This window comes from Oncorhynchus gorbuscha, linkage group LG03, assembly GCF_021184085.1.
Source record: "Oncorhynchus gorbuscha isolate QuinsamMale2020 ecotype Even-year linkage group LG03, OgorEven_v1.0, whole genome shotgun sequence".
In the NCBI taxonomy this organism is placed as follows: domain Eukaryota; kingdom Metazoa; phylum Chordata; class Actinopteri; order Salmoniformes; family Salmonidae; genus Oncorhynchus; species Oncorhynchus gorbuscha.
Genome location: NC_060175.1, coordinates 36,916,063 through 36,977,010, shown reverse-complemented (window position 1 = coordinate 36,977,010; position 60,948 = coordinate 36,916,063). Strand labels below are relative to the sequence as shown.

The window sequence follows — 60,948 nt, the reverse complement described above, 5'->3', positions numbered from 1 at the left end:
TGTTTGTCTATGGAGATTGAATGGCTGTGTGCTCGATGTAATACACCTATCAGCAATGGGTGTGGCTGAAATAGCAGAATACACTCATTTAAAGGGGTGTCCACATACTTTTGATTTACAATGTTGCTCCAGGTTTCCCTGAATCTTAACTCTAAACAGCTCTTAATGTACGCTTATGTAAAATGCAATTAATTTAAAATGCGTTCTGTTGACAGAAGTACAAAAAAACTCCGCAAATGATGCAACTATCACATTCATTGTCTCAAATGGCCTTCCAGTGTGGTTATTCAGGGTTATTATAAGACTTACGTATTAGACCACTGCGGCTACCATAGCCTCTTACGGATAGGCTATATGTTTGATCTCAAGCAAACGACAACCAATCGGAGGAATAGTGTTTTCCCAAACCAAACAGCACGGGATATTTTTTTTGAATTATTATTTCATATTTAATTGTGCTTGTTCAAAGACGGCAGCATGACACGCGTGTGGAGGAAGTGTAGTGATAGACTGCCAAGCCTGATCACTTCCACCTGCCTGGGCCAGCAGTTTATTTTCTGTTTTCTGGCTGCTCTGCCTGAATAAGGGGCAGCCTGAGGCGCCCTCAGAATTCCCAGTTCCAGCGCCACCCCCTCCACGGGTCGGCAGGTCCGGTGGTGGTGGCGATAAACCCAAGGACAAATGGAGCAATTTCGACCCAACAGGGCGAGAGCGAGCGACCCAGGCGGTAAAGAAGCTCGACAAGTCTAGTAAGTGTCTTGCATGATAACTAGATTATTTAGGTCTGTGTAACTAGTAGCTAACTAGAGACATATTGGTAATCATCAAAGAAAGAGCGATGCACCCGCAGCAGTGTTGCTGATGCAACACCGGCCGGTGTTTTTACATAGCGTAATCTCCTAGCTAGTTTCCACTGTTATATATCTAGTTAATTAGTCTTCATGACAGCTATCAGTAGGACAACACTATAGTAAACGAAAATGACATGTATCTCATTGACCGTTGTGCTGCACCTTTTCATTAATGTTGGAAGTTGATCGAGAGTGCATTCAAGGTGAAAGGTGCAAAGGGTATTCCTTCATACAGTTCAGTTTGCCAGATAGTTCTAGTTACATTACATTTAGTATACCTTAATTCAGCCACGTTTAAAACCTTGTATTACATTATTTTCCAGAACATTAAGTAGATTTTTCTGGAACTTCTAATTAGTTTGAATATAGTCTACTGTCATTAAATTAAATGTATGTCTCTTGAAGACCGAAATCAAGATACTGTTGCACTAAACAAGGCACATGCAGAGTAATGTGTAGGACACGAAATACATTATACTATTAATCCAATATCTGATCATGCTATTTGTGTTCCTTCTGTGTGTGATGGTGGAAGAGGTATGGGGCAGCGGTGGAGCAGCTGAAGGGGGATCAGCTGCATATTCAAGGGGAGGAGAGAAGGAAAACTGTCGGGCGAGGAGACCAAGCATCAATCGGCGAGAGAGCTGGTACTGAGAGGGTTTACTGATACTGCAGAAGGGGTGATTGTGCAGTAGTATTCATTGTACTGCAGAGTATGGAGTCAATGATGGGCTCATAGCATGTATCATAATGCAGAGGTATGGGTAAACTGTAGAAGCAAGCATTTGCTTTGTAGTTGTTAGATGTCTTTGAGTTTGTAGCGAGTACAATTGTGTCGGTAAGTTTAGAGCTTGAAATTGTTTGCACAATTCGCTTTAATTCTGAAACCGGCTACAATGAGAGCTGGAGAGGAGCTTACATATAGGGGTTACATATCTGTCCACCAGAGGGGACTAACATGTTACTATGGTTACCGTCTCCTCATATCCCTTTATAGAGAGCACAGTTCCAAGACAGACTTGCCAGACAGAGGTATGAGGATCAACTCAAGCAACAGGTAAGACTAACTGCCATTAGCTGCAATATCTACTCAGTCCTGTTTAGGCTAGAAAGAAGTAGAGTGAAAATGCTATGTCCACCTGACTGCGAGTCGCCTCTCTTCTGTGTCCTCAGCGAGCTCTGAATGAGGACAACCTTCGCAAACAGGAGGACTCTGTGCTTAAACAGGAGGCTATGAGGAAAGGTACTGACCCCGTATAATACAGTCACACAGCCTCCAGGAATATGGTTCTGCTTCGATTTTCACTGGTCATTATAGCCATATGGGGTCTGGCAACCACAAAATGTGTAAGGGATGATCAATGAGGGGCTATGTGTTCTATAGAGAAACAATGCACGCTCTAGAATGTCCTTCAAGCCAATAAGAAACGAGTATTCAACAATGCTATGGTATAATGATATTATATCCACTGATTTACCCGCTCCACATAGCAACAATCGAGCACGAGATGCAGCTGAGGCACAAGAATGAGCTGCTACGTGTAGAGGCAGAGTCTAAAGCATGTGTTGAACGGGAAAACACAGACCTCAAACAGACCTCATCCGCAGATCCACTTCAAGGCAGCAGAGCACAGACTGTACGGTGAGACAGACTTAGTGTATTACATTACAGACCATACAGAAAGATACTATATTGGATACCTGACTGTCTTTGTATATTTGTGTCATTTCAGGACTGCAGGTGCTGTGTTTGGGGAAGGATTCCAGGCCTTTGTGTCAGACTGGGATAAAGTCACAGCTACGGTGAGACCTGCCTTCCACTCTACTTCCTCATTTATGTTCATTAATATGCAAACTGCCAATGACTCCTAAATAAGTACCTGATATCTTAAAGGTGTATTTATATCTGATCTAAACTGTTGTTGGAGTGTCTCTAAATGTAGTGTATTTGTTCCCTCACACCACTAGGTGGCAGGACTGACCCTGCTGGCTGTGGGTGTATATTCTGCCCGGAACTGTGGGAGGGCTCTACATTGAGGCCCGGCTCGGTAGGGCCTCATTGGTCAGAGAGACGTCTCGCATCACTGTGGCGGAGGCAATCAAGCACCCCACCAAGATAGAGCGGCCCTGATGTGCATTGTAGAAGTCCTGTGTCTGATGCTTTTTGTGTTTTATTTTTACATTTTTTTATTGCAAGTAAATTAAGTTAGCTAAACACTTATGTAGAAGTACTATGAAGTGATGGTGAGGTACATTTTCCTCTCTTATAGATTTCAAAGCGCCTGACAAGCAAACCCCAGGATGCCCTGGAGGGAGTAGTGCTCAGTGTGAGTACCAGCACTCAGCACACACCTGAGCACCAGAGAGTCATACCTTATACAGTCTCAACACAACTATACCTGGGAGATATTATACCCAGCACATGTATTAAAGAGACATTAATAGAGAATGCTGTGTACACATCTTGTGTAGAGTGAATATATGTTTTTGCAGCCCTGCTTTGAGACAAAATGTTGATCTCCCTGATATGAATGATTCCCCGCAGCCTAACTTAGAAGAGCGTGTACGTGACATCGCCATAGCAACTAGGAACACATGGCAGAACAAGGGGCTCTACAGGAACAACCTCATGTACGGCCCCCCAGGTACTGGAAAGACCCTCTTCGCTAAGGTAGGCCCCTTACAGAATCACCTTGACTTTGACAAGAGGTGTTATGTTGGTAACTGTCTCTCTGTGGTTTGAGTAGAAGCTAGCAGTGCACTCTGGGATGGACTATGCCCTCATGACGGGTGGAGATGTGGCGCCCCTGGGCCGTGAGGGTGTCACCGCCATGCACAAAGTCTTTGACTGGGCCAACACCAGTCGCCGTGGGTATGCTACCCTCACTTGCAGTGCTATCATACTATTGATAGAACTTCATGTAAATGTAACCATGATATAACCATGTAACGTAAGTATCTACATAATATACTTGCCATAAACAGACATGCACTTGAAATTATATACAGAGAACGAATTAAGACCAGTGCAGCTCTGCTAATGCCATCCTGTGTCCTGTCTGACACAGCCTGTTGCTGTTTGTCGATGAAGCCGATTGCATTCCTTTGCAAGAGATCTACCGTAAGTGTGTTGTGTACAACCTGGGATCAAATACATATGTATTTGAGTATCTGGTATTTAAAATACCATTTTCTGTGTGTTTGAGTATTTTAAAATACACAGGCCAAAACAATAACTTTATTAGAGTATTTGAATGGTTATTTGTAAAAAATAATAATAATACTCTACAAATTGTATTTGAGAGTATTTTCAAATACTTATTTTAAATACTATTTTCAAATATCTGGATTAAATGCATTTTCAAATATTTATTATTTATTTTTTATTTTCAAATACTTTCCAAGTGTATTTCCAAATAAAGTAAAATATTCAACTACTTGCCTTTTCAAATATAAGATATCTCAGTACTTACTTCGAATGTATGAAAGTAATTGAGCTATTTCAAATACTATTTGAACCCAGGTATTTGTACCTTCCTGTATTGAAATGATAGCAAAACCAAAACAATAATCTTGTTGAAATATTGGAAAATAAAATTCAAGGTTTGTGTCTTTTTGTTTGCAGGAGAAGATCAGTGAACAACTTTGAACACATTCCTGTACCGCACTGGAGAGCAGAGCAACAAGTCAGTCCTCATTCACTCTAAATTCACCATATCTATGCCCAACACCCTGAATTCTGATGTACAAACTTCCTCAAATACCACAGCATTCTAACCCTAGTAGCCCACTGGTGTGTTGTCTTCCTCCAGGTTCATGATGCTGGCTAGTATGGTGCTGGCTAGTAACCAGCTGGAGCAGTTTGACTGGGCCATCAATGACCGCATTGATGTGATGGTCAACTTTTCCCTGCCGGGTCCTGATGAGAGGCTGGTGTACATTGACAGGTACGTGCTTGAGCCTGCCACAGAGGGGAGACGGTGAATCACACAGCGTTACACCCACACAGCACAACAGCACAGGTTTAAATAGGGAACTCTCACAAGCACACACACACTAGGATGTATAATGGAACAAGTTCTAATGCCAAGTAATTAACTACTCCCAGACATACTTGGAGTCATCCACATTCCTTGACACACACACACCTACCCACGCACACATGTGGACGGGCATTAACTTTTGAGTGCCTGGGTGGAAGGAGGCCCCTCTCTCTATTTTTCTTCAAAATAAGCTCTGTCTGTGGAGTGTCAGGAGCAGGTGTCCCAGCAGTAAGCAGCAGCAGGATCCCAGTCAGCCGTAGCCATGCTGAGTCACTAATTACAGTGGGGCTTTGAGGGCCTGAGAGGCAGAGGGGCAGGGGGAGATTTACACACCAGGCACAGGAAGCTGGACCAGGCTCAACAACACTCAGACAGCCGAGCCAGCTGGTGGAGGGAGCTTGGCCACTTAAGGAGTGGCTCCCCAGATAAGAGTCAGACAAGACCTCATAACGCAGACCTGTTTCCATTCTGCTAGACAGGATGTCATTCAGATCCGTATCTGTCTGTAATCCCTCTCTATGTCTCCATGTTCCTCTGTCTCTGTTTGTCCCTGCAGTAGAATGAAGTGCTCAGACATCGCTCAGAGGGCATGTCGGGCAGAGAGATCTCTAAACTGGGCGTGGCCTGGCAGGTATGTGATGCGTTTCCCCTGTTGTTCATAGGTCAATGATTTCTGCTGAGCTTTTTGAAACGATAACAACCAGAATTGTCCAATTATGCCAATTTGACATAAATGATTTGTTGTTAGGAGAGCCTGTGTAGAGGGTCATAGATAGATTAAAGGTTAGGGATGGCCACAGCAGGCAATTCTGATCCAAGGTGATTTGGTTACCAAGGAAGTCCAGACCCATTTATTCTCCCAACTATTTATAGAAGCAGAGCTGGGAAGTGGATCACTATGTATGTCACTGTTCCCCCCCCCCCTTCTGCTGTGTCATGTTCATCTCTCCTGTGAGACTCATTCTGTGGACAGGAACTGTAATGATAGAATACATTAATTATTACATTAAATCTAAATAAAATATTTTATGTCCTCCTGTAGGCGGCAGCATACTCCTCAGAGGACGGCGTCCTAACGGAGCCCATGATTGATGCTGGTGGACGACACCGTGCGGCAGCACCTCCAGAAGATGGACTGCCTGCATGGGGAGGCTGGGGCCAAGAGCACAGCCTCTCACAGCACTGGACCAGTAGACAGCAGCAATATAGGATCGACTTCTATGGGAGCCACCACAGCCTCATGAGTACTCAACCCGGTCCTGGAGATGGACAGCAGACCAGAGACCCCTGTCAAGCGGGAGGAGCTGAAATTGGAGGTGCCTCCTCCTGCAGAATCAACCCCACCTTCCTCAGACAGTACCACCCTGCCTGCGGAGGAGGGGACTTTCCCAGCCAAAGGGGAGGGTGTCGAAGCAGTGGTAACACTTCAGGGGGAGGGGTAGAGGGTGTAGCCCAAACTGACACAGCCCCTAGCAATGAGGGTGGGACAAAACTCCTCCCAAGGATGGGACTCCAGATTAACATTAGGGGAAGGAAGAAAGAGGGTTGCTTTTTGGGATTAATGGGTTTACAGGAGGATGCCTCCTGTTCCTCCTGACTGTCTGTATACATCTGTCTGACTGAAAGAGATGGGGGACTGGGAGGAGGGATGGAGGCACTAACAGATCATGAAACAATCCTGGAGAGGTTGGAGAGCTGTGATAATATATGATTTGTATAAAAATTATACTTTATATGGAAACACTGTCTAATAATATTAATGTTGATGTGGACTGTAAGAGATGATACTCTGTTATTCAGATGGTGTGGATGAAAATAATCCAGGTTTCGTACAATGGCTGCAACTATGTTATAATTTGTAATGGGATGGTTTCATAGACTTAAATAATTGTAAAAAATCTTGTGACCAACAGATGGTGATGAACTATATCTTGAACCTGTGTAATGACACACCAGGACTTCGTCACTGTTAAACTCCAGTGGTCCATTTGAATGAAACAACCATTTAATTTTTACAACACCGATGTCTGCACAGAGACGGGGAGGTGCAGGGAAGTGAAAGGGTGCTACATCCCGATCCCTAGAGACTCATTCATTAGGGAGGAACACTCAGGATCCCAATGGGTTACAGTCCTCATACAGTATCACTATTCAATGCCATGACAAGAGCATGTTGCACCTGTGATATGAGTTAATACACCACAGGCAGTCCCTTTCAAAGCTACTATTATGGAGGCACTCTACAGCTGGCTGTTCAGTGTGAAGTATTTCGTCAACTATAAAGAGTTCCTGAGTGTAACCCTCCTTCTTGTAATTTCATTTCCAGGTTTCCATGGTGATGACCCTCTGGACCAAATATCAAATAAAACCTTTAACCCCTTAACACACACATACACAACAGTGCCATTCCTAATGGCTCTTTAATGTTGGCACACTGCATATACTGTACACACCACACAGTTAGATGAGCAGGCAGCATTTATGTTCTCTTCCACACCCCAAATAATTTGTAATTATTGACATCAATAACCAAGAAAGAAAAGATACCCACCCATGAAAAATACATTCCCTAGGCCCCTCTCAGTACAGCTTTCACATGCCAAGTTTTTAAAATAGACAAAGTACTACCAATACACAAATCCCTCTCAAACTTTGACCACCCTCAAGCAAAATAAATATTTTTATTTCAAAACGGGCATATTCGGGCAAAATGAACAAACTGTTCTACAAACTGACAAACCCCAAGCAAAATATACACCCCATCCCCACTTCTAGCAAAATTCACATTCTAAAACCAAATATATATATATATATACTATTTTGAAAAACACGCTTTTATCAAATTGCTAACCCCACTACTAACTGGACCCTCCATTACCTACATCCTTTTAAATGAAATAATTTCCAGTCGAGACAAATATGGGCAGTGAGGAGTTTTGCACTGTGTGTGAAGGCCATTGGGCCAGTTAAAGTGTTCTATCCAGTGGCAATAAGAAACAGTAAGGTTTGAAGGGCATATCTTGAAAAGTCTTTGTTTAGCTGCCCTTTGTCTGGTTGGTCAGTTGTCAGCAGGTCTCAGTCTATGGTCTCAGCCAGTCCAATGCTCTCAGAGGTGGCGTGGGCTGGGGTGTCCGTTGTGGTACAGCTTCTGCTTAATGTGCACCATGTTCCCACTTGAGTCCTCTAGCTTTCTCATGTGCACCCTTCTCCCCAGGTTACAGAAGCGGGGAACCCATGACCAGGAGAACGCATCTGGACACCGTAAAGGGAAAAAAAGATGTGGGTTGGGGAAGATGTATGACATTGATTGAAAGATTAAGGATGTGTCCTCCAGTTAGTTTGTGTGTGAGTGTGCATGCATCTTTTTCACTTGCTGGCTCTGGGATTCAAGATAGCCACCTCTCGGTTACTGGTGAGAGGGGGGATTGAGAGAAGACGAGACCACTCCACCAAACTACTAAAGCCCACAAAATTTTCACAGGATAGACAGAATTAAATAACATGAATTTAATTGGTGAGATGGAAAGGAGAGATAAATACTGAATTTTAAGCGAGGGAGAGGGATTACAAATCTATACAGAGAGAGAGAAAGATAAATCACAAGACACTGAAACATTGCAGTAAGTCTACTCTGAACTCACAGTTTTAAAACCACAGACACTAAAATAAATGGTGTGTGTGTGCATTAGAGGAAAGATCCATTTGAAAAGACATGAAGCTATACATGACTAATTTCTACAACAACCAACTCCATCACTTCATACACGGCAAGCAGCTCTGGCTGGGAATTATACTAATCCCACAACTGGATAGAGAAATATGGAAAAACTGTGACTAGACTAAAGGGGAAGAATGTATGATGACTTTATCAGTGCCAACAGTTTAATGTAGAAATCTTAGGAGGGGGGGGCTCCCACTGTCATATATAAGCCTGAAAAACACTGATCCAAAATGAATTTTTAGGAAATCAAAAGAGAAACAGCAGCAAACTGGGGAATATTGTGATAAAGTGGGTCGATGGCTGAGTCACACTTATAAAAAGTCATTGAACCATAGACAGGTTTACACACTGTACTGTAGTCTCCGGAACAGGCTGCCCACGATACTGCAGTTTCATCAAACAAGGCTAATTCAAAGTTGAGACATCAAACCTCTGCACCTTTAGACATTTGTTCTCCTATACATTCCCTCACTTATCCAAAGAACATCCTATTTTTACCCCCACCCCATGAACAAAAAAATCTGTATTCCTTACTAACTTTCTACTGCTGCTATTTTTGAAACTCAAAGCTGTGCCAGGCTTTTGAGACCAGCTCCCCATACATTGTCTATCTGCCTCTCGGAGCCGGCCTGTGGTGTTGTGTTCCCCTGCTGACTCACCATGGTGCTGTTTGGCCCTCCAACGTCTCAGGGCAGCGTGCAGCGCCCCATCCAGACACAGCAGCAGCCAGCTGAGGAGGAAGCCCAGCAGCAGCCCCAACATCAGGTCCAGCTCCTGCTTGGTCACACTGTCACTCACAAAGTAGTTCTCTGCAGAGTCCACCAGAGACTGGTCCCCATCATACGGGATCACATAGTGTACATGGTGCCTGAAGCCCAGAGGGAGGGGACAGAGGGAGAGGGGAGGAGGCAAGGAGAAGAGAGAAGGGAGCAGGACACGTGGAGTGGGGAGGGAGGAAAAGGGGAGTAGAGCGAGAGAAGAGAGGAGGGACAGGAGGATGGGGGGGGGTAAAAAGTGCATTGAGGAAGATACAATGACATAAGGGAGTAATTAAATCTACCATACAAAGACTGTATATGGTTAGGCTATGTGTGGTTCTATGTACTTTGCTGTAGTGCTGTGTGTGGGTGGGTTGAATGGATGTGGTTGGGTGGGCGTGCTGCTGTCAGCCCCATCATTGAGCGGTGAACAGCTGCAGCTGGAGGGCAGCACAGGAAACGCATCACTAACAGCTGGCCTCACTGCCCCATGGGAGGTGGGGCATGGGGGGTGCATGTGGACCAGCCCCCTCTACCACTGGGCTGCAGGAATCACCTCCAGTAGAGAGAAACCATAGCAGCAAGAAGAGTGTTGACGTGGGCAACCACTGGACAAAAACTTGTTGGATCAATGTGGTTTCCACATAATTTCAACCACAACTACAATGTGATGAGGTTGAATCAACATGGAAAACTGAAAACGTAAGGGAATTTAGTATTTTTTTCACCCAACTTTTAACCTAAATCCAATGACGTGAATGTTGAATTCTCGTTAGTTGACAAGTCCAACAAAAACTAGACTTTAAAACTGTGTCTGTCCCCAGTGGCCAGAGAGTTGCAAGGGAGAAAGGTACTGTATGTGCCAACAAAAAAAGGAGGATGTGGAGAGCACAAACAAACAAGTCAATCAATATAGTATAATATCAATTAATCAATCAATGTGCATGAGAAAGCAGAGATACTAAAACAAACTATTCTTAAAATCAACATGCAACAAAGCATGCTGGAAAATAGAATAATGAGGCAACTCCCACATCTTTTTCTATCTGAGTGAGTAAGCGGAAACCTTAGGAGTTGATGGAAAACTTGACAAGTGACATGTTTTAATAAACTAATTTGGCAGTCTTGTTACAAAAGTTGGAACAGAAATGAAACGGTTCGTTGGATCAGTCTAAAATTTGCACATACACTAATGCCATCTAGTGGCCAAAATCTAAATTGTACCTGGGATGGAATAATACATTATGGCCTTTCAAACCTGATGGTACAAAATTCAAAAGGCACTCACACATGAGCAATCTTATTTGCAGGTGCATGGCAAGGATTGAACAAGATGAAGGAAAAAGGAAACCGCACACTGCTCTTGATAGTAATCACTGATATTTAATAAGCTTACGTATCGGCCACATGACCTTCGTCACAGCTTTGTTGATTTTTTAAAATTTGCACGCTTATGTAGACCTGGCCCCACCCACATCCGTTATACACATCGAAGGGGGTTGGAGGCAAAGGAAAAACAAATAAGTGCTAGCAAATACAACAATATGCATGTCATAAATATTACAAAAGTATATAAATAAGGCGTATTAAACACGTCTGTAAAATCTCAATGGGGACATAGTACATTTTCATTAGTCACTGGGTACATCGTACGAAAAACGTCAGAATAATCTACAAGAGACACATATTTCATGTTCAAATCCACAACATAACAATACATAGGCATTTCATCATTAAGTCCTTTAGGAAATAATGTCTGGAGGGTGAAAATCCCAAAACATTCTCTTTTACTCAGAGTATTATTAATATCTCCTCCCCTGTCTGATATCTTAACTTTCTCTATCCTCTTAAGGATTATCACCTTTTTTTCCATTTTTGAGATTAAATACAATAGTCAGACTGCTAAATAGTCAGACTGCTAAATAGTCAGACTGCTAAATAGATATTATCTATTTAGCAGTCTGACTATTTAGCAGTCTGACTATTTAGCAGTCTGACTATTTAGCAGTCTGACTGTCTCGGAGCCTGTTGGTCTGAGAACCGATGCTCCGGTACCGTTTGTCAGACGGTAGCAGAGTGAACCGTCTATGGCTTGGATGGCTGGAGTCTTTGGCAATTTCTCAGGTCTTCCTCTGACACCGCCTGATATAAAGATGGCAGGGATCTCGGCACCAGTGATGTGCTGGGCTGTCCGCACCACCCTCTGTAGCGCTTTGGGGTCAATGGCGGTGCATTTGCCATACCAAGTGGTGATGCAGCCAGCCAATGCCAAATCTGTTCAGCCTCTTGAAGGGGAAGAGGCGCTGCCGTGCCATCTTCATGACTGTGCGGGGGGGCGGGGGGGCCATGTTATCTCCTTAGTAATGTGGACGCCAAGGAACTTGGGAGTTCTCGACCCGTTCCAGAACAGCCCAGTCCCCTCTTTCTCCTATAGTCCACAATCAGCTCCTTGGTCTTACTAACGTTGAGGGGCAGGTTGTTGTCCTGGCACCACACTGCTAAGTCTCTGACCTCCTCGCTTTAGGCTGACTCATCGCCGTCGGTGATCAGGCCTACCACCATCGTCTCGTCAGAAAATCTTGATGGCGTTGGAGTCGTGCGTGGCCACGCAGTCGTGGGTGAACAGGGAGTACAAGAAGGAAATAAGCACACACACCTGAGGGGCCCCTGTGTTGAGGGTCAGCGTGGTGGAGGTGTTATTGCGTATCCTCACTTGCCAGCTGTTCTGTGCATGCTTTGAGAACATGCCCTGGTATTCAGTCTGGCTCGGCGGTCTTGTGATTGTTAGCCTATTTAAACATTTTGCTCACATCAGCCACGAAGAGCGAAGTCACACAGGCATCTGGATAAACTGGCTCTTTTCCAGAAAAACAAAAGCCATGTAGCTCGTTTGGGAGTTCTGCATCGCTGGGGAACTCATGGCTGGGATTCCCTTGGTAATCCGTTATTGTCTGCAAACCCTGCCATGTACGATGAGCATCTGAGCGGGTGTAATAGGATTCCACCTATTGTAATCCATGGTTTTTGGTTTGGATACGTTCTTATAGTCACTGTGTATAGTCTGTATAGTATACAATCAATATAGTATGTATAGTATACAATCAATATAGTATGTATAGTATACAATCAATATAGTATAAGATCAATTAATCAATCAATGTACATGAGGAAACAGAGATATTAAAACTATTCTAACTATTCTTAAAATCAACCTGAAACAAAGCATGCTGGGAAATATAACAATAATGAAGCCACTCCCACATCTTTTTTTTCTATCTGAGAAAGTAAACAGAAATGAACTCAACCCAGTTGAGTAACAAAACACCACGCGATTGTAAAGATTTATTGAATGAAATGTCCTGTTCAGTTGTGCTGAAATATGGGTAAGGTGACAGATACAGTGTGCAGGTGATAGTGCACTGTTTATGGTGGATGGTCCATCAACATTTTGTTGTTATTTATAAACAAAGAATGTTGACAGTTCTGTTTATGTCGACTCACCTCAGAGATCACTGGTGAACTAGTGATGTAAAGCATCTGCAATAATGCATTATCTGCATGTAGCCTACAGCATCTCCTATCACTTTTATCATCTCATTACAGTCGGTACATCAACGATGTATGAAACCGCTGTTGAACTATGTTGAACTATGCTCTTGTACATGATGGAAATGACCAGGTCTACATTCCCAATGTGACATGTCACTTAATGAATGGTACCCAAGTTGCACTGATTCCATCTTGCACTGACCCTACGCACACTCACTAGACTATATCATGTATACAAACCATATACACACTCACACACGTTACATTGACACTCCCACACAAAACCCACACACATTCACATACACTGCATACGCATACGCACACACACATAACACGCACATGCAGACCGACACAACACAATCACACATACATACACACACTTTTACACCAATAATTTGCTGCTGCTGCTCTGGTATTTAGGTTACTCTTATTATTATCTATCACTTTACCTTGTCTTTATGTACATATCTACCTCAAATACCTCTGGTACTGATCTGGTACTGGTACTGCCTGTACATAGCTCCATTCCTGTGTATTTTATTTTATTCCTCTTGTGTTACTATTTTATTTGTTATCTTTAAACTCTGCATTTTTGGGAAGGGCTCCTAAGCAAGCATTTCACGGTAAAGTCCAGATCAGTTGTATTCGGCATCTATGACAAAAATACATTTGTTTTGAGATAAATAACTTACATATTCTAAACTAATCCAATCTGTCACTTGGATTTATTGCACCCATTACTGAGATGATTGTTCCAGGTTAGATATTTTATATAGTCGTGTTTGTTTAGTCCTTCACCATAGCAGTCATTCTGAGTGCAGGTTGTGGGTGATAAAATAGTACAATTCTTGGGTATTCTCCCTCTGGCTGTATTCCGATAGGAATTACTAATCACTTCACAAACCAGCATATTGTGTCTTGCAGGTCTGATGTGGCCCATGAGCCAGGATTTTCAAACCACAATGTCAATAACTAGGTCATAACTAAAGGTTTTATGGGATTAAATGTATAATTTGTCTTCATAAAGGGTTTACTTTTCATTTTAACACATTCACATAGACCGTCACCAGGTGAACGCTTCAGGAATATAAGTGATTGAATGCAACAACCATGCCTCTGTCACTATATAAATAGAGTCATTGGTGGGTGTCTCTCACATTCACTTGAAAGAATGCAAATATGACTTTACCCCACAGTGTTAAAATAATACCCCCAGTGTTAAGTGTTTAAAACCTTAACGCCCTGTGCTGAATACACGTGTTCGTGTGTTTAAAAGGGTTACAGCGAATGATGCGTTTAAAAAGTGTTACAGAAATGGGTTTAGTTATGTGCTCAGATCCTAACCACTTGGTTTTACAGTGTAGTTTTAAACAAACTGTTTATGTATGCTCTTGTTTTGCATAACGTTAAATCACATTATTTTGGAAAGTTTGTTTTACCTTCCACAGTTGCAATGGCAGACGTGATCCTCCCCTCGTAAATGTGGTAAAATATAGTTGTGAAAGCGGTCCAGTAGCGCGTTCATGTCCGTTAGACACGCTACAGCCTGAAACGAACCACTGAAGTCAACTGGGACAAAACAAGCCGCATTCCCATAACAGCATATGTTGCCCGAGTTCTCAGGTAGATGACACACAAAAATGTCAATTCAAAAAATAATTAAGTGTAGTTACTCCAGAAAACAATGTTTTCCTTGACAGTTTAGTGATTGTTTCGCCTCATGTAGGCCACGTTGATGTCTAGGTCGTTTGAAATATCAATTTGACAGCTTTGAACAGATTCAATTGTTACACATAAGGGAGTGTGGGGAATGAGGATAACGGTGTTCTTCTTACCATCACAAATAAATCCCCCCAAATCATAAAGATCGTGGCGGTTGTGCACTATTGAATCAAAACTTCCATTGTTTTGCTTTCCCTCCAGAACTATCCTGTGATACCTGTGTGCCAAAAATAACACCCTGAAGCGAAGGCGCTCGTGGATGCAGCATCAGTGTCCACCTACCCATCATTGCATCGTATATCCGATGTTCCTTTCTCCGCGACATGAGGAGATGAGGACCAGTCTCATTTTCGCTCCCTTTTGAAAAGCACTCTGTGCACCAGCGAAGATGGTTAATCGAGGTGCGTGCAACGGGGAGGCGTGGTGTGAAAGCTGTAGCGTATGTCAGAAAAAATGATTGTTAGGCTATTCCAGAGCACGGCAACACCGTTGATATCAGGACGAAGTCGCGATCCATGCGTTGCTGTGATGCCAGCCACTGCACATTTCCTGGTGTAGCCTATTTACCTGGACGCATCCACTAGCATTAGGCAAGGAATCATCGATTCGTGTTTTCTTCTCCAATCAAGTCGTTTTCCGTGTTAGCTCCCTCTAGCAGGTGTTTGTTCATTGTCAGGCTATCTATCATTTATCATAGTCCGACAGGATAGGCTACTTTGGCCCAGCTGAAAGAGAATACGGAGCCTCCCACTGTGCATTCCAGTTGATAATAGCGGAGGCATTTTTGGACTCCTTCAGAGAAACAGATTATATCAAATCAAATCAAATCAAATTACAGGCTGAATCAATTTCCATCCCATATTTGCCCCCAAAAGCTCAGTAGATCCGCCTATTCATATGTCAAGGGTTTAGTTTATAATAGCATGCTTCAACATAAATTAACAACGAATTAACATAACTGGTATGCATACTGTCTCTCTGACAATCAGCAGTTTAAATATGTATTTGCACCATTCTGTTGGGCTGGGCTTCGTTTGACAACACATTCACTTTATTGCCGACGTCTATCAGGGAAAAGCAAACAAGAAGAAGATGAATTGGGCCTGAGTGGATTGGGGCCCCGGGAATGCCAGCCCTGTGCCGGCCATGGTTAATAATAGAGTGTCACATATTGAAAGGCTTTTTCTTAACGTTGTCCTGACTCTCTAACGTGCATGGAACCAGTGTCTCCTTATAAGGTCGTACACGTAAACAATTCAGCACCATGGACAGCGCCGCGAAGCGTGCCAGCTAACGATATAGCACCATGAACAGCACCATGACGAGCGTAGGCATACACCAGTCACCTGAAATCTAAAATGTTACAGAATCAGCTTTTGCCTTATTATATTGCCATGACAAGCCAAACCACCCTGGTCTTATAGGCCTATTGTGAGGCAAGGACAAGGTAATTTATCCATTTGTGTCACTAGAGATGACAGGGGGATGTAGGATATGGGAATGTCACTTCAACCATGGTTCTGTCTCCAGTGATTTTATTTTTGCATTACCCATAAATAAGTGACCTTGCAGCCCTCCCATCCTTTCCCTCTTCTCTCCCAGTATGAACAAACTGCTGCATCAGTCAAATAATATTCTCTGACATTATACTCCATGTGCAACTCAAGGTGGGCCAGGCTACTGTGTTCCTGCCATTCAATTGTTTCTGTGCACCGAATAGAACAACTGTATTGCTCATCATTAGTCAGTGAAATTGGAGTAAGCTCAGGACTGAACATTTTTCTTGGGCTGTTAATGCCATGGGTAACTGCATAAAAAGTCCTGGGGTAAAACACATATTTCAAATGGTATATACAGTATCATGTTGCCATGGACATGAGCATCAGCAGATGGAAGAGGACATTTTTTGCCATCTTTATGAATGCGGTCATTGGGCTATAGAACCTTTACAAGGTACATTTGTTAATTAAAATCTTCCATCTGCATGCAGAGTGGTGTATCCAGGATCTGTGCAATGCACTAAAAATAAGTAAATTCATCAAGTTTTTCTAGAGATGCTTATTCATTTAATGGATTCATATGTACATACAGAAATATTCAGGCACTCTGGGCTGAACTCTCAGCTTGCAAATAATTAAAATATTTTCATTCTTTTCAGTTTTCAAAAGAAAAAAAATATTACACCCTGAAAAGGTAGCAGATCTGAGTTTTTAAACATGAGTCAAAACAGAATGGAAACGAGGGCAAAAGAGAACCTCGTGGTCTCCATTTGGTTCATTATCCCCCTATTTTGATGAATTCCTAATTAACTACTGGTATATACACACACACACACACACACACACACACACACACACACACACACATACATTCATGCCTAAACAATCTCAACTCTATCCCATCCGTGGCAACAATACTACTCTCCACCATCGAGAGTAAATATGACAAATCATACTTCATAAAAACAATATCTATTCATCATTCTTAAAAATGAATTAAATTCATTGTTGCTCAGCAATCAGCATCACTGTGCAAGACTTAGAAAAACATCCTCCTTTAGAGGTAGAGGAGGACGTGTTTGACAAAAGGGGCATTTCTCTTTGTGGGAAGGCGTGTCAGTGGTTTCACTGTAGGATGGGGGAGGACCTTGGGCCCACCTTGGCCCTGAGGAGGAAAGGCAGAGCAGGAGGGATGAGCCTGCCTACTTGAGCGCATTCATCCCTGTCCCCTCAGCCCTGACCAACAGCAGAGTGTGTGTGTGTGAAAGGTAATCAGTAAGTGTATATGGAAGTATGCATGAGTTTGTGTATAAACGTGCATGTTTGGTCAGGGGGCGTGTGATATTGCAGATTTGGTAGCATGGGCATCAGTAGAAGCAGACAGTGTGGAGGAAAGGCCTGTTGCTCTTGTCCTCAAACTCCTGCAGCAGCTCGTCCATCTCGTTTTCCATATCATCCGTGTGCTGGATCTGAGAGAGGGAAGGGACGGTCAGACATACAACACCTGCTACATGGGTCAAGGCAAGACATCCATACACTTTAGGGCTCAGTGTAATAGAATTACAGTGACATACCACTTACTCATATAACATTTAAGCATGTATTTATCGCCAATATAATTTTCACACCTACGTTCCAAATCATTATGGTCAGACACACCATGTATCTTGCAGAAACACATATCCCACTGTAGCAACAACATGACACTATGTGCCCATACTACCATATATCCCTGATATCCATGCTATGACAATGTAACAGTGTAATCCTGTGATAATGGTTGCTGGTGGCCAGGCAGGCAGATACACTCACACATTGACACAGCTCACAGATGAGGAAAGCCCCCAGTGTGGCCTCCTCGTGGTTGTCCTGGATGTCAACGTTGATGACGTGAACCGGCGTGAAAGTCTCCTGCTCCCGAGAGCTCAGGTCTGAGTGGGAGAAATTGGGGAGAATAGTGATCGTTGATCAACATGAATCCAGTGACCTAGCCCAAGACTAACTTTATTTTAAGCGTATTCACTATTCCGAATTGATATTTCACAACTTGACATGAGAAGCCCCCAACCCCCCCCCTTCTGTCCCAGGTCCCTTCTCACCCTCTAGCACTTGGTCGTAGACCCTCTCCTCACAGGTGATGACCAGATCAAACTGGTCCTTACAGCTCTGGAAGCGTTCCGGTCGGGACTTGATCCGCTTGTTGCGGTCCAGCATGTGCAGGATTCCATTCTGTGTGTATCTGAGGTGCTCAGGGTCAAGGAACACAGCAAGACGAAAGACCAACACACAAGACCTCAAACATATGAAACTTAAGGTTTCAGTCAGTCACTGAATACTCAAGACACAATGCCCCCTAGAGGCCAAAACTCACTCAAAATGTATTTGACCTTTGGAAGCTTCTTAATAAATGTAACTAATAACACTTATTGTAACTGGCCTCACATAACTTGAACTACCAGTGCAATATTTGAGGAAGTCACCTACCTTATCTACTCAATTTAAATAAAAAAGGCAATTTTTTTGAGCAAAAACCGAGATGAATAGGCAAGAAAATATTACAGAAATTATCTCCAATCCTTGCCTGCATTGTAAGGATAAGGTCCCCCACTCTTGTATACTCCCAAATAGGGACTTGGCCAGTGAAAGGAGTGCTATGGCGTTCCCACTAACAATTAATATATAGCCCTTCTTTTTACAAGCATGCAGATATCTCCTTGCACAAAAATAACGTTTTTTGTACATTTAAACATACCCACCCCAAAGCACTACTGAGCAGGTCTTCCAACACTGAAATGTTTTAAATACGCTGAATCCCAAATGCATCGCTAGCTCCTACCCCCCCATGTACTTCAGTAGATCTGAGAGGATTTAATATAGGCATCTCCAATATGGTAATCACTCCACCATTTCACCTTAGTGCTTAAACACCTTAGTGCTCTAATTTTCTCAGATCATAAGTGTAAAGGGAGTAGGAGTCCATTTAAGGTTGGTTCATGTGGGTTCCAGAGTTGCCGTATGAATGTATGCCTATTCAAAGAAGTTGGCTCCAATGGCCAATTTATTTTCTGAAGAGCATATGGTTGAGAGCCCTGTAGTGGGGGGGGCTACAATTCTTTACATGTTAAAGCATATACTGACACAGCACAGAAGGAAAGAATGTTCACATTCAAAAGTAGTGCCCTTGGCTAAACAATATGTAGGATTAAAAACATACTGATAACTAGTTGGGTCAATTATATATAGTATTATACAAACCAGCCCTTCTATTTTGTTTAAAGTCTACATCCAGGTCCTGATATGGAAAGACTGGGATATGTTCCCTAGAAGTGTTGGTTCCTTGGCCCCAAATCAACCTACCTGGTTATAGAGGGTAAATGGCTACTTGTTTACATGTTAAAACCTGCTGAAGGTAAAATATTCCAAGCGCACCACCATTGTTAAAAAAGCATTGTGACAGCATGTGAGAAATCTAAAAAATAGATGTAACGGACTAGCCCGAGTGGCAGTCTGTATGTGCTATCATGCCAGCTTCTTGTCATTCTGCCATGCCAATGTTTGGATTAACAGGGGCAGCAATGGTGTTCACAAGAGCACAAACAGATCTGAGATCAGGTTAGTGAAGGACACCCTTACCTACAAAATCTCCCAACAATAAACACTATGAAATACTTCCCTGTTCAATCACCCTTAACAATTTCATACTTCTAATTCTGTATATTTTTCTGTGAAGATAAAGATAATAACTCACTGCAGAAAAGAAACATGAAGAGGTAGGGCTGTGTTTATGTTGTGTCTGTGTGTGAATGCAAGAGTGCAGGGGATACAGCTCCTTGTCCTTGCGGACCAGGTCGTTGTACATCTGTTCATAAGTGGTTTTGAAGTCGTACACATTGGGTTTGTCCGGTGCAGGACCAGGTAGCTTCACATGGGACCCTGTCCCAAAAGAGCGAACTTCAAAGCCTCGCTTGCTGTATAAACAAAGAGAATGATGGGGGGAAAACAGTTACTTACAGACCAGCACATGCAAGACAAAAAGCATACAGACCACAGAAGGGGAAATTTGTGGATCAGTCACCATCAATAAAGTAATCTCATCTCAAGAGCCATATCACAGGCATCATTCCCCAATAGGCAGGCTCTCCTTACCTTTCCCTCCACGCATGGAGATTTTCCAACTTTTATTTACTCAGTAAAATGACAAATTAGTCTAAGATACATTTTTTTAGTGTTAAGGCCAAACAAATCAAACGAAACGCGAACAAGCATTGCTTTGCGTAGACTCGAGAAAAGACTGGTCGCGAACGACAACGCCGTCAAAAGCTTCATGCGCTACAAATTAGAAAGTAAGTATATGTCTCTCGCGTCGACGCAAAGCAACGCTCGATCGTGTTTGATTTGACCTTTACCCTACCTAAAAAAGTTTATACAATTTGAATGTAGAGGCTGCGTTTGATTTGACCTTTACCCTACCAAAAAAAGTTTCTAAATTTTGAATGTAGAGGCTGTTGAGTGACAACTACTTTATGACGCTTTCATGGAATAATCCCGAACCTGAAAGTACGTTGTAGGTGATGCATGGCAGGTCTCCCTATTTTTTTATATTTTATATTTCACCATCTTTTTACAATTTCAGGTAGTTCACTGGTTGGTTGCCTAGTTCTAGTCGGAGTTTGACCTAGCTACCTCCAGCTAGTGACTGACGGGAGGCTATGCGGATGGCCACTGCACTGAAGAAAAAAATGCCCTACTTCCGGTATTCGTAACACCGGCGAAGAAAAATAAATTAGCTTTATCTCCATGTGTGCCACTGGGAACTAGTTGAGTTTGATACAAAAATAAATAAGTATACGTCTCTGTCGTGTAAATATGGAAGTTTGCCACTGTGTATTGTAATAAAATGCGTCGTTTGCCGGAAACAGGCTGCGGTCTGCGTAGTGAGCCCATTGTTGTGTCGAGGAGGGTGAGCTCCCAGCCAGGTAAAAGACCCAGGCCGATGAAAATCAAAGGTCCTTGCTGCTTGGCATGTCGTCGTTGTTTAGTTTTCTTCCAGTAATGTTACCTGAGGATGTTGTGCGCTTCCATGCTGCGGTTCTGGTTGCTCGAGCACACAACCGCCACGCGCAGCGGGTGGCTCGGCATTGCGAATGCTATTTTTCTGAAATAATTAGCAATCGAATGTTAAGTACAGCACACAACTAGTTAAAATGTGGTAGAAATGTAACTATTACAAAAAGACTGCTGGGAAGGCCTTCGATCTAGCTAACTAAGCAAATACAACGGGGTATAAACGTTTCAAGGCGATGTTACAATCTTCTTTCTGTGAGCCTGTTAAAATGGCGGCGGGGACTTTTAACCAAGGTTTTACAGTTGATGTCATAGGGGGCAGGGCTTCATACCAAATCGATTTTTTTCCTCCTGTGCATGCATGACGTCATCCAAACATAAACTTCTCAAGTGTTCCCAAGCCCTGATAATGCTGGAAATTTAACTTGATTTAACTAGACAAGTCAGTTAAAGAACAAATTCTTATTTACAATGACTGCCTACACCAGCCAAACCCAGATGAGGCAGGGCCAATTGTGCACTGCACTAATGAACTCCCAATAATGACTGGTTGTGATACAGCCTGGATTCGAACCAGTAGTGATGCCTCTAGCACTGAGATGCAGTTCCTTAGGTCACTGCGCCACTTAGGAGCCCCCACTGTGTCACATGTATCCTACATTAATTGTACAAAAAGCTGTACAAAAAGCCTAGGCATAGCCATCTATATATATATATTTTTTACAATGGATGGATGGATGGATAGATAGACGGAGACACAAATAATAATATTTTTCTGTACCCATTTACACATACAAAATTCATATGCTCGCAGTGTTTTATTGATTCCACAGGGCCTCCTAAACTAGAGGTTGGGAACAGTATATTTGGCAGACTGCAGAGCAGACAAGCCTGTTGAAGGTCTACAACAAAAATATAAACACAACATGCAACAATTTCAAATATTTTACTGAGTTACAGTTCATATAAGGAAATCAGTAAATTGAAATAAATTCATTAGGCCCTAATCTATGCATTTCACATGACTGGGCAGGGGCACAGCCATGGGTGGATATGGAAGGGCATAGGCCCACCCACTGGGGAGCCAGGCCCAGCCAATCAGAATGGGTTTTTCCTAACAAGTTTTTTTTATTACAGACAGAAATACTCCTCAGTTTCATCAGCTGTCCGGGTGGCTGGTCTCAGACGATCCCGCAGGTGAAGAAGTTGGATGAGGAGGTCCCGGGCTCGTGTGGTTACACGTGGTCTGTGGTTTTGAGGCCGGTTGGATGTTCTGCCAAATTCTCTAAAACAATGTTGGAGTTGGCTTATGGTAGAGAAATTAACATTCAATTCTCTGGTAACATCTCTGGTGGACATTTCTGCAGTCAGCATGTAAATTGCATGCTCCTTCAAAACTTGAGACATGTGGCATTGTGTTGTGTGACAAAACTGCACATTTTAGAGTGGCCTTTTATTGTCCCCAGCACAAGGCGCACCAGTGTAATGATCATGATGTTTAATCAGCTTCTTGATATGCCTCACCTGTCAGTATGATGGATTATCTTGGCAAAGGAGAAATGCTCACTAACAGGGATGTTCAGTATAGATAGATCTCTACATCCAGGAGAAGGTAAGGCAAATAGGAATCATTCTTGGGTGCCTGAGGGTGCATTGTTGACATTAATTAAATTAACCCTCTCTGAGGTGAAAAGTAAGAAATCATTAATTCAATTACCTAATGTGCTTGCACTTATTACTTACCACTGAACATATGTAATTACTGCAAATATATAACTGGACCCCAAAAAAGAGGAATCGTTCTAAATACTGGTTCATAATATTGCTCAACTATGGACCATGTTTCACTCTTAGGTAGGCCTACTGACTAGCAGCTTACTATCTCTAATACAGAGCACCTTGATTACTAGCATAAAGGCTAATGAGATAAATACACTAGAGAAAAATAAACACACAAATTAATGCTCACACAAACGGAATTCTCTGAGCCCTATCATTTGAACAGTATTTCATAGTATTTGAAAGTGTGGTGGTCTGTTGTGAGGCTTAGTTCATCATTATTCCACAAGCTTACAGATCTACTAGTGTGTAAGGTGCAATGCCCCGAATCCGAGTGAGATTTTTATTATGTGTGTGTGGGTGTTCAACCACAGTATGTTACATAAATGTGTTTTTAGTGTATTGATTTAGATGTGAGATTAAAATAAATGACTGCGATATTGCTGAATAAGGTTACGTGTGTGTGCACACGCATGCGTGCGTGTTTGTGTGAGTGACATTAGTGGTAAGAGTGGTATGTGGAGTGTGAGTGCTGTGTCATGGGGCTCATGATGTTCTCAGTGATGTACGCCACCAGCAGGCAGATTATGACCAGCATCACACAGATGGCTCCTCCCACCGTTGTCATGGCAATCACAATGTCCTGCATGCCCAAGGGTGAGACAGTGAACTCCACACAGTCCCACAGGTCCTCCCTCTGGCCTGCTCCTTCTGAGTGGAGCTGTGGTGTCAGGGTGGAGGCAAGCGGATGCAGGCAGATGCGGTAAGGGACGTTCTCATGCAGCTCAGTCAGCAAGAAGTCCCTGCAACCAGAGCCAAGATGGGTGTTAGCGCACTCAAACTGGGTGTAGCTCCCGTTCCACCAGCAGCTTAGCCCAAACCCACCCCTTCTGACACGTCGTCCACCGAATACCCTCTTTGGTGGGGCAGTTACAAACCTGCTCTCTTCCCCAAGCCCTGTCCCAGGGGCCCCTTTCTGTCCCTCTACACTTGTTCCTCTAGTCTCTGTCTCTTGTTTATCTAGGTCATGTCCAGCTGTGTTTCCTTTATTTGTCCTTTGAGCCTCTCCCCTCAGATCTTCATATGTCCACTGTAGTAGCACGCTGCCGTTGGTCAAAATGTTGGCCACCAGGGACCCTCCTGCTGATGGAACAGTCCGGCAGTCTCCACGATGACACCTGAACCCCAGCTGTGTGTGTCGAAAACACAGCCGCCCCCCGATTCCCTCCTCCATCACCCGGTAGGCACATATTGGTGCCACTCCTCCATCCATGGCCCACCCTGTTCCACCTTGGACATGGTCTGGCCTGCCAAATATCATAGTGGTGCCTGTATTGCCTCTGCTGGTTTTGATGGAGGAAGTGCCATTCCTATGGCTGAAGTCCCCCTGCCGCCTTGGTGAGCCCATTGTTTCATTCTTACTGAAATAATCAACATTGTAGATATGCTGTTGGCCAGAGATTGGGGAGACAGCCACGTCCTTCTCGCGTCCCTTGTCTGATGATGTGGATGAAGTTTGCGCGTCGCGGCCGCCGCGCGTCCGGTTGGAGACGATTGTCGCGCGGCACAGACAGAACAGTACTGCCGAGAAGGCAACCAGCGATTTTCTTCTCATTTCTTCTCTTCTTACCAGTTCACTTTCACTGTATTTAGTGCAAATGCATAGTGGACAGCACCGTTACTGTCGGCGGAAATCCGAGGCGAGAAAGAGAGTTATGGGGGCAGGTGGCTTCCATTACACAGTCCTACACCACCATCAAAGCGCTGTATTCCCCCGATGGCCAGCACGAGAACAATCTGCGGTAAAATCGCACAATAAAAATTATATACCATAGAATAATAGATGCCTGATTGATACAGACCACACTTTTAGAGAATGAGCCAGACTGCTATCACTTACGAATGCTTTGTTTTAAGCCATACACCACATGTTGGTTACGCACGCAACTCAACAGACCAATAAATAGGTCACACCGCTTATTAGAATGGTTAATGTAAACGGCAATAAATGTAAGATGCAATTTGGCTATTGAGAGAGAACTTACATTTCTAGGTTTTCGAGAACGAAGACGGCGGCAATTATCTTTTCATGTACATTTGTCTCAGTCTTGTCCTGTCTGGCTGTCTGTGATGGTTGTCGTGAGGAAGAGTGTGTGTTTTTGTGTCTGTCAGAATGTTTGTAGCGTAGTCATCAGCAGTCAATTACATGAGTCATCATTTCAAGTCCCTACTCCAATCTTAATTTCCCTGCCACCCTTTCTGTTTTTTTGTGCCTTTCCATCCTTCCACCCAACCGACCTTCCTCCAGTTAACTCCCACTCCTTACTCCCACATTGGGTGCTAGGCTGTAGTCTTCAATGCTGCTGTGTGTAGTCTTTTGTCCATACTATCAAATCAGGCAGATTATTGGAAATGCAATATAATGAGATTGATTTGTGCAAAGAAAATAGTTTCTTATTATCAGGCATAATTGTCTTGTAATAGCCTAATTATGACATATTCATACTTATTCAAAATTGTAGGAAAATAAACTCTGATAACAGTTTATAACACATTCGTCATGATATAGGCAGATGTTACCAATACTCACGAACATCTGGATATTGTCAATAGTGGGCTATAATGTAAAGCTGAAATCTAGGACTATGGTTTGTTTTGATGTGATGCTATTTCCAAACCTAGACTCTAATAATCAGGGATTCAACAAGGGTTCTTCTAAGATCCTCAAAGTTCTTCGAAGACTCTCAGGGTCCTTGGCACTGAAAATGAATCAAGGAACATCCTTAGTTGGTGGGGGTTCTTGCAGGAACCTAACTGCCCAACTTCGATTTGAATTTGAAAGGACAGCAGGTGCAAGGGTTGTCCCTCGTATGATCTATATTCATATTGTTTTACAATGATACTCTCTATCTTTTCATATTTGTGCAAATCTTTCTAAAACAGAAAATGAACACAATTCAATGGGTATCAATCAACAAAGAGTTAAGAATATGTAGGCTATAAGAATATGTTGAAGGCTAGCTGTATTGGGTGCAGATGACTGAACTGATCACCTATTACCTCGTTTTTAGATTTTTTTATTATGAATTGCCACTAAAATCATAATAAACACGGACAACTCAAATATTGTGTTATTGTTCTTGTTGTTATGCATATTATTATTATTAATAATAATAACAATAATAATAGTAGGGGAGTTAAAAAATGAACCCCAAAAGGTTCCTCAAAGGGTTCTTCGAGGATCCATTAAAAGGAGTTATTTGAAGAATTTATAGGGGTTCCCCCACAGTTTCAAGTTGAAGAACCCCTAAAGCATACTCCAGGAACCTTTTCTTTTTAGAGTGTACAGTGACCTCAAGTGGTAATAATTGATAGTCGGTCTACAACATTCTACAACAAGCCTGTATATTTTGTACACATTCAAACACTTATTTTTGCTGAAACACCTACTGGCAGTTATAATGGTCACAAAAAGCTTCATATCTTTCTCTGAAGATCTTTAATTTGAGAACATTTAGTCTTTGATCAGTTTTGACTCAGCAGTTCTATGTGGAGGTTATTGGAGGAAATGATTATATGTCCAATCCCAAAAGGAAAAAAATGGCAAGCCAGCAAGGTAGTAGTGCCAAGGGAGAGGACAGGAACAGTGTGCAGCATCAGTGGAGGAGATGATTTTAATAAGACCGCTGGGAAGCCCCCGGGGGATGCTGGGTAAATGAGTCTAATGATGACTCTCTACGATCCTCCCCTCTGAGCAATGGGAGATAACAATGGGAGGGATGATGACATAACACACAAACATATAAACATACACGCATGGGCCAACAGATATCTGCCACAGTCACATACCCCTGTTAAAATGGGTCGATTTAGCCATGTTTTATTTGTTTGAATTGACAACTTACAGCCAGGGTTGTTAAAGGGCAACAAAGTACAGGCCTGAACGCTCTCTCAAATGAGCTAAGATTGGCATGAAACCATTTGTATATCTTTATAGTATAGATGGTCTCAGGTGTTAGTCAGCCTCACATGTCTTGTTGATGTGACTTGTCTGTGTGGTATGAGTTGATACACTATATATACAAAAGTATGTGGACACCCCTGCAAATGGGTGGATTTAGCTATTAGCTGTATAGCTGTACTCGGGTCCAACACTCACTACCGAGTTTCAGACTGCCTCTGGAAGCAACTTCAGCACAATAACTAGTCGCAGGAAGCTTCATGAAATGGGTTTCTATGGCCAAGCAGCCACATACAGTACAAGCCTAAGATCACCATGCGCAATGCCAAGCGTCGGCTGGAGTGGTGTAAAGCTCGCCACCATTGGACTCCGGAATTTGGGTTTGGTAGATGCCAGGAGAACGCTACCTGCCCCAATGCATATTGCCAACTGTACCGTTTTGTGGAGGAGGAATAATGGTCTGGGGCTGTTTTTCAGGGTTTGGGCTAGGCCTCTTAGTTCCAGTGAAGGGAAATCTTAATCAATAACGTTATAGATGATTCTGTGTTTCCAACTTTGTGGCAGCAGTTTAGGGAAGGCCCTTTTCTGTTTCAGCATGACAATGCCCCCGTGCACAATGCGAGGTCCATACAGAAATTATTTGTCGAGATCGGTGTGGAAAAACTTGACTGGCCTGCACAGAGCCCTGACCTCAACCCCATCGAACACCTTTGGGATGAATTGGAACGCCAACTACGAGCCAGGTCTAATCGCCCAACATCAGTTCTCAACCGCCCTAATGCTCTTGTTGCTGAATGGAAGCAAGTCCCCACAGCAATGTTCCAACATCTAGTGGAAAGCCTTCCCAGAAGAGTGGAGGCTGTTATACCAGCAAAAGGGGAACTAGTGGTGTGTAAGTGGTGTGTGTTCGCTGCTGGCCAATGCAGTGGCAAATCTGCATACCTAAGCAGCAGGCAAGGGCATGGAAGGCCTACCTAGGCGACAAATGATTGGAGTAAATTTACCCTGAGCCAGGTCAGCAACACTGAAGATGCTGAGTTTGTTTTTGGATGGCTTTGTTTGTGTATGAGGGCGTGTAGGTGTCTATATAAATAGTTCACAATTAACAGGATAGAGGCAGAGGTAGAATTGAGACCCTAGAATAGTAGAAATACATGTAGGCAATGAATAACAAAGAAATTGTGGCGCCATGCTGAGGATATGATGTCAAAGGTCCTCACTCTAGATGCTATTCTGTTTGGGTTTCTGGTCTTTTCTGGCATCCTGTGAAACATACTGATCATCCATGAGGTGAGGAGAAATAGAACCCTAACTGTCAATAGTCATGAAATATCTCCGCCTGAGATAACATCACATAATTAGTATAGTAGTTCATTATACTCTTTCTCTCTCCCTCTCTCTCAGGTGTTCCTTGGCCATTAAAAGTCTCTCTTGTCGGCTCCCTCCCTCTGACACAATCCTGGTGAACCTGTCGCTTGCCAACCTGCTGATGTCTCTGTTCCTCACGGTGCCCGTCTTTGTGTCTGGACGTGTCCCTGGCCCTGGACTGATGCCACCTCTTCTTGCTGCTGTGGGTGTGGTGGCAGGACGTGGGCCGCAGAGCCAGGAGCTGTGGGGTCCCTAGCACAGCAACGTGAAAGGAAGAGGGTGTGGGTGGGCCCGGAGCTGGTCTACGGGGTCAACCTGGCCTTCTCCCTGCTGGTGCTGGTCAACACCACCCAGGTCCACGGCAACACCATGGTGGAGCTGATGGTCATTAGCTACACCACCAGGCCCCTGCTGGGCTGTGTGTGGGATTTCCCCTCTGAGGAGCATGGCTCAGCCTTTGCCTCCTCCTCCCTGGCCCTCAACAAGGTGGCTCCACTGGTGCTGATGGTGGGCACCAACCTGGCTACACTGGTCAAGCACGACGGGCAAGGCGGGGGAGGGATGCAGGGAGAGCTGGACAGTCATGTGGTCAGTGAACGCAAGGGTAGTCATGTGATCATGATGACGCTGTTTGTGGTTGCGATGGTGACGTACTAGAACCATATCGGGGGGCACCATGTGGAGGGGCTGCTGACTGTGTCCCACTTCTCTACTTCTCTGTTTGTGGGGTTCAGCCCTATGGTGGTGACTCTGGGAAATGACAAGCTGAGGAGGGTCAAATGTCAACAGGAGGAAATAGTGGAGGAATGCAGAGCTCCAGACACAATGGGAAAGAAGGTAAAATAAACTGTTTTCACTATTCAGTAGGAGAGAGGTAATACAAGTAGAGGAGAGAGTTCAAGCAAATATTTAAAAAACATGTAACTGAATGAATGAATGAGTACGACTTTGTATGGAATAATTAAATAACCAGTGCTTGCCTTCCCCTCATTCTGTTTTTAAATGTCCACATATATATACAAATCCTGTATAAATAAGTAATAACCAAAAAAATACCTTAGACCATTTAAAGTCATGGAATGTTTAAGATCTGGAGTGTTGAAATATTGTGATAAGTTCTCACATTCTGCAAAGACAGATCCTGTTGGACTGTTCACTCCCTCTCAATGAGCTTCATGTAGAGGAGCCTCTGGCATAGAGGCTCAGAGATGGAGAGATGGTACAAATAAAGGCCTTTATTTTGACTGTTTTTTAAAGAGCAAACGAGAGAACATGTAACAACAACTATCTATAGATAGGAGTGCCCTTTCACGTACAGTCTATACATCAAAAACATTCTGTCGCTCACAAAAGAGCAGGTTGACAGAAATAAATTGTGTTAACGTAGTCTCACTGACATGTACAGATGAACACATTTCATTGCAATGATGAACTCTACAACCTTTTCTATGAAACTCCTCCGAACAACTGACAGTGCTATTCCTCAGTACTGATAAATCAATAGAAATTGTGATAAAAAATAAATTAATGGGTTTGTCTCTCATGTTAAAACAGTCTGCCTCTGGAAGAGAATCAAATGTTTGCCAACGTATAGAGAGGAATGCCAACAACCATGTAATTCTAATGTATTATTAGGCTATGTTAAGGCAAGTGTACTATTATTATTCCACTGACTTCCCCAGAATGTCAGTTGCAGTGTGATTCAGGGTGTGGGACCTGTCAGTGAGTAAGAAAAGACTTAACGACAGCACGCAGCCGCCGGTGACCCAATGCCAGCACGATGGGTGAAATGGCGATGAAGATAGTGTTGGCAAAGCGAGCTATAACCAGAAGGAACCCGGCTGACAAACCTCGGTTGTAGTTGAAGTAGTTTATAGAAATTATGCTGGTTCCCCAAGACCCAATGAAGAGCATGATGAGGGCTAGAATCACCTGGAGAGAAAATTCCTCATTTTAACAACAATAACAATGTTACAGGTCCAAATGACATGTTGTACTTCTTGCCATCCACAATAACCAGGCAGCAGGCCACACACAACAAGACAGAATCATTCCAGTCTCTCTCACCTTGGCAGCCCGTCTCTCAGCCGGTATCCTCTTGATTACGGGCGCGTCCTGGGTCATGTGTGCTGGGTTGTGGGTCCTGCCATGGGTGTAGAGTGTGTAGAGGGAGCCCAGGTTTGTGATGGCCATCAGGATGATAGGCAGGATCTCGTGGATCACCATGGAGGTGGTGGCATATGCCAGGCCGTTGTAGCTGGAGGGGAAGTTCCACACACAGCCCAGCAGGGGGCGCGTGGTGCTGCTGACCAACATCAGGGTCTGGAGGTGAGGGGGAGTAGAGAGGGAGCGTGGAGGGAAGAGGAGACGAGGAGACGAGATGGGATGGGGAAGGAAGAGAAGGTAGAGAAGGGGTATAAGACATTTTCCCACAATTCAAAGAGGAATACACATCACAATTGTCTATCTCTCCGCTTGTATTGAATCAGGAGGGTCCTACCTCTGTGCTGTTCTTGTTCCCCTTGGTAGAGTAGATGTGTGCAGGTATAGCATAGATCAGGTTGAGGAACCAGATGAGGCCCAGGCTAATCAGGAGGGTCTTGGGGGGCCTGCGGGGTCCGTGAACAGTCCCAGGGGGAGGGGCCACGCGTCTCAGTGTCTGGAAGTGGAAAGCACTGAGGAAGAGTGTTGACCACACGTTGACTGAGCGAAGCCACACCCACACCCCCATCAGGACGTGACACCCGTCTCTGGAAGAGTTCAGCTAGAGAGAGAGCTGGGTGTGAGGTTTTATGTGTGTGTACACTATAGTGCCGGCCTGAACAATGCTCTTATCAGTAAGTATGGCATGGTATATTGTCAGAATGTTTTATTTTCACATGGCATATCTCTAGTTACAGCCACACCACCCTCCATAACCCTTGCATTTTAAACTACAATTAATCAAAGACTAACCCAAATCTTTCCCATATCTCAAGTATCACAACCATTTTACTTTGAGCCCAAACCACCCATAATCAGCATACCTCCTTCCCCCTTGTTTCAAGCACCCACATACAGCCCTCATTCTTCATGGCATGCCCTGCCAGAGTGCCCGACCCCTGCCACATTCCCATCCAGCTCCTTACCTCCAGCCCCAGGTCAGAGATGACCAGCAGGACATTCCTCAGAACAGACACCAGCAGGTTGGACAAGACCATGTTCATCAGGATGATATCTGAGTTACGTACTCCACTGGGGTCTTTGAACACGCTGTCCAAGATCACGCCAATCACCGTGGTGTTACCCACAATGCCCAGTAGGACCAAGATTATGTAGAATGCGGTCTGGGTGGGAGACGTGGTGACACGGAGCCCCACACCCACAGGCTCCAACTCTCTCAACTCTGGCATTGGGCTCTCCATCTCAGCTACTGAATTGGGGTTAGAGTTCTGGGTAGAATACTCTTCAGTCTCTCTGCATCTTAATCTGTTTTCCCAGTTTGTTATCAAAAGTTTCTTCTAAGAGTAGTTATATTCCAGTATCTGTCTGCAGCATCTAATCCACTGCTAGATGTTTTATTCCAAATATGAACACCCTGTTGGTCATAGATCATAAATACAAATGTGCAAAGCTCATATATTGATTGCTTCCCATCTATTATAGCTACACCTGTATAGACACTCCCTATTTCTGTAGCATTGAACACAAGCCCAACCTCCCACAGAACTACCAATGTCAAATCACCATGGACACCAGATAAATACAAAGTAGTTCCTGCCATACACATTCACCTAAAACCACAGCAAAGGGGTCTTTCCCTAGTTACCCAACCAACCTGTGCTGGGTCAGGTACACTGTACCCACCAGGCACAGACGTCAGTTCAATGTCTAGTTTTGATTTACATTTGGTTGAGTTGTCAACTAACATGAACTCAACATGAAATCAACAGAAAATGTCACCATGTCATTGGATTTAGGTTAAACGTTTGGTGAAAAATGCCCTTATGTTGGTGACTTTTTGCAAATCCAATCAGTTTTCCAAATTGATTCGATGTCACCAGATTGATTTTGGGGTTGAAATTACATGGAAACAACATTGAATCAATCAGTTTTGCCCAGTGGGTATACCCATGGGAATGTCAGTGTTTCAACCTCAGATTTCTGCTACCAAGCTGAGAGTGCATAAAAATGGAACACAAGAGATTAATCAACTAGCCTAATTGAAACATGCTGCCTTAACAGCTATCTAGGTTCATTATAATGCCACACTAGCTCCTCCAGGGACAAATAGAGAGGTGCCTTTGTTTATGGTGCTCAATACGAAGTCCTCACTTAATGATTTCATTCATGAAACAAGACAAGAGATCATCTAAAAAGCATTTCAAATATTGTTTGAACAAAAGCGTTGGACTATGATCTTTGGAGGGGAATTCAGACATTTTTCTCTCCGCACGGATTTTAAGCATGGGGAAACGCATGTGCCAAACAGTTACGCTTTTGGGGTGGAGATCCCAATAACGGAGGTGTGGCAGAGGTGTGTAATAATCATAATGTTTTTAAATCTATGCATGGGTTCTGAATCGGACATGAATATGTATATGTTTTGATGGCTATCTTTCATTGATCTCCATATTCTGAAAGCATTCTCCATAGGCTATACTAGTATTGTGCCAATCAAATTCTAATTAAAGGAATTGCTTTAGATAAATGAACTGAAAAACGAACTGAATGAAAACTCCCCGATAGCCGGAAAAAGTGTCCCAACCAAATATGGTGGATAAATTAAACATCCTACTCGGTCCATTTACAATTGAAAAAAAATGTCACAGTTCCGGTTCTTCAATAGGCACCAATGCATTAGCAACTGGGTCTGGTCTGATTTCTCGCTTCCTCTTCTGTCCCAACTGTCCCCAAAAAGCATTGGAGTCAGAGACAGAAGAGGAAGCAAGACACTTTTTTTCTGGTTCAAAGAAAGTCAATGAACTAAGAAGACCACGAGCAACATCTAGGAGCAACAACGGCTCAGCCGAGAAGTGGTAGGCCACACGAGCTCGCAGAACTAGACCGCAGAGTGCTGAAGCACGTAGCGCATAAACATTGTCTGTCCTTGAGTTGCAACACTCACTACCGCGTTCCTGCCTCTGGAAGCAACATGAGCACAAGAACTGTTCGTCTGGAGCTTCATTAGCAGCCACGCACAAGTCTAAGATCACCATGCGCAATGCCAAGCGTCGCCTGGAGTGGTGTAAAGGGATAAATCACACTTCACTATCTGGCAGTCCGATGGACCAATCTGGGTTTGGCGGAAATCTGGTTTTGGTGGAAAATCATGTCAGTTTATATCCTTGTAAACTATCCATTTAAAGATGGTACAGTGTGTGTTTGAAACAGCATAGCTATGAATTTGTCTGTAGTATTTTTTATATTTTAATACAATGATTTGCAACTTTTGACCTTTTCAGTGGCATGTTGAAAGAGTCATACAGTACTTGAGCATTAGACCTTATTAATACTTATCTGTACTAAATATATTTGGTTTAAAATTATTATCTACACCTGGGGCAATGGACATTTGGGAGAATGGGAATTTACAGAATGTTCAGCTATAAATGTATTGTGTAGATCAAATATGATCTACTGTCAGATAGACTGGAATAATATAGGAAATTCTGTGTGCATTCTTTTTGCAATTCCAGATACAGCCCTGCCATTTGTTGAAAGCAGCCAATCCAATAGTTTCTGAAAATAAGTAATCTCCTGAGCTCTGTGTTCAAATGTATTTTTTTAAGTAGTTGCTTTTTCAGATGTTTTCAAATAGTTTAAAAAATGTAGTTACTTTCTGAGATCTGTATTCAAATAGTTAAAACAATTAGACATTTCTGGGGATCTTTATTGAAATAGTTGTAGTCAGCTCCAAAGTCACTATTTGTTGCCCCCCAAAATTGTTACTTTCGACAAAGCATATTTTAAGATGCACTGTGCAGAAATCGCTCCCCATTTCCTGGTTGCTAAAATTCTAATAGTTATCCTAATTTCAATTCATATGACAAAACATGCAAGTATAGTGTAGACAATCATTGTACAACCTAAACTGCTGTAAAATATATTTAATTAAACGACTATATTGGATTTTCAGCTGTTATAAGCTGGTGTAGAAAACAGAAAGTAAAAAAGTAAAAAATGAAATGTAAGAACAGGAAGCATAGAAACAGAGCACATAGAACATATATATTGCTTTTTAAACTTGTTTTCAATGATAATGACAGATCTGTAACTCACATTTCCATGTTTTTTATTCAACCTCTATTTAACTAGACATTTCAGTTAAGAACAAATTCTAATTTACAATGGCAGCCTAGGAACAGTGGGTTAACTGCCTTGTTCAGGGGTAGAAAGACAGTTTATTACCTTATTAGCTCAGGATTTGATCAAATCAAATCAAATCAAATCAAATTTATTTATATAGCCCTTCGTACATCAGCTGATATCTCAAAGTGCTGTACAGAAACCCAGCCTAAAACCCCAAACAGCAAACAATGCAGGTGTAAAAGCACGGTGGCTAGGAAAAACTCCCTAGAAAGGCCAAAACCTAGGAAGAAACCTAGAGAGGAACCGGGCTATGTGGGGTGGCCAGTCCTCTTCTGGCTGTTGAGATTATAACAGAACATGACCAAGATGTTCAAATGTTCATAAATGACCAGCATGGTCAAATAGCTAACAGTTGAAACTGGAGCAGCAGCACAGTCAGGTGGACTGGGGATTAAGGTAGTCCTGGGGCACGGTCCTAGGGCTCAGGTCCTCCGAGAGAGAGAAAGAAAGAGAGAATATATGTGGGGTGGCCAGTCCTCTTCTGGCTGTGCCGGGTGGAGATTAACAGAACGTGGCCAAGATGTTCAAATGTTCATAAATGACCAGCATGGTTGAATAATAGTAAGAACAGTTGAAACTGGAGGAGCATGGCCAGGTGGACTGGGGACAGCAAGGAGTCCTCATGTCAGGTAGTCCTGGGACATGGTCCTAGGCCAGTTGAAACTGGAGCAGCAGCATGGCCAGGTGGACTGGGGACAACATCATGTCAGGTAGTCCTGGGGCATGGTTCTAGGGCTCAGGTCCTCCGAGAGAGAGAAAGAAAGAGAAGGAGAGTAGAACCTTAGATTTACACAGGACACCGAATAGGACAGGAGAAGTACTCCAGATAAACAAACTGACCCTAGCCCCCCGACACATAAACTACTGCAGCATAAATACTGGAGGCTGAGACAGGAGGGGTCAGGAGACACTGTGGCCCCATCCGAGGACACCCCGGACAGGGCCAAACAGGAAGGATATAACCCCACCCACTTTGCCAAAGCACAGCCCCCACACCACTAGAGGGAAATCTTCAACCACCAACTTACCATCCTGAGACAAGGCCGAGTATAGCCCACAAAGATCTCCGACACGGTACAACCCAAGGGGGGAACCCAGACAGGCCGACCACAACAGTGAATCAACCCCCCCAGGTGACGCATCCCCCCCCAGGGACGGCACGAGATCTAACAACCTTTTGGTTACTGGCCCAATGCTCTAACCACTCTAACCACCTGCCGCCCCAGGTGTATTTGGTCAATCCAAAAAGTTACATTTTGCAGCTAATTCTAGATTATATATATTAAGATTAATTTTTTACACCTTTATTTTACTAGGCAAGTCAGTTAAGAACAAATTCTTATTTTCAATGACGGCCTAGGAACAGTGGGTTAACTGTCTGTTCAGGGGCAGAACGACAGATTTGTACCTTGTCAGCTCGGGGATTTGAAAATGCAACCTTTTGGTTCCTAGTCCAACGCTCTAACCATGAGGCTACGCTTCCGCCCTCATATCTGATAGTCCACAACCATGTGCTAATGATCATACAGTGCCTAGTGAAAGTCTACACAACCCTTGCACAGTCTTTTCAAGTATTGTAGTGGCAGCATAATGTTTGGGTACATTTGTCATCAGCAAACCCAGGTGAAAAGTTAGAAGAAAACTTGAAGTAGTCTTCTGAAAATATAACCCTGGGATAAGAGTTTTATTTTTCAGCGGGTCAATTACACAAATGTTTATCCCAAAGACACACCAGAAATTCTTTCCAAGAGGTGGTGAGCAATGTTCCCTCTAAATTGCTGGCGTGCAGCTCCCCCTGGATTGCCAGAGAAGAAATATCAGCACTCACAGAGAAGCACGAGATTGAACTTCACTCAATTTTCTAGAGTTTTCAACATTAGTTCACTCTATCAATGTTTCCCTTTACCGTGGGAATTGTGATCGAATCAACGTTACATTAGCCCATGTCGATGCTACAAAACTAACTATAGGCTACAATATATTTTGTTGTAGGCAGAACGCATCCGAGTAGGATTGAATTGACAAACACGACTCGGGCTCGCAACGCACTCTACACAAACCGACCCGTGCGGCATAATCGATGCGGTTGCAGTAGGCCTATATGCAAATAGACAGTGGTGTAAAGTACTTAAGGAAAAATACTTTAAAGTACTACTTAAGTAGTTTTTCGTGGTACCTGTACTTTACTTTACTATTCATATTTTTGACAACTACATTCCTAAATAAAATAATGTACTTTTAATTTTACATACATTTTCCCTGACACTCAAAAGTACTCATTACATTTGGAATGTTTAGCGGGACAGGAAAATGGTCCAATTTATGCACTTATCAAGAAAACATCCCCGGTCATCATACTGCCTCTGATCTGGCTCACTAAATTTGCATGCTTAGTTTGTAAATTATGTCTGAGTGTTGGAGTGTGCCCCTGGCTATCCATACATTAAAATAACAAGAAAATGGTGCCATCTGATTTGCTTAATAAAAGGAATTTTAAATTATTTATACTTTTACTTTTGATACTTAACTATATTTTAGCAATAACATTTACTTTTGATACTTAGGTATATTTAAAACCAAATACTTTTAGACTTTTACTGAAGTAGTATTTTACTGGGTATCTTTCACTTTTACTTGAGTTATCTTTCCTTTAACTCAAGTATGACAATTGGCTAAAGCTAACTCTCTCTCCTCTGCTCTCATCCTTCTAGACCTATCGGCTGCCTTCGATACTGTGAACCATCAGATCCTCCTCTCCACCCTCTCCGAGTTGGGCATCTCCGGCGCGGCCCACGCTTGGATTGCGTCCTACCTGACAGGTCGCTCCTACCAGGTGGCGTGGCGAGAATCTGTCTCCTCACCACGCGCTCTCACCACTGGTGTCCCCCAGGGCTCTGTTCTAGGCCCTCTCCTATTCTCGCTATACACCAAGTCACTTGGCTCTGTCATAACCTCACATGGTCTCTCCTATCATTGCTATGCAGATGACACACAATTAATCTTCTCCTTTCCCCCTTCTGATGACCAGGTGGCGAATCGCATCTCTGCATGTCTGGCAGACATATCAGTGTGGATGACGGATCACCACCTCAAGCTGAACTTCGGCAAGACGGAGCTGCTCTTCCTCCCGGGGAAGGACTGCCCGTTCCATGATCTCGCCATCACGGTTGACAACTCCATTGTGTCCTCCTCCCAGAGCGCTAAGAACCTTGGCGTGATCCTGGACAACAAACTGTCGTTCTCAACTAACATCAAGGCGGTGGCCCGTTCCTGTAGGTTCATGCTCTACAACATCCGCAGAGTACGACCCTGCCTCACACAGGAAGCGGCGCAGGTCCTAATCCAGGCACTTGTCATCTCCCGTCTGGATTACTGCAACTCGCTGTTGGCTGGGCTCCCTGCCTGTGCCATTAAACCCCTACAACTCATCCAGAACGCCGCAGCCCGTCTAGTGTTCAACCTTCCCAAGTTCTCTCACGTCACCCCGCTCCTCCGCTCTCTCCACTGGCTTCCAGTTGAAGCTCGCATCCGCTACAAGACCATGGTGCTTGCCTACGGAGCTGTGAGGGGAAACCTCAGTACCTCCAGGCTCTGATCAGGCCCTACACCCAAATAAGGGCACTGCGTTCATCCACCTCTGGCCTGCTCGCCTCCCTACCACTGAGGAAGTACAGTTCCCGCTCAGCTCAGTCAAAACTGTTCGCTGCTCTGGCTCCCCAATGGTGGAACAAACTCCCTCACGACACCAGGACAGCGGAGTCAATCACCACCTTCCGGAGACACCTGAAACCCCACCTCTTTAAGGAATACCTAGGATAGGATAAAGTAATCCTTCTCACCCCCTCCCCCCTTAAAATATTTAGATGCACTATTGTAAAGTGGTTGTTCCACTGGATGTCATAAGGTGAATGCACCAATTTGTAAGTCGCTCTGGATAAGAGCGTCTGCTAAATGACTTAAATGTAATGTAAATGTAAATGTAAATGGGTACTTTTTCCACCACTGCAAATAGAACACTGCCATATATATATATATATATATTCACTTTGAACTGGACTGTTTTTACAGAACGAGCTTGTCTTGAGATCAAAGCTAAAGCTACATGTAGCGCAGTGTACACATTCGTTCATATCCTTTGCTAGTGAGTGAGTTATTTGCCCAGTTATACTGTATATAATTTGTAATCAGCAATGGGGGGGTGATTGCTTCCTACAAGAGCACAAAACATGTGCATTTCTAGACGTCTTTGAAAAGCGAGTCAGTTAAAAAATCTCTTAAGGATCCTTTTTTTACATTTTCGCTTAAAATGACATACTCAAATCTAACTAGGCGCAATTTAGATTTTGTCCACTATGAGAGAGAAAAACAGTAGTTGAACAGTTTTGAAAATATTAATTTCTTCAAAAATGAAGGAGAAGCAAGAGAGAGCTAGCTACATTTAATTGTTTTTCCACTTTCACTTACTTAGCTAGTGAATGCAGCTAGCTAGTTTAGCCTGCTCAAACATCCGACTCAAACGGAGAGGGATTCTATGGTACCTAACTGGCTATGGCTATCCAACACTGGAACTCAAGTCAAGGTAGCTTAAGGGTTTTATTAATTTAATTCCACCGGTGTTATCGATTTAAAGCCATCTGAGTCAGTTCTCCGTACTCATCCTGAGAAGTGTGTTAGAGTTCCAGTACAAGTGATGCCAGCTCTATGCACCAGGTCTCAGGTACGCCCTCCCAGCCCAGTACGTCCTCTGCTAGCTCCCCGCACTCACCGTGCGGAGTATGTCATCGTTCCAACACCATCTGTGCCAGCTCTACGCACCAGGTCTCCAGTGTGCCTCCACAGCCCAGTACGTCCTGTGCCTGCTCCTCGCACTCTCCCTCAAGTGCATGTCCCCAGTCAGGTACGTCCTTTGCTTGCTCCACGCACTCTCTTTGAAGTGCATGTTCCAGTCAGGTACGTCCTGTGCCTGCTCCTCGCACTCTCCCTCAAGTGTGCCTTCTCTGTCCAGGACGTCCTGTGCCTGCTCCCCGCACTCGCCCTGAAGTGCGTGTCACTAGTCCAGTGCCACCTGTACCGGCCCCACGCGTCAGGCCTCCAGTGCGCCGTCCCAGTCCAGTACATCCTGTGCCTGCTCTTCGCGCTCGCCCTGAGGTGCGTGTCACCAGACCAGTACCACGCACCAGGCTTCCTGCGACGATCCCCAGTCCAGAGCTTCCGGCGACAGATCCCAGTCCGGAGCTTCTAGCGACAGTTCCCAGCCCAGAGCTTCCGGCGACAGTTCCTAGCCCAGAGCTTCCGGCAACAGTTCCACAGTCCGGCACCTCCGGCGACGGTTCCACAGTCTGGAACCTCTTGAGATGGTCCACAGTCCAGAACCTCCTGAGACGGTCCACAGTCCAGAACCTCCTGAGACGGTCCACAGCCCGGAACCTCCTGAGACGGTCCACGGTCCGGAACCTCCTGAGACGGTCCACGGTCTGGAACTTCCTGAGACGGTCCACGGTCCGGAACCTCCTGCGACGGTCAATGTTCCGGAACCTCCAGTTCTATGGCCGGAGCCTTCCCTTGCACCGATGCCCAGTTTGAGCACGCCTCCTGCTCCAAGGCCGGAGTCTTCCTCAGCGGAGGTGCCCAGTCCAGTTACGGCGCCCGGTTCCGCTCCATGGCAGGAGCCTTCCCCTGCGCCGATGCCCAGTCCGAGCACAGTGTCCAGACCAGCTCCAAGACAGGAGCCTTCTTCTGCAGCGAGGCCCAATCCAGGTACAGTGTTAAGCCTGGATCCATGGCTGGATCCGCGGGATGAGAGGGTTCTTCGGCCCGCACCAGAGCCACAACCAAAGATGGTGGATCTGAGAGCTGAGCTGGTTCTTCGTTCCGCACCAGAGCCGCCCCTGATGCTGGCGGATTCTGGGATGAGCGGATACTTCGTCCCGCACCAGATATTATAGTCCTTCTCTTTTAGCCAGGTAAATACTGATTGTCTATTCTTATTTTCTGCTAACCGTTACAATTATAACTGGCTATACTTATTTCACCAATTACCATAATGAGAGAAACAAGTTTCAATTCTATTTATCATAATATATGTTTGTAAATGTACCATTAAAAATTAACATGATGATTGAGTGTCTATATAGCTGTACCATGATATTTGCATTGCTACTAAGTAAACCTCCAATTTGTCCCCACTTTTCCACTCGCTAAAACCCAGGTGTGTAAAACAGGTGTGTAAAATAAACTGGCAGTTCTTGGAATTCTCGGTCCTTGTTCAGGGCGGTGTTCGGCGGTCGAAGTCACCGACCTTCTGGCCATCACTGATCCATTTTTCATTTTCCATTGGTTTTGTCTTGTCTTCCTTCAAACATGGTTCCAATCCCATCAATTATATGTTCTGTATTTAACCATCTGTTTCCACTAATGTCTTTGTCGGAGATCGTTTTATTGTATGTTATGTGCAAGTCATGTGTCGGTGTGCGACAGGTTTTGTACCCACTTATATATATTTTTTGTATATTTTGGTTTTTGGAGTTTTATGAGCACTTATTAAACGACTCCATTTATACCAAGTTTGTTTTCCTGCTCCTGACTTCCCTGCCACCGACACGCACCCTTTACAGAATCACCAACCATAAATATGGAGTCAGCAGGAGAGGGTACCATGGCCATTGAGGTGGAGGAGCGCGTCCAGGAGCATGCAGTTAGGCTCTACCATTTTGGCGATGCCATGGATCGCGTTGTCCAGACAATGGACCGCTGGAAGAGACAGGGAGTTCTTCCAGCGCCTCCACCAGCACATCCGGGGTCTCCCCTGAGCGCCCCTTTCCCGCCTGAACCCAGTGGGATCTGTCTCTACTTGCCCCAGGAGTACGACGGGAGGGCTGCGAACTGCCAGAGGTTCTTGTTGCAGTTAAATCTCTATATGGCCACCGTCCACCCGGCTCCATCGAACCGTGAAAGGGTGTCCGCCCTCATCTCGTGCATCACCAGGAGAGCCCTGGAGTGGGCCAACGCCGTGTGGAGAGAGGGAGATGTGGTGTTGGACCAGTTTGAGGAGTTCACCCGCCATTTCCAGGCAGTCTTTGACCACCCGCCCTAGGGTAGAGCAGCGGGTGAGCGCCTCTACCATCTGAGGCAGAAGACAAGGAGCGCCCAGGAGTTCGCCCTGGAGTTCGCCCTGGAGTTTAGGACTCTGGCTGCCGGCGCGGGATGGAACAACAGGGCCCTGATCGACCATTGCCGCTGCAGTCTGCGCGAGGGCGTACGTCGGGAGCTGGTCTGCAGAGACACCACCTTCATGTTTGACCAGCTGGTGGACCTGTCCATCCGGCTGGACAACCTGCTGGCTACTCGCAGTCTTTCAGATCAGGGTCTGGTGGTTCCATCTTCCCACACTCCCTCTCCGATACCCATGGAGCTGGGAGGGGCGGTGAGCAGGGAGACTGGAGGGGGTTCACGCTCGTGTACCCTCTGTGGCCGCAGAGGTCACACTGCCAGTCAGTGCCGGGTTGGTTCCTCTGGGATGCGAGGCAGCAGGCAGGGCGCTCTGGCGTCACCCCAGGTGAGCCAGCACAACTCTCACCCAGATTCTTCTGTTGTTCATATGTTTGTATCTGTCACGTTCCCTGAGTTTTCCTCCCATTCCCAGCATAAGGCGCTCGTCGATTCAGGCGCGGCTGGGAATTTTATTGATAGAGCTTTAGCCTATAGTTTAGGGATCCCCATCATTCCTGTGGATGTGCCCTTCAACCGTTCATGCCATAGATAGTCGACCATTAGGGTCAGGGTTGATTAGGGAGGCCACTGTGCCTTTGGTCATGGAGACCCAGGGGGATCATACGGAGAGAATTAGTCTCTTCTTCATTGACTCTCCTGTGTTTCCCGTGGTGCTGGGCCTACCCTGGCTAACTTATCATAACCCCACTGTTTATTGGCCACAGAGGGATCTCACAAGGTGGTTGCGAGAGTGCTCAGGTAGGTGTTTAGGGCTTTCCGTTGGTGCTCCAATGGTGGAAAGTCCAGACCAGGTCTCCACCGTGCACACCCCCTGAATATGCCGATTTGGCTCTCGCCTTCTCCAAACAGGTGACTCAATTACTACCTCATCGACCGGGCGATTGTGCGATAGACCTCCTGGTAGACGCTGCACTTCCAAGGAGTCACGTGTATCCCCTCTCAAAGGCAGAGACAGAGGCTATGGGAACATATGTCTCCAAATCCCTGCGTCAGCGGTACATTAGGTCCTCCACTTCACCCGCATCCTCAAGTTTATTATTTTTTTGAAGAAGGAGGGGGTCTGTGCCCTTGTATTCACTATCAGGGTATGAATCAGATCACTGTGAGGTATGGTTACCCACTACCGCTCATAGCCACAGCGATAGAGACAATGCACGAGGCGTGCTTCTTCACAAACTAGATCTCATTAGTGCTCACAACCTGGTGCGTACCCGAGAGGGAGACAAGTGGAAGATGGCTTTCAGTACCACCTCTGGGCACTATGAGTACCTCACCATGCCGTACGGGTTGATGAATGCGCCATCAGTCTTCCAAGCCTTTGTAGACAAGATTTTCAGGGACCTGAACGGGCAGGGTGTAGTGGTGTATATTGATGACATTTTGATATACTCATCTACACATGCTGAGCATGTGTCCAAGGTGCGCAGAGTGCTTGGTTGCCTGTTGGAGCATGACCTGTACGGCAAGGCTGAGAAATGTATTTTCTTCCAACAGTCCGTCTCCTTCCTAGGGTATCGCATTTCCACTTCAGGGGTGGTGACCGCATTGCAGCCGGGCGTAATTGGCTGACTACCACCACGGTAAATGATGTGCAGCAGTTCTTAGGGTTTGCCAACTATTACCGGAGGTTTATCCGGGGTTTTGGTCAGGTGACGGCTCCCATTACCTCACTGCTGAAGGGGTGCTAATTTGATGTGGCTCTCTGCACTTTCACCAGATGTTTGTTTGAGACAATGCATTTCTGAACATAACACACCAATTTCAAATTAGGTTTTGGACATAAAGATGAACTTTATCGAACAAAACACACATTTATTGTGTAACATGAAGTCATGTGAGTGCCATCTGATGAAGATCATCAAAGGTGAGTGATTAATTTAATTGCTATTTCTGACTTTTATGAGGGCTCTCCTTGGCTGGAAAATGTCTTTATGGTTTTCTGTGACTAGGTGCTGACCTAACATAATCGTTTGGTGTGCTTTCGCCGTAAAGCCTATTTGAAATCAGACACTGTGGCTGAATTTACAAGAAGTTGATCTTTAAAATGGTGTTAAATACTTGTATGTTTGAGGAATTTTAATTATGGGATTTCTGTTGTTTTGAATTTGGTGCCCTGCAATTTCACTGACTTTTGGCGAGGTGGGACCCAAGCTTCCCACATATCCCAGAGAGGTTAACCCTTTGTTTCCCCTCATGTCCTTGTCGGAGATTGTTTTATTGTATGTTATGTGCAGGGTTTTGAACCCACTTATATTATTATTTTTTGAATATTTTGGTTTTTGGAGTTTTATGAGCACTTATTAAACAACTCCGTTTGTACTAAGTTAGTTTTCCTGCACCTGACCTCCCTGCCACCGACACGCACCCTTTTCACAGAAATACAGTGTAGACATTATTAATGTTGTAAATGACTATTGTAGCTGGAAATGGCAGATTTTTTATGGAATATCTACATAGGTGTACAGAGGCCCATTATCAGCAACCATCACTCCTGTGTTCCAATGGCACTTTGTGTTAGCTAATCCAAGTTTATCATCTTAAAGGACAATTGATCATTAGAAAACCCTTTTGCAATTATGAAACAGCTGAAAACTTTTGTTCTGATTAAATAAGTAATAAAACTGGCCGCCTTTAGACTAGTTGAGTATCTGGAGCATCAGCATTTGTGGGTTCGATTAGAGGTTCAAAATGGCCAGAAACAAAGAACTTCCTTCTGAAACTCGTCAGTCTATTCTTTTTCTTAGAAATTAGGCTATTCTATGAGAGAAATTGCCAAGAAACTGAAGATCTCATATAACGCTGTGTGCTACTCCCTTCACAGAACAGCGCAAACTGGCCCAACCCGAATAGAAAGAGAAGTGGGAGGCCCCATTGCACAACTGAGCAAGAGGACAAGAACATTAGAGTGTCTAGTTTTTATTTTACCTTTATTTTACTAGTCCAATGCTCTAACCACTAGGCTACCCTGAGAAACAGACTCCTCACAAGTCATCAACTGGCAGCTTCATTAAATAGTACCCGCAAAACACCACTCTCAACATCAACAGTAAAGAGGTGATTCCGGGATTCTGGCCTTCTAGGAAAGAAGGCAAAATAAACTGTTTTCTCTATTCAGTAGGAGAGAGGTAATACAAGTAGAGGAGAGAGTTCAAGCAAATATTTAAAAAACATGTAACTGAATGAATGAATGAGTACGACTTTGTATGGAATAATTAAATAACCAGTGCTTGCCTTCCCCTCATTCTGTTTTTAAATGTCCACATATATATACAAATCCTGTATAAATAAGTAATAACCAAAAAAATACTTTAGACCATTTAAAGTGATGGAATGTTTAAGATCTGGAGTGTTGAAATATTGTGATAAGTTCTCACATTCTGCAAAGACAGATCCTGTTGGACTGTTCACTCCCTCTCAATGAGCTTCATGTAGAGGAGCCTCTGGCATAGAGGCTCAGAGATGGAGAGATGGTACAAATAAAGGCCTTTATTTTGACTGTTTTTTAAAGAGCAAACAAGACAGAACATGTAACAACAACTATGTATAGATAGGAGTGCCCTTTCACGTACAGTCTATACATCAAAAACATTCTGTCGCTCACAAAAGAGCAGGTTTCCAGAAATAAATTGTGTTCATGTAATCTCACTGACAAACAAACAGTGGTCTTCCTCAGTGATCAATACATTCTTAGAAATTGTCATAAAATAATAAATGAATGGGTTTGACTCTCATAGCACCATGTTAAAACAGTCTGCCTAAGAGGATCAAAATGGTTGCCAATGGTTAAACTGATGATGACCTGAGGCCAAAACGTTTGTGTTTTGTTTTCACTTTCATTTATGCACTTTTTTGCACTCTGAGTGCAGTGGTGGTTCTAGACCATTTCAACTGGGGGGCCAAGCTGGGGCCAGTTGTACTGTTAGAGGGGCAAGTTACATTAGACGTTATTGTTGACATCGTTTCCTTCACTGCATTGCAGGCATTAGCAGGCAGAAGACCATGTTCATAATCATCATCGTTGCCACTGTCTAATAATGGATGTAAAAAAAGAATTATAGCAAAAATGAGTTACTGTATGTAAAAATTAATTCATAATCCACATTTAGGGGGCGACAAGGGGGTCCAAAATTGTTGTCACAGGGGCACTGGAACACCCCCCTAAAGCCCCGCCCCCCCCAGAACCGCCACTGGCACCATGATGTTTTAATAACCATTCAAGCCTCGGGATCTGGATGTTTAATTTTTTCGACAGTGTGCGAGCCTCCATCTCTCCCAGTATTCTTATTTTGACTCCTAGACACATGGAAAATATACTGCTCAGTTAGTAGTAGGTACCTTAATCTTTTAGTAGATGACCTCATCATTTTTGCCAATGGTTAGAGGAATACCAACAAACATGTAAGTCTACTTTATTATTAGGCTATGTGAAGGGAAGTATAATCTTTTTCCACTGGCTTCCCCATAATGTCAGTTGCAGTGTGATTCAGGGTGTTGGATCTGTCAGTGAGTAAGAAAAGACTTAACGACAGCACGCAGCCGCCGGTGACCCACTGCCAGCACGATGGGTGAAATGGCGATGAAGATGCTGTTGGCAAAGCGAGCTATTATCGGGAGAAACCTGTCTGAAGATCCTTTATTGTAGTTTAAGTAGTTGATAGAGATGATGCTAGTTCCCCAAGACACAATGAAGAGGATGGTGAGGGCTAGAATCACCTGGCGAGAGAGGGAAGGTAAGGAAAGAAAATACTGTGAAACTATTTACCTTTTTTCGTCCTCTCTTAGCACGACGGACATAAAAGATACACACGCATTCTCTATAAAAACACTGTTTATTGAAAACACACCAGGATCATTAACACCTTAGTAATCCAAAAGCTATTTTTTTGCCACATTCCTCATTTTTTATGACAATAACAATGTTACCGGTCCAAATCACATGTTGTACTTCTTTCCATCCACAATAACCAGGCGGCAGGCCACACACAACAAGACATCATTCTGAATCATTCCAGTCTCTCTCACCTTGGCAGCCCGTCTCTCAGCCGGTATCCTCTTGATGACGGGCGCGTCCTGGGTCATGTGTGCTGGGTTGTTGGTCCTGCCGTGGGTGTAGAGTGTGTAGAGGGAGCCCAGGTTGGTGATGGCCATCAGGATGATAGGCAGGATCTCGTGGATCACCATGGAGGTGGTGGTGTAGGTCAGGGTATTGTAGCTGGAGGGGAAGTTCCACACACAGCCCAGCAGGGGGCGTGTGGTGCTGCTGACCAAAATCAAGGTCTGGAGGGGAAGAGAGAAAAGGGTAGAGGAGACAGAGGACAGCAGAGAGGAGAGGAAATGAGGGGAGATGGGGAGGGGGGAGATAAGGAGGAGAAGGTTTTCTAGACAGTTTCCCATAACTTAAATAATACACATCACCTATTGTCTACCTCTGTGCTTCTATTATATCAGGGTCCTACCTCTGTGCTGTTCTTGTTCCCCTTGGTAGAGTAGATGTGTGCAGGTATAGCATAAATCAGGTTGAGATACCAGATGAGGCCCAGGCTAATCAGAAGGGTCTTGGGGGGCCTGCGGGGCCCGTGAACAGTCCGTGAGGGAGGGGCCACGCGCCTCAGTGTCTGGAAGTGGAAAGCACTGAGGAAGAGTGTTGACCACACGTTGACTGAGCGAAGCCACACCCACACCCCCATCAGGACGTGACACCTGTCTCTGGAAGAGTTCAGCTAGAGAGAGAGCTGGGTGTGAGGTTTTATGTGTGTGTACACTATAGTGCCGACCTGAACAATGCTCTTATCAGTAAGTATGGCATGGTATATTGTCAGATTGTTTTCTTTTCACATGGCATATCTCTAGTTACAGACCACACCACCCTCCATAACCCTTGCATTTTAAACTACCATTCCTCAAAGACCAGCTCAAATCCCTCCAATATCTCAAATGACAAATTACAACCCTTTTACTTTGAGCCCAAACCACACACTTTCCATACTTGCCTCCCCATTGGCTCAAGCACCCACATACAGCCCTCATTCTTCATGGCACCCCCTACCACAGTGCCCGACCCCAGTAACAGTCGCATCCAGCTCCTTACCTCCAGCCCCAGGTCAGACATGACCAGCAGGATATTCCTCAGCAGAGAAATGAGCAGGTTGGAGAGGGCCATGTTTATCAGGATGATGTCTGAGTTACGTCCTCCACTGGGGTCTTTGAATACGCTCTCACTAATTACGCCAACCACCGTGGCGTTACCCACAATACCCAGCAGGACCAAGATTATGTAGAGGGCGTTCTGGAAGGGATACCAGTTGACACCGAGACCCATCTCCACTGGCTTCATATCTCTCAACTCCGGCATTGGGGTCTCCATCTCAGCTACTGAATTAGAGTTAGAGTTCTGGGTAGAATACTCTTCAGTCTCTTTGGATCCTAATCCAGGGCCCTGTTTTCCCAGTTTCTTCTAAGAGTAGTTATATTCCAGTATCTCTCTGCAGCCTCAAATCCACTGCTAGATGTTTTATTCCAAATATGAACAACTCTTGGTCATAGATACAAATGCACAGCAAAATAGATATTGATTGCTGCCCATCTATTATAGGTACACTTTCATAACCACTCACTCTTTCTGTAGCATTGAACACAAGCCCAACCTCCCACAGAACTACCAATGCAAAATCACCATGGACACCAGACAAATACAAAGTAGTTCCTACCATACCCATCCACCTAAAATCACAGCAAAGGGCATTTCCCTAGTTACCCAACCAATCAATGCTAGACCAGGGGTACACTACACCCATGGGAATGTGGGTGTTTCAGTGTTTAGCTACCAGGAGCTGAGAGTGCATATACACGGAACAGGAGAGATTAATCAGCTAGTCTAATTGAAAAATGCCTCCTTAGCAGCTAGGTTAATTAGGATGCCACACTAGCTTCCCCAGGGAGGAGGGGGGAGGTGTGTTTGGTTTTGGTGCTTAACAGGAAGTAATCACTTGATGCCATTCATAAAACAAGGCAAGGTCATGCAAAAGCATTTTATTTCAAAAATATTGTTCAGACAAAAGCTTTGGACTATGATTTTAGAGCATAGTTTCCCAAATTATAATGTAATACAAGCAATGTACAAAAGTGAAAACATTGGAAAGTATGAATCTGGCTTGTATTTGGTTCATGATGTGCTGTTTCATAGGCCATTTACAGTAACTCTCATAGCTCTTCATTGACAACAGCTATGTTCAACTTGAGTGTTCATCTCTCCTTCCTCTTACCCGCTCGTTCTCCCTCTCAAGTTCACTCCGACGCTCCCTCTCTTTTTCCCTTTCTTTCTCTCCCTTTATCCCTGCGACTCATTTTCTGGTGGTGGTAGAGAGAGATGGTGTGTGAAGGAGAAGAGACACTGCGATGTCGTCTGAAACCAAGACAGATGTTTGTCTCAGAGCTGATGTAACTGACAGTTAGACTTACAGGTTATGTCGTTGTCTTTTGTTTGAATTATTTACGTGTCCGCTGTGCGGGGTAAATGATAATACAAGCGGAACTACGTAGCTAATACTGTTGTAACGGGGATCCTTATTGTAGCAACACACTTTTGGAGGGAAGGCAATCCTGCGCTGCGTTAGCTAAGTTTTCATGTCATCGGGTGTAGTTCATAAAGGTTGAAGAGTGTATGTTAGGATGAAGTGTGAATTCATGCCAGGAATAATAAGTGTGAAGTGTGAGTTCCTCCCTTCTGTATTAAGCAGCCAATGAGGTACTTTTTCCATTATTCATGTGTTTAATCTGAACCCGTTATAACGCCGGTTAAACTGTTATGTATGTAAGCACTTCAGAGTTATACCAAGCTAATACGTCACTCGTAAGATAAGGTTGTAAGAGTGTGCTTAACTGTATTTTTCATTTACTTTATAGTTCTCACGGAAGGTGATAATTCTGACTAAAACTACAGAATAAAGCCGCCAGTTTTTCAATCAAGGAACGGTTGTGCTTGTGGTTACTGAAGGGAGCTACAGTGAGAACTCAATGCTCTTCACGAGCAAGAGAGAAAGAAGAATCTCATCCAGCTGTAAAACGTCTACAAGATTCCCCAATCCTGGTAGACCCTGTCATCTGCCAGATAAGAGTTTTGCACCTACCTGCAACCTAAGAAGAAAATGAATGATGTGAATGATGAATGATGAAACAGAGGCAAACAAGAGCCACGAAAAGGTGAGAGGGTCCGCAGGTTAACTGAAAAGGGCAGAGAACTGCGCGACGAAAGGTGGAAACAGCTCAAACATCGTTTCAGGGTCAGCTATGAGAAGTGGAAGGCTCTGGTAAAGGAAGCAAAACTGTCACTGACAGGCTGTTGCTCTGAAGACCTACTAGAAGATCTCTTAAACAAGATTAGCCATACCTCTACAGAGCTAAACCTTGTCTATGTAAATTTGCGTCAAATCGACATTCCCGACAACGATATACGACGCAGAGTTGATACTTGTGAAGCAGTTACAATGTCTATTATCAAGACTGTAAGGTGTCATTTAAAAGGCAGGGAAGAAGGTCAAAGTAACCAGATAGGGTTGCACTGGAAGGACAGCAATTTCTTGTGCATGTCCGAACTCTCACATAAGTCAAGTCTCAACTATCAGCCCTCAAGTGCTTCCTCCCAGCAACTCAAAGCAACTCAAAGGTCAACTCCAGATGCTCAAGCGTGTCATCTGTCAAGAGACAAGAGGCTGCGGCGGAAGTTGCTGCTAACCAAGCAGCTTTAGAAGTAATGGTTAACCTGTTACTCCTACCCCCTACTTTTTCAAACATTCTGTTAAAAATCGCGCAACATTTCAGCACCCTGCTGCTCATGCCAGGAATATAGTATATGCATATGATTAGTATGTGTGGATAGAAAACACTCAGACGTTTATAAAACTGGTTAAATCACGGCTGTGACTATAACAGAACGTGCATTTCATCGAAAAGCGCAGGAAAAATCTGATCACTGAAAATGGAAATATATATCCATCCGCCACTTCAACCCATTGATAAAGGCGAACCACATTAAATGGGGCTGAGGTTGCAATACCTACAGCTTCCACACGATGTCAACAGTCTTGTCATTTGCCTAGGCATTGTTTCTTGGTCAAACGAAGAAGAGACAAGCCATTTGTTCAGGTCTCCGACCGGATATTTTGGTTGAGATTTACCCGGACGTTATTTCCAGACGTACCCCATATAGAATATACATCGCCTCGTGATCAATTTGATCGCTTATTAACGTGTACTAATACCTAAAGTTGCATTACAAAAGGATTTCGTAGTGTTTTGTGAAAGTCTATCGTCAACTTTTTTAATAAAAAAAAATGACGTTACGTTATAAGACGCTATTTTTTCCCGTTTATCACACAGTCTTCATAGATCGATATCTAGGCTATATATGGACCGATTTAATCGAAAAAAAGACCCAATAGTGATTATGGGACATCTAGGAGTGCCAACAAAGAAGATGGTCAAAGGTAATGAATGTTTTATATTTTATTTGTGCGGTTTGTGTAGCGACGACTATGCTAATTATTTTGTTTACGTCCCCTGCGGGTCTTTTGGGGTGTTACATGCTATCAGATAATAGCTTCTCATGCTTTCGCCGAAAAGCATTTTAAAAATCTGACTTGTTGCCTGGATTCACAACGAGTGTAGCTTTAATTCAATACCCTGCATGTGTATTTTAATGAAAGTTTGAGTTTTAACTAGTACTATTAGCATTTAGCGTAGCACATTTGCATTTCCAGATGTCTAGATGGGACGCCTGCGTGTCAGGTAGGAGCAAGAGGTTAAGCAAGAACGCCAACTAGAAGAGCTTCAGAGACTCGAAGATGAAGATAAGAAGAGGACAGCGGAGCAAGAAGCTGAGGCTGTGAAACGCAGCTGAGAATAAGCTAGGCTGCGAGTCAAGTTAGAGGTAGAAAATTCTGCCAGACGAAGGACGCTAGAAGACAAGCGTAGAGAGTTAGAGCGCCTAGAAGTGCTCAAGAAACTAAATGCTGCCAAGGCGCAAATGCAAGTGTATGAGCAAGATGAAAACTCAGAGGACGAGAAGAGAGAACTACTCTCTAACTGCAAATCTGTGAAAGAAGTCATGCACAGAAGTGGCTCATTTCACAGTCTCTCACCACAACATGTTGTGACAAGCACACAACAAGAAGATGGCACCAAGACCATGTTCAGGTTACTAGTGGAATCAATCAGTGAAAGCCGCCTCCCCATACCAGAACCATTAACAATCAATGGAGAACCACTCTCGTTCACTGACTGGAAGGTCTCTTTTCAGACTCTGAGAGACAGGAGGAACATACCAGCAACTGAGAAGATATATTACTTGAGAAAATATATCGGTGGGCCTGCCAACAAAGCCATTGCAAGTTACTTTATGTTAGGAACAGAGTCAGCCTACTTTGCTGCATGGACCATTCTTGAAGAATGGTACGGAAACAAATTCCTCATCACCAAGTCCTTCAGAGATAAGCTCAATGCATGGCCTAAGATATGATCCAAGGACAGTCTTGAACTTAGCGACCTTGTAGACTTTCTTTGCAGCTTTGAGGCTGCTATGTCTCAGAATAAGGGCCTGGAGGTGCTTAATGACTGTAATGAAAACCAAAAGATCCTCGTTAAACTTCCAGATTGGCTAACTTCAAGATGGAATAGAAAGGTCCTAGACATCTTAGAAGAAACTGAGATCTTTCCAAGCTTCAGTCAGTTTGTGAAGTTTCTCACGAGAGAAGCAAAGATCGCTTGCAATCCTGTGACATCCCTTCATGCTTTGAAACCAAGCGAAGATAGAAAACCTAAGACGCCAAGGATTCAAAGCCCCGGAACAAGGGTATTAGCAACTAACTCTGATGAGAAAGATACTGTTACTAGTTGTGTCTTCTGTGAGAAGTCAGGTCACAGTCTCCACAAATGCTGGAAGTTCATGGATAAGCCCACCGCAGAGCGACAGAAGTTTGTTCAGGATAATAAATTGTGCTTTGGCTGTTTAAGGCCTGGGCATCGCTCGAAAGATTGTGATAACAGGAACACCTGCGACACGTGTCAGAGGAGGCATCCATCCTGCCTGCACGAAGATCGTACTAAAGAACCTGACCTTTATTTCCTGTGTTTTGTATTTAGTTAGTATGGTCAGGGCGTGAGTTGGGTGGGCAGTCTATGTTTGTTTTTCTATGATTTGGGTATTTCTATGTTTCGGCCTAGTATGGTTCTCAATCAGAGGCAGGTGTCATTAGTTGTCTCTGATTGAGAATCATACTTAGGTTGCCTGGGTTTCACTGTGTGTTTGTGGGTGATTGTTCCTTTCTCTGTCTTTGCACCAGATAGGACTGTTTTGAGTTTTCACATTTCTTGTTTTTTTGTAGTCAGTTGTTCATGTGTACCTTAACGTATTAAAAAGAACCATGGACACTTACCACGCCGCGTATTGGTCCTCTGATCCGTTTCGCCTCTCCTCTTCGGAAGAAGAGGAGGAAATTCATTACACAACCATAGCTACACAAGCATTTGTGTAAGAGTATTGATAGATAGCATAGCATTAAGCCTAGAATTCAGCAGGCAACATTTTCACAAAAACAAGAAAAGCATTCAAATAAAATCATTTACCTTTGAAGAACTTCGGATGTTTTCAATGAGGAGACTCTCAGTTAGATAGCAAATGTTCAGTTTTTCCAAAAATATTATTTGTGTAGGAGAAATCACTCCGTTTTGTTCATCACATTTGGCTAAGAAAAACCCCCGAAAATTCAGTCATATCGACAGAAACATGGCAAACGTTGTTTAGAATCAATCTTGAAGGTGTTTTTCACATATCTATTCGATGATAAATCATTCGTGGCAGTTGGGTTTCTCCTCTGAAGCAAATGGAAAAATACACGCAGCTGGAGATTACGCAATAATTTCGACGGAGGACACCAAGCGGGCACCTGGTAAATGTAGTCTCTTATGGTCAATCTTCCAATGATATGCCTACAAATACGTCACAATGCTGCAGACACCTTGGGGAAACGACAGCAAGTGTAGGCTCATTCCTGGCGCATTCACAGCCATATAAGGAGACATTGGAACACAGCGCCTTCAAAATCTGGGGCATTTCCTGTTTGAAATTCCAGCTTGGTTTCGCCTGTAGCATCAGTTCTGTGGCACTCAAATCAAATCAAATCAAATCAAATTTTATTTGTCACATACACATGGTTAGCAGATGTTAATGCGAGTGTAGCGAAATGCTTGTGCTTCTAGTTCCGACAATGCAGTGATAACCAACAAGTAATCTAACTAACAATTCCAAAACTACTGTCTTATACACAGTGTAAGGGGATAAGGAACATGTACATAAGGATATATGAATGAGTGATGGTACAGAGCAGCATACAGTAGATGGTATCGAGTACAGTATATACATATGAGATGAGTGTGTAGACAAAGTAAACAAAGTGGCATAAAAAAAACTCACAGATAATATGTTTGCAGTTTTGGAAACGTCAGAGTGTTTTCTTTCCAAAGCTGTCAAGTATATGCATAGTCGAGCATCTTTTCGTGACAAAATATCTTGTTTAATACGGGAACGTTTTTTTATCCAAAAATTAAAATATTGCCCCCTATATCAAAGAAGTTAACAACACTCGCACCTCCACAATCATTCCAGTATGGGTGTCAACCACAAGTGAGCCAGATCGTGAAGTTCTTGTGTATGCACTTCTTGACACCCAGAGCGATACTACTTTTATCCTTGAAGAGACAACAAAGGCTTCAAGGAATACCATTGTGCCCTGCCAGAAGCTGTCTGGTTTGCAGGTTAGAGGGCTTTAATTGGAGAAGAAAATCCCTCTGCCAACGACCTACTCAAGAGAGTTTATTCCTGCAAACAGAGATCATATTCATACTCCAGAGACTGCAAGAGCATGGTCTCATCTTGAACACATTGCAGAGGAGATTACTCCTCAAAAGAGCTGTGATGTCGGTCTCTTAATTGGCTACAACTGCTCCCAGGCTCTCCTTCCAAGAGAAATTGTGTCTGGTAAGGGAAATCAGCCTTTTGCTCAGAGAACAGATCTTGGCTGGAGCATAGTCGGCTATGGAAATCCATGTATCGACTATGGCGACCCTATTGAAGTGAGTCATCGGGTTATCGTTAGACAGGTGATGCCAAGCCTTCAATCTTCTTCCAACCTCACAAATCAAGTACACAAGAACGAGGATGCCAAAGACCTGGATATGTCTCTGGGTGAACCACACATGGAGAGAGTGCTTGGTGTACTGTGGTGTGTCGCATCAGACGAGTTCCAGTTTAGAGTAGTTGTCAAGGAACGCCCACTCACAAGAAGAGGAGTGTTGTCTACAGTAGCCTCTGTATATGATCCGCTTGGCTTTGTGGCACCCTTTGTCCTGGCAGGGAAGCAGATCTTGCAGCGGATGTGTCGTGACAAAATCAACTGGGATGACCCCCTTCCAGATGACCTACGTTCCCAGTGGGAATTCTGGCTCCAAGGTCTACAAAACTTGTCTGAAGTAAGGATCCAACGAAGCTACTTGCCATCAAGTTTCAAGGAGGTGCAGAGTTATGAGCTCCATCACTTCTCCGACGCTAGTACCTCAGGTTATGGAGAGTGCTCATACCTCAGAACAATCAGCACAGCAGGAGAAGTTCATTGCTCCCTAGTTATGGGGAAGTCGAGAGTCGCCCCTTCCAAGGTTACGACCATACCACAACTGGAACTTTCAGCAGCGGTGGTAGCTGTTCGAACAAGTGACATGCTCAAAAAGGAGCTAGAGATACAAGGTCTACAGGAAGACTCGAAGGTAGTTCTTGGCTACATCAACAATGAAACCAGAAGATTCCACGTCTTTGTAGCTAACCGTATTCAACGCATTAAGCAAAGCACAGATCCCGAACAATGGAGATATGTGACCTCTGACGGGAATCCTGCGGATCATGCTTCCAGAGGTCTCACATCAGAACAGCTCATGGCTTCCAAATGGTTCACAGGTCCAGACTTTCTTTGGCATGAAGAACTTCCCAAAGGACAAGTCAAGAGGGAAGAGTTCTCAGAAAATGATACAGAGCTGAAGAAATCCCTGGTCCATGATACCCAGGCAAAGGAAGAAAGATCATTACTAGATCACCTTCATAAGTTCTCAGACTGGGCAAGAGTGGTAAAAGCTATTTCCAGGCTCAAACGACGTGTCAAGGAAGCCATAGGCTTAAATTTGAGGTCCAGTGAAGCTACAAGCATAGAAGAAAGGAGAGAGGCAGAGCTCACCATTATAAAGATGGTTCAAGAAACAGCCTTCTCCCATGAGATACACAACCTTAGGCACCAGGAAGACATCAAGACCAAATATAAAGCAAGCAAGTTGCATAAATTGAGTCCATTTCTGGATGAGGAAGGTATCCTCAGGGTGGGAGGTCGCTTGGCTCATGCAACTCTTCATTCCCATGTGAAGCATCCTGCAATCCTGCCAAGAGATAGCCACTTGTCAGTGCTGCTCGTCAAGCACTATCATGAAAGAGTACGGCACCAAGGATGTGGAATGACGATCAATGAGCTGCGATCCAACGGTACATGGATCCTAGGATGCAGCAATGCAGTTTCCTCTCACATCTACAAATGTGTGAAATGCAGGAAATTCAGAAGATGTACAGAAGGGCAAAGGATGGCAGATCTTCCGAAGGAACGCATGGAGACCGCGCCTCCCTTCACATACTGCGGGATGGACTGCTTTGGACCTTTCTATGCCAAGGACGGAAGAAGAGAGTTAAAGCGTTATGGGCTCCTACTCACTTGCATGGGCTCTCGAGCAGTTCACATTGAAATGCTTGATGACTTAACCACCGACGCTTTTATCAATTCCCTGCGTTCATTCATTGCCATACGTGGTAATGTTCATCAAATCAGATGTGATCAAGGCAGCAACTTCATGGGGGGGGGGGTACTGTCACGCCCTGACCATAGAGAGCCCTTGGTTATCTATTGTGTAGTAGGTCAGGGCCTGACCAGGGGGTGATCTAGTATATCTATTTCTATGTTGGTACTAATGTGTTTATGTTTTTCTCTCTCAAAATCATGACATAACTTAGACCGCATCAGGGAAATACTAAGATGTGTTGTTGTTGTTATCCTTTAATTCAAATGTGCTTGCACCTAGCACTGTTTATCTAATTTAAATTCCCATAAATAAAGTTCAAGTGTTCAGCCAGATTACATGGTTACCTCAATCATTATTTCAAATCATTATGGTGACTTAACAGTGACTGCTAAGCTAAGTTTTGGGGCGGCAATTAGCCTAGCAGTTAGAGCGTTTGGAGCCAGGTATGTGGAAAAAATCAGCTGTTCTGCCCTCGAGCAAGGCAAGTTAACCCCACAACAACTGCTCCCCAGGTGCCGATGACATCGATTAAGGCAGCCCCCTCTGATTCAGAGTGGAAGCCATATTTTGGTTGAATCAATGATTATATACTGAACAAACATTTAAATTCAACATGCAACAATTTAAAAGATTTTACTGAGTTACAGTTCATATGTGTAACGACTTTCGTCTGTTGTAAGAAGAGAGTCAGACCGAAATGCAGCGTGTAGGTTACTCATGACTTTAATGAATGAAAACGGTACATGAAATAACTGAAATACGAAAACAACAAACGAAACGTGAAACTAATTACAGCCTATCTGGTGACTACTACACAGAGACAGGTACAAACACCCACAAAATACAAAGCGAAATCAGGCTACCTAAATACGGTTCCCAATCAGAGACAACGATAAGCACCTGACTCCAATTGAGAATCGCCTCAGGCAGCCAAGCCTATACAACACCCCTAATTAGCCGCGATCCCAAATACTACAAACCCCAATACGAAAAACAACATATAAACCCATGTCACACCCTGGCCTACCCAAACATATAACAAAAACACAAAATACAATGACCAAGGCGTGACAGAACCCCCCCCCCCTAAGGTGCGGACTCCCGGACGCACCTCAAGAGCATAGGGAGGGTCCGGGTGGGCGTCTGTCCAAGGTGGCGGTTCTGGCTCGGGACGTGGACCCCACTCCATAAATGTCCTATTTCCTCCCCTTCGCGTCCTGGGATAATCCACCTTCTCCGCCGAACATGGCCTAATAGTCCTCACCCTGATCCCCACATAACTGAGGAACAGCTCGTGACAGAGGGGCAGCTCGGGACAGAGGGGCAGCTCAGGACAGAGGGGCATCTCAGGACAGAGGGGCAGCTCGGGACAGAGGGGCAGCTCAGGACAGAGGGGCAGCTCAGGACAGAGGGGCATCTCAGGACAGAGGGGCATCTCAGGACAGAGGGGCATCTCAGGACAGAGGGGCATCTCAGGACAGAGGCAGCCCAGGACTGAGGGGAAGCCCGGGACTGAGGGGAAGCCCGGGACTGAGGGGAAGCCCGGTACTGAGAGGAAGCCCGGTACTGAGAGGAAGCCCAGTACTGAGAGGAGCCATTTTCCATCGAGTTGGTTATCTCTTCCTCTTCCTCTCTGGTTGAATGTTTTCAGTTGTGCAACTGACGCTATCCCCATTCCCTAACGTTAGCAGTAGTATAGCTATACCAATATGAAAATTAGCTACCTAGCAGGCTCAGCTAAATAACAATAAAACTAGATACTTTACTACAGTATATCTCATAACCACGTCATGAGATTTGTAAATGAAAGCAGACTAGGTTGTTTCTATAGCTAATAATCTTAGATGTGTTTATTACAGACACTGTCTGGGGAGGACAACAGAGTGGAAAACCTGGTTCTGTTCATATTGAAAAGTAAATGTAGCTCAGAAACCAGTTAGCTAGCTAAATTAGGTCTAATTGTTTTGTAATCTCGTAAATTAAATGTATTTAGCTAGCTAACTGGTTTATGAGCTACATTCACTTTGCTGTGCCACTCAAGGACATTGAGACTTGTCCCAAAGCCACTCCTCCTCTTGGCTGTGCTTAGGGTAGTTGTCCTGTTGGAAGGTGAACCTTCGCCCCAGTCTGATGTACTGAGTACACTGGAGCAGGTTTTCATCAAGGATCTCTCTGTACTTTTCTCCGTTCATCTTTCCCTCAATCCTGACTAGTCTCCCAATCCCCACAGCATGATGCTGTCACCACTATGCTTCACCGTAGGGATGCTGTCAGGTTTCCTCCAGGCATTCAGGCCAAAGAGTTCAATCTTGGTTTCACCAGACCAGAGAATCTTGTTCCTCATGGTCTAAGTCCTTTAGATGCCTTTTGGCAAACCCCAAGCGGGCTGTTATGTGCCTTTTAATGAGGAGTGGCCACTCTACCATAAAGGCCTGATTTGTGGAGTGCGGCAGAGATGGTTGTCTTTCTGGAGCTCTGTCAGAGTGACCATCGGGTTCTTGGTCACCTCCGTGACCAAGGCCCTTCTCCCCAGATTTCTTAGATTGGCCGGGCAGCCAGCTCTAGGAGTCTTGGTGGTTCCAAACTTCTTCCATTTAAGAATGATGGAGGCCACTGTGTTCTTGAGGACCTTTAATGCGGTAGATATTTTTTGGTACCCTCCCCAGATCTGTACCTCGACACAATGCTGTCTCGGGGCTCTACGGACAATTCCTTCGATCCCATGGCTCGATTTTTGCTCACTGTCAACTGCGGGACCTTATATAGACAGACACTATAGAATGCTATGTTAGCTAGCTGGCTATGAATATCCAACACAACACTGGAACTCTTCCAAGTCAAGGTAAGCTTTTGGTTTACAAATTCATTACCACTGGGGCCCGCTGGTGTAAGTGCTAAATTGCTTACTGACTGTACACTGCAACATTGCTGCATGATTGTAGCAGGTTTACTAACACATTACTTAGAACTATTAGCTATCTTTACTGTGACGTTACCTTAGCTAATATGGTAACAATGATGTAGGCTGTGTGTAGCGCTTATGATATGGTTTGGAAAGATATGGCTTGGAAAGGTTTTTTCGCCTGGTCACATACAGCTGATATGTTGTGCATTGAAGTCCACATTCAAAGGGAAAAGGTGAGAGGAGGAGAGTGCATAGATGTGAGAAGGAATACAATGTGGCTGTTATGAAAGTGAACTGTGTTTATGGGTGATCAGGGGTGTATTCATTCCACCAATTCTGTTGAAAAACGTTTCTTAAACGGAATGAAATGATTACACCATAGATCAGCTGGATGCAGGCAAGAGTTTGCAAGGCGGTATTGAACATTTTTGTATCATGTAGTAGCCTAAACCAATCACTGTTATTGTCAGACCCTGATCTGATTCACCTATCTTTGTGATTGTCTCCACCCTCCTCCAGGTGTCGCCCATCTTCCACATTATCCCCTGTGTATTTATACCTGTGTTCTCTGTTTGTCTGTTGCCAGTTCATCTTGTTTGTCAAGTCAACCAGCGTTTTTTTGTCTCCACTCCTGGTTTTCCCCAGTCTCTCTTTTTCGCCCTCATGGTTTTGACCCTTGCCTTGACCTGTCATTGGCCTGCCTTGTTGCTGTAATAAACATTGTTACTCTGACACAGTGTGCATCTGGGTCTTACCTTCAAACCTGATAGTTATATTGAACTGGGTGAATGGAATATGAATGACAGTCATCCAACATGCTGTAATAGAAATAAGAATATACTCATGAAAAAATAAAATCGTCCTCATCTTAAATGTCACCGGCCACTACTGATGTACACATGCTGGTTTTCCTTCAGAAAAGCATACATCACAACTTTGTTCATTTGCAACATTTTTCTTGTAAATTTTCGCTTGTAAATGTCCACACTTGTATATACTTGTACTACTTTTTGAGCTGGATTTGCCCGTCTTTGAAATTCGTTTGTTCGTTTTCACACTAGTTAACAGCGTCTATGTGATTTCGCTGTTAGTTTATGTAAATTTGGTTAGCATTCTGTTAATAAAATCCAAATTAAATGTATTTATATAGCCCTTCTTACATCAGCGGATATCTCAAAGTGCTGTACAGAAACCCAGACTAAAATCCCAAAAAGCAAGCAATGCAGGTGTAGAAGCACCGTGGCTAGGAAAAACTCCCTAGAAAGGC

The 60,948-nt window shown here is 44.0% G+C and overlaps 5 protein-coding genes and 2 pseudogenes across 7 annotated transcripts; 2 read left to right on the top strand and 5 right to left on the bottom strand.

Moving 5' to 3' along the window:
- Window positions 1-1,292: 1,292 nt before the first annotated feature.
- Window positions 1,293-7,598, top strand: LOC124016955 (annotated as a pseudogene).
- Window positions 6,945-15,379, bottom strand: LOC124031329 (transmembrane protein 240-like). The gene is made up of 3 exons (XM_046342425.1): window positions 14,362-15,379; window positions 9,275-9,483; window positions 6,945-8,146 (listed from the first exon to the last, which is right to left on the bottom strand). Exons 1-3 carry the CDS (start codon window positions 14,445-14,447, stop codon window positions 8,001-8,003), a joined length of 441 nt encoding a protein of 146 aa, XP_046198381.1. The 5' UTR covers window positions 14,448-15,379; the 3' UTR covers window positions 6,945-8,000.
- Window positions 15,380-16,811: 1,432 nt separating this feature from the next.
- LOC124031328 (RNA polymerase II subunit A C-terminal domain phosphatase SSU72-like) lies at window positions 16,812-21,484 on the bottom strand. Of its 2 annotated transcripts, none has more exons than XM_046342422.1 (5): window positions 21,203-21,484; window positions 19,968-20,111; window positions 18,243-18,382; window positions 17,956-18,074; window positions 16,812-17,612 (listed from the first exon to the last, which is right to left on the bottom strand). In XM_046342422.1, the coding sequence occupies exons 1-5, from the start codon at window positions 21,280-21,282 to the stop codon at window positions 17,511-17,513; spliced, it is 585 nt and encodes a 194-aa protein (XP_046198378.1). In that variant the 5' UTR covers window positions 21,283-21,484; the 3' UTR covers window positions 16,812-17,510. The 2 variants fall into 2 exon arrangements, with proteins under 2 accessions (XP_046198378.1, XP_046198380.1); XM_046342424.1 differs by lacking the exon at window positions 21,203-21,484 and adding an exon at window positions 20,695-21,189.
- Window positions 21,485-22,685: 1,201 nt separating this feature from the next.
- On the bottom strand, window positions 22,686-25,272 carry LOC124020005 (fibronectin type III domain-containing protein 10-like). Of its 2 annotated transcripts, XM_046335429.1 has the most exons (3): window positions 25,032-25,272; window positions 23,925-24,783; window positions 22,686-23,789 (listed from the first exon to the last, which is right to left on the bottom strand). In XM_046335429.1, the coding sequence occupies exons 2-3, from the start codon at window positions 24,599-24,601 to the stop codon at window positions 23,486-23,488; spliced, it is 981 nt and encodes a 326-aa protein (XP_046191385.1). In that variant the 5' UTR covers window positions 24,602-24,783; window positions 25,032-25,272; the 3' UTR covers window positions 22,686-23,485. The 2 variants fall into 2 exon arrangements, with proteins under 2 accessions (XP_046191385.1, XP_046191377.1); XM_046335421.1 differs by having other exon boundaries at window positions 22,686-24,783.
- Window positions 25,273-28,150: 2,878 nt separating this feature from the next.
- LOC124016947 lies at window positions 28,151-29,161 on the top strand (annotated as a pseudogene).
- An 873-nt stretch (window positions 29,162-30,034) lies between these two features.
- LOC124019993 (olfactory receptor class A-like protein 4) lies at window positions 30,035-31,753 on the bottom strand. Its single transcript, XM_046335411.1, has 4 exons — window positions 31,444-31,753; window positions 30,816-31,079; window positions 30,383-30,637; window positions 30,035-30,247 (listed from the first exon to the last, which is right to left on the bottom strand). The coding sequence occupies exons 1-4, from the start codon at window positions 31,717-31,719 to the stop codon at window positions 30,035-30,037; spliced, it is 1,008 nt and encodes a 335-aa protein (XP_046191367.1). The 5' UTR covers window positions 31,720-31,753.
- Window positions 31,754-46,396: 14,643 nt separating this feature from the next.
- On the bottom strand, window positions 46,397-48,215 carry LOC124019977 (olfactory receptor class A-like protein 4). The gene is made up of 4 exons (XM_046335406.1): window positions 47,985-48,215; window positions 47,353-47,616; window positions 46,919-47,173; window positions 46,397-46,609 (listed from the first exon to the last, which is right to left on the bottom strand). Exons 1-4 carry the CDS (start codon window positions 48,213-48,215, stop codon window positions 46,397-46,399), a joined length of 963 nt encoding a protein of 320 aa, XP_046191362.1.
- Between the last annotated feature and the right edge of the window lie 12,733 nt (window positions 48,216-60,948).

Coding starts and splice junctions, on each gene's coding strand:
- LOC124019993 (XM_046335411.1), bottom strand. CDS start 31,719: ATGGAGAGCCCAATGCCAGAGTTGAGAGAGTTGGAGCCTGTGGGTGTG. Junction 31,080..31,443: donor TCTCTGACCTGGGGCTGGAG/GTAAGGAGCTGG, acceptor CTCTCTCTCTAG/CTGAACTCTTCCAGAGACGG. Junction 30,638..30,815: donor GGAACAAGAACAGCACAGAG/GTAGGACCCTCC, acceptor CCTCACCTCCAG/ACCCTGATGTTGGTCAGCAG.
- LOC124020005 (XM_046335421.1), bottom strand. CDS start 24,601: ATGAGAAGAAAATCGCTGGTTGCCTTCTCGGCAGTACTGTTCTGTCTG.
- LOC124031328 (XM_046342422.1), bottom strand. CDS start 21,282: ATGCCGAGCCACCCGCTGCGCGTGGCGGTTGTGTGCTCGAGCAACCAG. Junction 20,112..21,202: donor GAAGCGCACAACATCCTCAG/GTAACATTACTG, acceptor TTGTTTATACAG/CAAGCGAGGCTTTGAAGTTC. Junction 18,075..18,242: donor CTACGACCAAGTGCTAGAGG/GTGAGAAGGGAC, acceptor TCTCCCACTCAG/ACCTGAGCTCTCGGGAGCAG.
- LOC124019977 (XM_046335406.1), bottom strand. CDS start 48,215: ATGGGTCTCGGTGTCAACTGGTATCCCTTCCAGAACGCCCTCTACATA. Junction 47,617..47,984: donor TGTCTGACCTGGGGCTGGAG/GTAAGGAGCTGG, acceptor CTCTCTCTCTAG/CTGAACTCTTCCAGAGACAG. Junction 47,174..47,352: donor GGAACAAGAACAGCACAGAG/GTAGGACCCTGA, acceptor CTTCCCCTCCAG/ACCTTGATTTTGGTCAGCAG.
- LOC124031329 (XM_046342425.1), bottom strand. CDS start 14,447: ATGAACGCGCTACTGGACCGCTTTCACAACTATATTTTACCACATTTA. Junction 9,484..14,361: donor TGCCATTGCAACTGTGGAAG/GTAAAACAAACT, acceptor TCTGGGCTTCAG/GCACCATGTACACTATGTGA. Junction 8,147..9,274: donor GAGGGCCAAACAGCACCATG/GTGAGTCAGCAG, acceptor TACGGTGTCCAG/ATGCGTTCTCCTGGTCATGG.